This window comes from Hippoglossus hippoglossus, chromosome 17 (genome assembly GCF_009819705.1).
Source record: "Hippoglossus hippoglossus isolate fHipHip1 chromosome 17, fHipHip1.pri, whole genome shotgun sequence".
Lineage (NCBI taxonomy): Eukaryota > Metazoa > Chordata > Actinopteri > Pleuronectiformes > Pleuronectidae > Hippoglossus > Hippoglossus hippoglossus.
Window position 1 is genome coordinate 22,861,874 of NC_047167.1, and position 71,691 is coordinate 22,933,564.

A 71,691-nucleotide genomic window follows, 5' to 3' on the forward strand; every position below is an offset into this window, starting at 1 on the left:
TAATGAGGTTGTGGAGTTTATTCCTCCGAGTTCCTCCGGGTTGAACCTGTTTCTCTCGCGGGAACAACGCGTCTGATTTCCAGGTGAATTCGCGGCTCAGACGCACAAACCTCCGGAGCTCCGGCTGCAAAATGGCTGAGGAGCATCAGCCCCGTTCAAAGACGAGAATCATCCGCGTACTCACCGAGTCTCCGCTCAGAGGAGGAGCGGCTCAGGGAGGCGAGGAGGAGGAGGAGCAGGAGGATGGAGGAGCAGGAGGAGGAGGAGGAGGAGGAAGAAGGATTCATGTCTCTTCTGGTTTTATTCTCCCCGGTGTTAAAAGGCCATTTCTTCCAGGGGGGTGTTGGTTCGTCCTCCTACCCGTTCGCAGTGGGCCCTCAGCGGCTGGAGGAGCAGAGGAGAGCCGGTCGCTGGATGGATGTACGAGGAGGAGGAGGAGGAGGAGGAGGATGCAGATCTTCCTCCTGCTGCTGCTGCACACTGTCAAACACACGGTTGTTAGGTACCTCACTTCCGGTGAGGACTTCGAAAGTAAAAGTCCGATAAAATAACCTGCAATTGTGGAGAAATGATAACTAGGGCTCCGTTGTAGCACTAACGTGCCCGAGCTCATGCATTTTGAAGCCTGTTGCGGTTAGTGGAGAGAGCGATCAATGACCAAGCGCACGTCTCTGCGTTGCAAATGCGTTTTGGGGCTCTGATGTAGCGTGGGCAATTTTGTGTCAATTGGACAATGTTACAACAAATCAATTTTCACACTGATCAATAGGTGGCGCTATGACCCTGCACTGATATTAATAAATGGAGCTGGTCAGGATTGTGATCATAGGTCAGTAGTTCGGGGCCGGTTGGATAATGCAGAGTGGATTTACAAAGTACTTCCTGTTTTATGGTGAATCAGTAGGTGGCGCTATGACACTGAGGAAATATTGACACATAGAGCTGTTCAGGCTTGGACTCTGATCATGTGACAGAAGTTTGGTGGTGATAGGACGATGCACACTGGAGTTATGACAACATCGTGTCCTTTGGCGAAGGATGATCCTTCGCCGCAACGCAATGTTTACACGGTTTGAGGAAATGTCACAATTCTGACCATGGTCCAATGACTTGTCTCAGCTCATTTGAGCTGTTTATTGTTAAGCAGCCAGGAGCAGTGCATCAAAGTATAAAACATGTCACTTCCTGTCGCCAGTAGGTGGCGCTGTGACGATGAGTCAATATAGATTCAATTTTCACCACTTTTGAGCATGTTGAAGGCTCAAAAAGCCAAATCATTTGGGTTAGAATAATAATAATAACAAGAGCCAACATTAACTTCAATCTAAATTAAATATGTTGTAAGAATTTAGATATTATTGTTATAAATAATTGTTATTATAGTAATTGTTAGAGACAGACTGTTTCTACAGTTTCCGCATTTGTCCACCAGATGGTAGTGTTGTACTGTTGTTGTACTGATTAGGCCGCGGAGGGGGGGGGGGGGGGACCGGGAGAAACGGCTCCGAACCACGGCCACTAATCACGCACTACATTCCACGCCATCACGTGCAGCGCTGTCAGTATCACTACGAACAGACCGATCTGTTCAGGTCAAAAACAAAAAATCTCCATGTTGTTGAGATGACGTCATTTAAAGTTGATCGTCGAACGTGTAACGTCAAAAATAGGCGACTTCCTGTTGCGGTTTGCCATCATCTCCGCCATAACCGTACTGTTGTTGTACTGTTCCTAGAAAAAAAAAAAAAAGAAAAAAAACATATATATAACAATTTTGCCACGCCCATTGGCAAAATAACTTAATAATTCCTTAAAACCATATGAATATTTTCAGGGGGGGGGTGTTGATACACAAATGTAGTTTGAGGGAGGTTGAACCTCGAACACCGAAGTTACAGCAATTTCGTGTGTCACGGCGAGTTGATGGACTTTGACGTCACGTAAGTGGATGAGGAGGAATACATCCAAGTGGAAGACAAACAAGACATTTCCTGTTGCCACCAGGGGGCGCTGTGATTTTAAGTCATGATTTCTGTGTAGATGTCATCAGGCCGGGACTCTTGTCTTACATGTCTCGTTTGGACTCGATTGGACCATGTATGTCCGAGATACAGAACCTCGTGTTGAGCATGTTAAAGCTTCAAAAAGCCAATTCATCTGGGTCACTATAATAAGAATAATCCTTACAATTTCCAGAGGGCCCCTCCCACCGTCGGTGCTCGGGCCCTAATAATAACAAAAACAACCACAATAATTCATATAATACTGGGAATAAGAATAGTAATACTTTTCAACAGAAAATAACAAGTGCTACACAGGAAATGGTTAAAACACAAAATGCTACACATAAAAACAACCAAATGTTTAAAATGCAAAGTGCACATTTTTTATCTGTTCTCAGTTGAAGCTGTGACGCAGAGCATCAAGCTCCTTTAATGATGCTTTTATTGTGACGGTTACTTCCGTCAACATGGTGACGTTTCGCTAGCTTGACGGATTCAGGAAGCTCAGATTCGGCTCTGGCGCCACCTTCAGGTGCTTTCGGGAAAGAATTCATGTTGTGAAATAAATGGGAATAAAGTAAAGATTATTTCACTTCGATAAATCTCAGATGTGAACTTTGAAGTAGAAAATAACTTCAGATGTAATTAAAGATATTATGGCTCCACATAAGTGAAGCCAAATCCTCTCCATGGCCCTCTGGTGGCTGGCTGCAGTATCGGTCATAAACTCCTCCGTGTTAGCAGCTGGGACATGGACGGCTTGTTTTTTAGGAGTTAAACGTTTCTATAAAAACTATTTAGCTTTTGTTCATTTGTTTTGTTTTTCAATTTTATACTCGTCTGTTTTCTCAATAAATTTACACTTTTTTTTCGTGTTTTTATGTTTGAAAAGTAACGTTTTAAAAGCTAGTTTGGATCATTAACTTAAATAAACTGTATGAACTTATTAAAACCAATATTCTACATTTAAGGACTTTTAATTTTATAAATGTAATTTGTTCATATTGTCTTTGAGGAAATACGGAACGCGTCTCCGTCGTCCCGTGAACACTGGGTGTTTTATCGTATGTTTACCTGTGGACGGGTTTGACAGGAAAGTGATGAACTCGCGTCACAGCGTCGTCATGGAAACACAAAGAAGAGTCAGAAACCACGGTGCTGTTCAGCTTCCTGCTGCTGCAGCCGAAGCTCTTTATTCATTTCATTGAGGAGACGTTCTGAAACACGTTGGTTCTTTTCAAACACGCACATATCTCTGGGCCGTGTGGATTTTAAGGCACAAGATAAACAAGATAAGCGAGGACACACTGCACCCACAGAGGCAAAGCGTTCAAATCCGATGGCTTACACACAAAATAAACAGACCGACGCACAGAACACGACAAAGAGGACGACGGCTGGAAGAGAACATCGGGAGACATTAAACAATAGCTACAGACATTTATGTGAAATACTTTCCTCGATGCCTGATGTGAATGAGAACAAGGCAACGGTCAATATTTGGTGTTTCAAAGGTCAAAAGGTCAAACTGCAGCCACCTCAGTATCAACACACACAATCACTGTTTGGCTGCGTATTGACACACAAAACGCATTTAGGTGTTCGATACTAAAACTCATTCACAACCAAATCGTTTGTTACCGATATAAATCAGATCAATGCTTCATTCAAGTGTATGTACACAAGGCAACACAAAACAAATATGAAACAAAACAAATATGAAACAAAACAAGCGATGCATTAAAGAAAAAACAAAACCAACCGAAAACTAAACAAAAATGTGAAAAACTAGAAGCAAACACAAAGCTAAAACAAAACAGGAAAACAGAGAAATGTCGTTTTCATCACTGCTGTGTGGTTTTGCTTCAGACGAAAAAACATTTTGTGCGTCACAGCAACAAACGCGACACAACAAAGTGTTGAAAATTACCCTCGATGAAGAGTTAAGACCGATGTTGACATAAACAAAATGTGAGCGACGATCATGACGTCAACCTCTGACAACAGGAAGTGGGAAATAAAACGTTTGTGATTAAAGCATCTTCCAGATACTTCCATGAGTGTAAAGATGTCTGGTGAATCCTTCGTCTCAGCGTCTGTGCAAAGTGTTAATTATCAAATAAAAGCCACAACAACAGACGAGGTGAAATCAACACAACGACTTTGCGTCCGTATCTCTCACCACTCTGCTGCTTTACGTCTTTATTTTTAACACAAACGCTGTTTTCTCACTTTTCATTTTAAATAAAGTCCAACGTGATACAGGAATGACATGACAGCGAAAGTTCAATATGTTGAGTAATACATGTTTTCATTTTTTTTAAAAACCAAAATCCAGGGTTAGCTTAGCTTAGCATAAAGCACGGAGACAGGGATGAGTGTAAAAACATCAGTTGGTGGATTTCTTAATTCTTCCATACAAGCAAACAATATAACGACATATAATGTAATAATTGATAAACTTAAAAAGGTGACGGCAGGCGGATTTTGTTCCTCAAAACAAAAGCACAACCCAACCTCGCATTTGACTTTTGGTGAAAAACAAAATGTCACCGTATTCCCTTAAAACGGATATTTCATCATTTCAAGATCTTTTGAATTTTATATTTAGAAAAAACATGAATTTAATGAATTTGAGATGAAATTATCTGATGAACCTGATGTTTTCATCCTAAATGAATTCAGGAAATGTTCAAATTGCTGATAAGAACACGGATGATCCCCGACCAGATAAAAAAAACACACACACAGACACACAAATGTGCAAATAGTTTTAAAAAAACAATCAGATAACGGCCTTATTTCAGTGTAACAGCAGGTATATTAACTAGAGAAAAAGCCTGTGTTATCGAGCTAAATAAACTTGGTACTTGCATCATATTTAACACGATATTTGTGTATTCAAAGTTCTCATCACATGGTTAATACACACGTTATTAAAGTGGAATAAAGCCAGCGTACAGTTGTGTTACCAAAATAAAATACTTCTCGTCTCTTTGGTGACGTCTTTCCCTGCACACGCCCGCTCTGCCTCAGAAACTCCGTCCAGAATATTGAGCAATTAAAAAAAGAAAAAATAATAATAATCATGAAAACAGATAAAATTACAAACAATCATTTGGCCAAGTCCGAGACCTCGGACATCTTTCTCTACACGTCCGTTTCATCCAGCATCATTTTACATTATTTACAAACCTCAGCATCATCGATATTTCCGACTAAAAAATAGATTGTTCTACTGTATATTGTGTCATATATAGTTTTCTACTTGTTGCATATATGCTCAGCCACTCTCACGCACTTCTTAAAGGGGACGTTTGCCTTGCGACTGAAGTGATTAAATAAATCGAAAGCTGCTTTTCTGTTCCTTTTGTTTTTTTTTAACAGTTACAAGTGATGAAAAAACAACATGGTGCAGTGATGTAAAGCGGAAGTGTGGCGATATGTTGTCGTGAAGACTTGTTGTTGACGTCTATAGCTGCTGAGGCCTCGCCAGGCCGTCTTCGCTCAGCTCATACCTGCAGGAGAAAGAGGAGCGTCGTTTAATTTCAATGGAAAACAAGTTGTGTGCGTGTGTCAGCCGGGTCTCAGTGCAGGGGCCACATCCAAATAAGACGTTGTGGTTCTGGGTCCTGGTCTCCTGAGACACAGCTCGAACCCACGTCTTCACGGTGCCGTCACTCAACAGCCACCGCTTCTCGTTTCCTCTTCACTGTCACCGGCAGCCACACTCGTGCCTGGTTCTCGCTACACGAGAAATCGGCCAAAAAACAAAAGCCCCAGATCGGAGCCAAATCTGTGTTTGATCAGCAGTCGCCACTCGCTGTGCGTGAACTCTCGAAAGACGCGATTCGAGAAGCTCGTGGAAACATCGCCTTCCTCTTTTCAAAGTATCACAAAGCTCAGATAGAAGAAGATAAACTGCTTAAAATGTTTTTTAAAAGAAACCTGATGAGCTCAACATTCGATTATTAAAGCACACGCATCTATATCGTTTTACAAAGCCGGTAAAGTAACGAACCATTGTGTCCAACCCTTTGTGATGTCGTCATGAGTCAAGTCCACCAGAACCTGACGGAAAACAACAGAAGATCATTTGCAGTTTTAAACTGAGAAGCAGTGACAGGGACTCCATTTTGCCAAAGACATTATATAACTGAATGGGAAAGAGACGAAGATAACGTCAGTACCTTTCCCAGAAGGCCTTTGTGCTTGGAGAGCAGACCTCCGCTGTTCTTCACAGCGACGTCCAGGGTCCGTCTGTGGAGCTCCACGAGGGAGACGCTGAACTCAAACCTGAACACACACACAGACACACACACGGAGGAAGATAATGACCAATGATCGTGACTTAAATCAACAACACAGTGTGCGTGCGGCAGAGGAACTCACGTCTGATCATAAACAGGGTTGAGGGTTTTCTTGAACGTGTGAGTTTTCCTCCTGCCCGACCTCCGTTTGTCGGGAAGCAGGTAGAGGCGGACGTACGGATCTGACCCCTGATCAGTGAAGGCTATCAGGTTTCTGAGGTGACAACAAAAGAACACAACTTAACGATAAACTCTCACCAGTAAAATGTGTTGGCGTAAACCCTCTAGTGTCGTTAGCTCGTACCTGCAGCCGTGAACCACCACGATGAGCTTGTTCCTCTGCGAGCTGTGTCTGACCGTCAGCTGGACCTCACCCAGTGGGAAGTAACTGGGGCCTGAGCCACTACAGCGAGAGAGAAGGGGGGGGGGGGGGCAAAGTCTGGTGAGATTCTCTGTTTCGCACAAAGCGGTGGCACCACATCAAGAAGGTTCTGGGTTTGAACCAGCGACTGTATATAGAGATGACATGATGGCTCCGCAAAAGTGAAGCCAAGGTGTCTCGATCGTCTCCACTTCTTCATCCCTCCCTCCAGAAACGAAGCCTAAACATCCCAGATAAGAACGCCGCCATCTTGGAGCGGTCAAGACATCTCACGTTTTTTAACAGCATCAAATAACGAATTAAAACCAAACTTATCAGAAACTCTTAAAATGACAGGAACCATCTTGTAATTAGATTGGTCCATGTCCCATCCACTAACCTGGAGGAGGCAGGGTTCATGACCTATAAAGCCAGCCACCAGGGGGCGAGCGAGACGCTTTGACTTCACTTTGGGGAGCGGTCATGTCGTCCATCTTTACAAACAGTCTATGCTGACGTGACCGTGATGCTCCTGCATTAACTAAACTTTCACACATACTAAAAACACAACTTTTCTCAGATAACGTTCATAATTTGACCGACGCCCACTTCGCCCACTGGATAAATTGGTATTTGATTGGCTGATAGATACTTCTGCAGCTGGTGGAGCCTCTGCTGCAGCTCCTGCGTAGCGTAGGGGTTGGAGATGTCTGATGCGATGCTGGGCGTCGGCTCTTTGCCTCCGGCCAGGTACTGCTGGGAGCCGGAGATGGCGAGGTTAGAGCTGCTCCTGCCGGACTCCGCCAGACCACGACCTCCTCTTTCTCCTCCGCCCTGCCCCAAGTCCGTGCTTCCGGGAGACCGGACATATTCGTCCGAGTCCTTCTGCCGGTTCATCAGGTCCTGGGCCGACAGGGACGCCGAGGGGAGGTTTTCAGGGCTGTCGGAGGGAAGCTTCGAGTCAGAGGAGACCGAGGGTCGCGGCGTCTGGCTGGAGGACTTACGGACCTGCACCGAGGACGGGGCGGAGTTTGGGGCTGGGGAAGTGTCCTTCACCTGGCACAACACCTGGAACAACACGAAAGGAATAAAGAAAATCACAACACCGGTTGATTTGTTGAGCACACGGGCAACTGTCGGGCCAACAACTATAAACACTGCTATGAAAAAACGATGGCGGCAAGTCTCCTCCAACAGGTGGTGCTCGTACCCGCAGAGCCATCTTCATCTGGAGGGTGCAGCTCGGCCCGGAGTTCTTCAGGGGGAAGCGCTGGTCCAGCGTCATGTCTTCTGCCTCCAGGAGGCGACTCAGAGGCAGCGTTAACGTCCCCAGTGAACATTCGTGTTTCGCATCCTTCACCTGTGGAAAACAACAGAATAATGTCAGATACAATATTAGACCAGTTCGATGAGCAGGATTAGCTTTTACACCATGTTCGACATTAAAGTGTAAATCAAGTTATATGTCTTGTTTAAATATGATATGTCCAATAATACTTCTTGCTTTCCTTTTTCCTCAGTGATTCTTTTTATCTTTTTCATCATGGGAATTTAAAGTTCATTAACATTTGCAACACACATTTTCTGTTAAGTTTAATATCAGCAATATTTTTTTTTAAATATATTTATTTTTAATACTCTTTCCTTTTCCCTCAATGATATTTTTGTGTTTGGGTATTTATTTGTATTTTCATATTTTGGGCAATATTCTGTTCATTCACATGTGCAGTATTTTTTAATATGTGCAGTATAATTGTCATGTACTCTACTACTTTCACTATCATGTGCAAGATTTATTTTTTATCATGAGTACAATATTGCATATCATTTGGTGCAATATAATATATTATTACTTCAACATCAAGGCAATATTGCTTTTGGCAGTTACCACATTTTCTACTTAACCTACTTTTGCACTTAAATGATCTTTATTCTACTGGGCATCAATTCTTTGCATTTATTCCTTAAAATGATTAATTAAAATCTATATTTAACAATCCCTTTATATTTGATACTCTGGTTGTTGTTGTTTTTTTTCACATTTTAAATTATGCAAACAGTTCTGTGTTGTCTTAATACCTCCACCTCCAGCTGTTGGGTCCTGGGGTTGTGAATGAGGAAGGTGAAGGCCTCCTCCCACACGGGCTCGTTGGTCTTATATCTGGTCTGGAAACACGAGCATTTCACACAGAGGGAATTTCAAAACAAGACACAAGCAGCGACAGGACATCAACGGCTTGTTAATATTCGTATCATTGAAAAAGAAAAAGAACTACAACACACAGAGACATTATATTAAAGGAATGAGACCAACCTGAACGAGCTAGTGTGCAATATTTTAACATATTAGTGGAAAACGTTCAGACAATCACGTCTTGTACATGCACAGACTTTGTTTGCACGACTCTGTAACATGGCTGCATTCATCTTTTTCATTATTTCAATTCAATCTTTAATTGTTAAAACACACACTTAGACCCTTAAACCTATATTCCTGTTAAATGTAGTTCATTTTTTTCATCTTCAAAAAGCCATGTTATATATATATACATCCAAGCATTACACTGAATTAACAAACCGTGGTCTCACCTTGCTCTCGAAGGATTTGTGTCCCACTCTGAACTGGACTAGCGGACTGGGATCACTGGTCACTTTTTTACCGGACTGCCGAGGAAGAAAAAGAGGTTTTTAAAAACTTTTGATTACTTAAAATCAAAGATTTCTGTGAGGAATGTTAAGCAAGGAAGTCTCACTTGGGTGAAGATTTGACTTGATGTTATCTTACCAGCTTTTTAAAGACAAATTATTCAATAAAACAGATTAAATTAGCCACTAAAACATGCAATATACTGTTAAATGTATTTACAACATAGACGATATCATGTTTTACACACGACGCCAGACAAACCGGTGTGATGGTTTAATGTGTCACTTTTAATGTGAAGGAATAAGGAAGGAAATTCTATCAATAAAGAATAAATCCCAACAACCAGAGAAAAAACTCATCAGATCAGAATGAAACAAAAGCTCAATTAAAAGTTTGAGAATCAAAAGGTTGAGTGTAAATGTGCTTCAGACCACAAACGCTGGTATTCACAACACATTGTTAGACACGTTGCACGGTTTTAGTCGACAGATGTGATTAGTGGAGTTTGTTAATGTCTTCACTTCAGTCAGTAACAGGAAGTTGACAGGAGAGGATATTCACATTATAAGGATCTCTACTCTTTATTCTCTTTAAGTCTCCGGACCTCTTTCCTGTTGAACGCGTCTGACTCAAACAATCTCCTGCTGCGTTCCTTCATCAGTGACAGACAAACTCCGGACGCAACTTTTCAGAACCTTTCCAGAGTTTAGGTCTGAAAACGGCTTTACTGTATCTCTGATGTGTATTTATCTTATATCTCATTTAATTCAATCTTGATTCATTTTATTCCGATTTTTACCTTGAATCAGAGCCGAGTAACGCACCCTGCTCGTAGAGTTACGTTGACGAGCATTGTGTTCACAAACTTTATTGCCGTACAGGTGGAACACGAGTTGAATGTGCGAGAGGTGTATCTCTGTGTCTCCTCGGCATTCGTCCTCAGTGTCTGAGCGATGTGGGTGTGCTTCGTTTCCATGTCGTTACCTTGATGGCCTTACTGAGCGAGGCCTTCTTCAGCCCCGCTGGGTTGAACTCTAACGGATTGCGCTTTGATTTTCCGCCGGGACAAGGCAGGAGAGAGCAAACACACAAACACACAAACACACACACACACACCGGGTTATTAGGGGAACAAGGGAGCAAGCAGGGAGGAGGAGGAGGAGGAGGAGGAGGAGGAGGAGGAGGAGGAGGAGGAGATAGAACACACCGGCATCATCATCAAACATGAGGATGCGACACAACACGACAGACAGAGAGACAACATGAATGATCACATGGTTAATGTCATTACCCAATTAAATCTGGTCACGAGGTCAAAACTAGAGTCCAAGCAAAGTTTTTTGAGTTTGAAAACTAAATCTATATATATATATAAAAACATATTCTTAGAGATTATCCCTCAAATTTGGCTGATGAAGCGTTGAGGCAATGTGAAAACTGAAAATAAAACCAAATTAAAATACAAAAACAGACAAATAAGTTAAATTTGAGGACGACTTGGAACCAATATCGGGCAAAAATAAAATTGTTTGGACTCTAGTGAAAATGCCACAACATTAGATTTGGTGATTAAAACAGAGAGAGGAGATTTACACAGAGAGAGGAAACCAGTATGATCCACAGGAAGCTGCGATGGTTGGATGTGGTGATAATGGGGAAACATTCATATTCTCCTTCTGATGTGAACGACTCACTAACAGAACCTTTCAGTGTCACAACATAATGAAATCAGAAACAGAATCAGAGTTTTCTTCCTTTTCCTTGACTGAAAATAAAGATGGACGACACGACGGCTCCAAAACAAGTGAAGCCAAACCATCTTGATCGACTCTCGGTCGTTCTGGAGCAGGATCTCGATATCACTGCTCAACTCCACCATCACGTCACCGGCACAAGATGGCAGCACCATTGGATATTTTGGCTTCATTATTGTCTAGTGGGAGGACGTGGAGACGCGGCGTCCATCTTTATTCACAGGCTATAGTCTGGAGACTCAGCGACGGGACAAGAAACACCGGGACATTTTGACAAGAATTGTGTCTGATGAAGGAGGCATTGACTCGTCACCGAGTAAACGAGCGCAACTTATCTAAGTCTTCCGTGTCGGCCAATATTCACCTCAGCCGAGACGGTTCCTGTCAAAAGGTCTTTTTACACAGTAGCTTTGAATGGAGCAGTATCCATGTGCCGCCCCCTGGTGGTCGAGCTGCGGTCACATAGGAGACTGATGGGGCAAACCAGTTCACACAGAGTGGATTTAAACATGATGGATGGAGAGAAGCAATCCACGGAGAATTCCCCCTCCCTGCTCTGAAAATCTAAAAACAGAAAGATCCAAATACATTCCTCCCTTTACACAGATATGTCTCTGTAGTATTTTATCAATTACAAAAACTGTGATTAAATATATAATTAACTTTATATTACAAATAAACCCCTTTTCCATGACGAATAAAAGATTTAAGACATTTTTTTAAACCCTGATCTTTGAATGAGGAGGAGTTGAAATTACATTTATTTTCTGTCTTCTTAATTCTATTATAATTCTGAGGCCAGTTCTGAGCATCACTTAATTTTAAACTGAGTTTGATTAAAATCATTTTTAGTTTGGTCTCAACGGGGAAAAGCATCATTAAGCAGCGTGGGATCATGGGAGTTGTAGTCTTTATCACCATTGCTGATGAAAATCAACCCGATGTGATATTATGACTTTATCCTCTACGTCTCCATATTGTTATTTTTCTTCAACATGGCCCTAGATTGCCCGAATGTTACATATCAAAATCTGGAGGCAAAGGAAAGATGCTTTTGATCCTAAAACATAAACCCTCATTGTTGTTAGATTATTCTCTTGTGATGAGTCAACAGAAAACATTCACGTTAAATAAAGATAATGGAGAATTCAACCCGTGCACTAGAAGGGAGTCATGCTCATCAGGCAGACGATTAACAACCTTTCTTTAAAACCAAACGCAAGCAAAAACAACAACAAAAGAAAAGAAAAGCAAGACGTCTGTAGCAGGGTTCATCAAACCTCAAGCGGCTCTAGGATGCAGAAAACAGCCGGCAGACTCACAAATAAGGTCCTATAGAGAGAGGCGGTGTTCTCGCAGAACACGAGGCCCGCCGCCCGCCTCTCTTTTAAGTAGCCAGAGCCCAAGTTCCCCTCGAAGACGCTCTTCAGAGGGGGGAGGAGGCGAGAAGAGGCAGAGAAGAAGAGGAGGCTGAAAAGAGGAAGGTGAGGCGTGCACTACAGAGGCTTAACCGCTAACGAAGAGAAAACACACTTCTGTATGAGACAAGACAAGAGACTTAATGTTTTCACTGTGTTCCTTTCTAAAACATTCCCATGAAAAGGAAACTTTAACGATTCTCGTCCTCAGCTTTTATTTCCTGTCACTGTTCTGTTCTTTAAGCTTTATTCCTGCAGCGTCTGGTTGGTGATCGACACGTCCTCCCAGCGTTTGAGCAGCTTTTCTGTGAGGAAGCATCTACAGAGAGAACCACAGAGCCGTGTTGGTGCTTCCCAAGATTATTATAGCCTCCGCCAAAGGTTAGGGTTTCATAAGCGTCCGTTTTTTTTAAGCCAGATGTGATGGATTACCACGAAACCTGTAGGAAGGATGTGGTATGGGTCAGGGAAGAACTCTTTAAGTGTTGGTGCTGACCCTATCCGGGATTTATTACCTGTAACATTGTCGTCAACAATTTCCCAGTGATCTTGATGGAAAAAAATATAATACTTGAATTTAAGGGAACTGTTGGCGGAGGCATGAGCTTTATCACTCACCGGCAGGTTTCTGGCAGAATCCAGGAAGACGACGAGCAGCGCAGACGACAGGCCGTCGTTGGCTTTACCGCGATCAGCACCGATGGTCATCAGCGCCTTTGGGGTTGGGGGAGGAGGAGGAGGGTGGGAGAGGCAGCGTAACTGGTCAGTGACTGGCAAAGGTCGAGGGTCGGCTGCACAGTCGTGTTAGCGGATGTAAATGAGCGGTTTCTGTAAGTGAAGCCGGTACCTGGTCCAGCTTCTCAGGTGTGGGCAGCAGAGATAACCACTCCAGTTTGAGGTGCAGCTTCCCTGAGGCCACTTCTTCCAAAACAAACCACTGAGGACACACAAATGTTCAGTGTTGGCATCGACACTCTCATTAGTTACAGAGGAAATCATCTTGTGGAACAGTGGAAGCGATGCAACAACGCATTTGTTTCCACCACAAGGTTTTTAAAAACAAAGAAGACACTATAAAGCGTTCATTACAACTTTGACTATTTATATTTTGCTTATTTTGAAAAACCTAAGTTGGAAACCAAAGAAGTTTTGATATTTGTATTTAAAAAAGGATGAAGGATGAACGTATACAGGATGAGAAGTGTAGCTGTGTGAATCCAGAAGCCACAGCAGCTCAGTGAGGAGAAGATGCTTTTACCTCGTCGACCTTCTGTTCCTTCTGGAGCTCGGCCAGGTTGATCACCAGACTGAGAAACACAAAGTCACTTTTACTGAGGCCGACTCGTCACCACAAACTCTCTCGTCCTGTCATAACATTTCTTTAAAATAGGTTTACAGAGAATAAACAGGACACTTTGTTAATATAATACCTCAGCATATATTATATGTATATTTGTGCATAGTTTCAGAACTGGTGATGTTGAATAACTCTCCTCTACTACTAATGAGGCTGCAATAAGTTACTTACAAAATAAAGTAGAAGTAAAAGCAGTAAAAAGGTCAAAAGGTTACAAATTTAAGATCCAGCAGCCTGAGGTAAAAACTTTAAACTCTTAATTTAATTTAACAAAAAATAAATATTACCTTCCCAGAAAGTCGTCTTTATCAGGGTCGTCATCAAACAGCTCGACGCCCACATTGGGTCCTGAGTGATCGTACACAAAGGCCTGAAAATACAAACATTAATATGAAGTGAACACGAGGCCTTGAGAGGAACCGACGGAGATGGTCGGACACTGTGAGAACCCACAGCCCACACGTGTCTACATCTAGAGACCAAGTGTAACTTGTGTTACTTGTGTTGTCAAGTGTGTTTGAAATCCTATCGAGTCTGACTTCTCAGGAGAAAGTTTCTGAGTTAGATTCCACCACTGCTTTGACTTTTTTAACACAAATTCAACTGAGGAAAAAAAGGGATCTGGCAAAACATAAAAACGCTTCAGGGTCAGATTTTGTAGAATCTTTATTGCTGGGCAATGAAACTTAAATCTGAGACATGGGCTTTGAGACAGAGGCTGAAAAGAGGAGCTACAGCAAAGTGATTCACGAATACAAGAAATACAACGGATACAAGAAAGAAAAAAACTTTCACAGTACAATCGCGACTCGGGATAACTTCCCCACTCACCTCATACACTTCATTCCATTTTGGGTTGATGGTCTCGTGTTTGACTTTGCTCTGGAAGACTTGGGTCCCGACCTGGACGACTCCGTACGGGTCGGACTTGCCTTTAATCAGCCCTCCGAGTAACTTGTCTTTAATCAGCAAGTCCTGGGCCTCGATGAAGTGGATTCTCAGGATGCCCTGAGGAGACAAACCAGTAACAGAGGGCGGGAATGAGCAGGAGCGGAGGTCGACGGCCATTAGAGGCACCGATGAGGTGAGAAGAACAACCCAAGTCTACTTCACATGAACTTTGACTTTTTATGTCCCATCTGCTAACGTGGAGGAGGCAGGGGTGTGTGTGCTACCTTGGGAAGGGGGAAGCGCAGCTGGGCCAGTTGGGCCTCTCCCACCAGAGGGATTTTGATGGAGTTGGGCAGAACCAGGAAGCCGTAGATGATGTCCTGGATGATGTTGTCACATAAACCACTGAGACAGAAGGACGGAGGACAGAGGGACAGACACAGACAAAGAAAGGCAATAAGTTAGACAAAAAAAACCATAGGTTCAAATTTGGGGATTTCAAACGACCAGAATTTTGTAGAACTTTGTCCCATCTTCTAACATGGAGGAGGCAGCGTTTAAATTCCAAAATGACCTTTGACATCATATCGATAAATTAGGTTTAAGAAGAGAAGGAGAAATGAGTTAGAGTGAGATGAACTAGTCTAAAGCTGTGTTACCTCAATCTATCACTTACAGGCTATTAAATCAACATTAGTTAAATAAAATGAAGTAAATAAAATCTGAAATGTGTAGTACTGGATCAGACTGGAGACCAGCATTAATTATTCTGCTGTTAAAAGGAACCACTGCTCGTTTTCAGATGAGTTTTAATACAAGTAGCTTCTTCAGATTAAGCTTTGGTTCATCACAGGCTAAACTACCCACGACACTACCCTGGATGTCCTCTAGAGAGCAGCAGTGTCCCGCCTCAGAACACAGCCGAGCTGGTCCGGGGTCTGTTTCAAACTGTCGCGTCACGTGATTGTCAAGTAGATCTAGTGTTGACGTGCTGATTCCTGGTCTGCTCAAACCAACCCAAACACATAACTGCATCCAGATGAGCGTTGGATGGCGTAATACTGCGGCTTCCACAGATCCCATCATGCCTAGAGGAGGAATTTGTTTTGGTGTTGTGACTGAGCAGTGTGTGTGTGTGTGTGTGTGTGTTGACATGTGAAACAACCACTTATATTTCATAAGCAGGTGTGTGTTTTTCTTGGTGTATAGCACGATTGTGTCATCTGTATATCCTGCTGTTCTCACACACACACACACACACACACACACACACACACACACACACACACACACACACACACACACACACACACACACACACACACACACACACACACACACACACACACACACACACACACAGGAAGAAAGTAGGGAGGGTGAGGTCAGGGTAGGTCTGTAGCTCGATCGCAGCAGAAAAGCACACAAACCCACACACACACACACACAGTAGTGTTGTAGTGTTTTCCTACAAACTCGTCAGACGAGGAAAGCTACATTTCACAGGGCGGAGTCTTTTGTAAACTGCTGCGAGTTTCTACAAACAGTGATGCAGCAGGAAGCGGCAGCAGTTCCGTTTAGAGGAGTTACCACCCGGCAGGCACAGGGGCAACTGCTCTGCGGGCGTTAACCACCTTTACGTTACGTTTTCAGGCTCTGTGCCGCTTTTCTTTCCATTTGTGCAAAAACAGGATTAAGTGCACCACTAAAATGAAACAGTCACATTAGCAGCGTTTTAGTTTGTCGTCCCCGTTCGATGTTTCCCAATGACCTCGGCGAACGCCCCCTGACTTTTCCTCCAGCGCCGCCATGAGGTTCACATTTAAGTTGCTTGGTGAAAAATCTTGACGAAGAATATGTGTTGTATTTGTGTGTTCTGAGCGATCAAGCAACACTTTGACACCTCGTTCCAATATTTGCATCGATACAGAGAGCAAAGATAACTTTAAAACCTGAATGTTAACAGGAGCTTGTAAGAGACGGACAAACAAGTGACAGAAGTTCAACATTTGACAAGCTCACATTAAAAACTACTATTTGGAGCCGATTGTATATTGAAGTGAATTGGTTTATAAGTGATGAGGTCGGAAAGTCGTGTCCCAAAGTTTCATATAATGGCTGACAGAAGAGTGTCCAATGGGGAATTTTCATCAACAACAAAGATGGCTGCTGCTGATGGAGACAGTGATAACAAAAACTGGACGGTATAAAAACCTGCTGTACGCTTACGTCTACATTTTTTACTCTGCTTAACGTCACACGTGTCTTTGCTGATTGGTCGTCCTATCTTTTCTTCTCCATGACAGAGTGACCTAGATCTGACGAGTGTATTTCTCACCTTCACATGAAACAAAGAACCTCCACAAGATATAAAAAGTGAAGATTAACGAGGCACCAAAAGAAGTCCTGGTTGGAAGCGCTTCACCCAAATCCGTCTGACATCACGGTTCCTGTCTGCCGCCGCTCTCCTTTCATAATCGCGTTACTAAAAATACCAACACTTAGCCGGGGGGGGGGAAATAGAGGTCATAATCCATTCTGTGATCCAGACGTTAATGTAATGGTTTCAGCAGCCGAGCCTGAGAGCCTGACAGACCACTCTGACCGTGTGTCCGGTGGGATCAACTCTTCAAAGCATCAGCAGGATATTCCCATTATACTGAGCGAGAAGGACGTGATTCTCATTTCACTTTTCCTACAAAAAGCTTTTATTTATTTCCTTTTTGCTGAAATACGGCAGTAAGGTATGAGAAATTCCAGGTTTCTGCTTTAAAAACTATTGCTTGTTGTCTTTCGATAAATATCCTTTTTACTTTAAACAGTCCTATTGTGAAGACACATGTTAAGTCACTAGATCTGGATTTTTATTTGGAACCAGATCGCACACAAACATGCCTGTTTTCTGCTCATCCAGATCCGTGAATTATTCTTTGAGAAATCAAAGATAATGTTCAAAAACGTGAAAATGAAAGTGAAATAAAGATATTTTCTGACCCATCCTCCGACCAAGTTTCACGGTGATCTTGCTAATTAACAGACAGATGTGTCTAGTGCTGCCTGGTATGTGATCTCACTGGGTTTCATTTGAACGGGAAATAAGAATTCATAGACACTCAAGTCGTTTCAGGCTCCAAAAATGTTCCCAGTGTTTTCACTGGAAAACAGGTCAGGGTGAAACTAAGCTTTAACAACATAACAGTGACGTGACAGTGACTAACCCTCATTATGTGTTTGTTATGTTCGAAATATTGTATTAAACTGTGACATTTGAGCAGTGTGTTCAGAGGTGAGAGGAGGTAAGAGCTACCCAAGGTTTTGTGTGTGTGTGTGTGTGTGTGTGTGTGTGTGTGTGTGTGTGTGTGTGTGTGTGTGTGTGTGTGTGTGTGTGTGTGTGTGTGTGTGTGTGTGTGCATGATGGGGCTCTTAACAACATGGTAAACTGATTTAAGAGTTAAAACCGGTCGACATCACGTGTGTGAGGTATTTGGGATCAAACTAAAAACACATTCCACACTGTCACTTACTTTAAACCAGGAATGTCCAGCATGTTTGTGAGTCCGCTCCAATTGATGTCGAGCAACTGAGGAAGAGGAGAAATAATGAAAATGTTAAATACAAGGAGACAAAAGACAAAGAAACTGTGACTGAAATGAAACAAGAATAATCTGTAATATAAACTGTAGCATATATGCATTTGGCAACTATTCCTAATGTTCACCATTTTTTGCAGGATCTCATTCCATCACTGTCTCCATAACATTCTGGCTTGCATGATAAAGAAGGACAACAAATCTTGCTTTCAGAAGGAATGCAGACGCTAAAGGTGCGTGTAAGATTAAAATTAATTCACCAGCACAACTACTTTGTCAGTTCTATTATTCAGGAGAAGCCGGTAACGTCCAACCCCTCAGCTGATCAAAAAGCTGTAGGTGTGATAAGATATGATGCTAAACCTGCTCTCAACCCGGGTTTTTATTCCCCGGCACAAGCATTTCACAAACGAAGCACGCTAACCAGCTTCTCCTAGAATGGGAGCTTAACCTGGATTCTTATCTCGAGACTTATGTGCTGGAACGGGATAACGAGGAGAAGTCTTCAAATGTAGCTGCAGTAATTAACCGGACTGAGTCCCAGCGCACAAATCCGACACACCCTGGTGTCAACTGAACATCTAGTACTTGTCAATGTGTAAGTGGCAGCAGTGCTAGCCCATAGGCTGTATATGAAGAGGGACGACGTGAAGCCAAAGCAATAGGTTACACATCCCACCTCCTCCATGTTAGCAGATGGAGAATACACCCAGAGTCTGCGTTCATTTGTACAAACAGTAAACAGGATGGAGTCTGGATGGAGCGGAGGTGGGGCAGCAATCAGTCCTGACTGATTTGTTCACTCTGTGAGACTGGAGTCAGACGAGAGGAGCGGGAGTGTCTCAGCTGATGTGCACCAACTGCCCGTCCAGTTCAGGCATCACACAGTCACACTGTACCGCTTAGTGCACGAGACAAATCACCGGAGTCACGTTGGGAAGGCGCCCAGCTCAAAATAACAACCATCCACCGGCCTTAAAAAGGAGCGTGAGCAGGGTAACAGTTGTCATGGGTGACATAGTGTATATGTGGACTAAAATGACCCGATGTCCGTGTGACTGTGTTTGAAAATATAGAAGTTTGAGCATGGGCGGAAGTCAGAGAGGGGAGGATTGTGTGTGCGTGTGCGTGTGCGTGTGTGTCAGTATGTCGCAGATTAAGAGTGACTGCAAAGCTGAAAAAGGTCACAAAAGAGGCTTAAAAGGTCAAATACTGGAAGCCATTATTACAGCTGAAGCGAATGAAGAGCATCGAGGCTAAAGTGGTGCATTAAACTGCTGGAATATCTGCACACGAGCACAAACGGACTTAAAATAACAAAATAACAGCAGCGTCAGTAGCGTTTGTTCTAATTGTGCTAAGAAAATAAAATACAAAATAACCACAAATAAAAACATACTTTCTTTTTCCCCACCATGTAAAATACTAAAGTTTTCTGTCAGACCAGTAAACAAAATTAAAAAAGGACTGGTCCAGGGTTTTGCTTCCCATCCCGCAGAAGACTCACAATCACAGAGTCATTGGCGAACCCAAGCACAAACGTTGATGCTCTGGAACTCTTTTTGTATACAAAACAAATGTGGTGGAAGCACACAGCCCTTAGGGGGTGGAGTGGAAGATGAGAGCTAACTGGTCCGGGTTCCATCAACCCACTGGGATCTGTTCACGTATCATTGCACTAAATTGAGCCTGATTTGCAGACGAATGTCCACGTTGCTCCTCCAGAGTGAAAGCACTTGTCTCTGTTCAACCCTCAGATTGTTGCTGACAGTTTATTAAAAGGCTGGTATGTGAATGTGATGTCACCATGTAAACAACAATGCACCAAAACAATGCAGCCGTCAGTTCAGGACAAAGGAAATTATTTTTACAACTTTCAGGCAACTCCTGTAACCGCAGGTTACAAATATAACATTTTTACGGCTGGTACAGAATGTCACCGGACTGGTTCGAGGCATCCAAAAAAGTTGGACGGTTGAACAAAGTTTCAGGAAAGTGCAGTTCCATTGAAGATGTGACTTAACTGTAAGAACAGTGCGGGAGGGATCTGATGACAAATCTAAATCCGGAGGCGTCATCACAATCACAGGAAAGTATTCAGAAAGGTGAATATAACTGTAGTAAGTATTTCATCGTCAGTGATTTTTTTTAAAATGAGCCAGCCTGTCATGTCCGACACAGGTGACCCAGATAAAGATAAGACACAGGAAGTCACGACAAATAAAACTTTGAAAATGATGTCTTTAGTTTAAAATGTCGAGCTTGGACCATTCGTTTGGGACTTTTGAACTGTAGTACTCGCTTTTATTTTACAGATAATGCTTCCATGCTTCCATGCTAACTTAATGTTCACCATCTTAGTTCAGTTACAAAGCTGACATCTGACCCAACAGCAGGTGACAGCAGAAGAAGAAGATAACCCAGACTTTTCTTTCAAGTTCACCACAAAAAATAAAACATTTCAGGAGGAGAAGAGGAATTTCATGTCTTTTGGGGCTTTTTGATGGTGACTCTTTTCCTGTGCGTGTGGGCATCAAAGTCTGAAATCTAGAAGATAACATGTGTTGATGCACAGGAAGGAAGACGGCAGCAGTCAGGGAGAAGGAATCCACTGATAAAGAAGGACTGAAGCTCGGCAGCCATCAGGAAGACTGTGGTGGGAAATGCTACAGTTGATGGAGGTTTAGAGAACAAGCAGGGCCATGTTCCAACAGTAAGAGCTAGCAGTGATGAGTGGATGTTACTCACAACGACAACAACACTGCTACATGTCATACAACACACTAGAGGAAAGAAACACATCATGTATATCGCCTTTAAAGAAACAGAAACCCTCTGCTCAGCTGCGCATGAACAAGACATTCAATCCTCGTAAGCTCCAGGGAGGCAGAACTAACTGTTGTCAATGTGTAGTCATTTTAATAAACTAAAACCGTAAATTACAGGTTAAAATCAAACTGAAAGGTGTAATAAAGTTAGGACTGCACACTTGCTGTTGTTTCAAGAAGTGTTTTGAGGTATCGGGGGTAAACAGGTATGATTTCAGGGGAGATACTCTGCAGGCTCATCTCACGAGGACGTCACTGCCTGACGTCCAAATGTCCAGACTTCACTTCACTTACCAGAAACTCATGGACGCGTTCCTGGGAAGTTGGTGAGTGCGGAGTCCACAAGGGGCCAGGTGGACTTTGTATCCACTAGACTTGCAAACGGAGCCGGGCTTTGCTTAGATAATGTCCATAGTGATATGGACAGTTGTCACTGGACATAAGGTCAAGGTACTCACTGGTTTCTTGAGGAAAAAGACGCTCAGAGCGCCGATCAGAGGCATGTCCCCCAGCAGCGGCTCCATCACCACCCTCATCACTCCTTGAAGCTGGAGAGGAGAAAGAACAACATTATGAACCCAGCCAGTCCCTGTCGTGTTATGAGCTCAGTGCACATGCACTCAAACATGCACTGAATTCCAGATCATCTCCACAAATGATCCGTAGGGGCTGTATTTAGCAGCTTTTTAACTTTGCAGAACTTTCCAATTCACAAAAAAAACCTCTATAACACACTAGAGGAAGGAAACAGAGAAAAAACATGATACGTCTCCTTTAATAAAAGTCTGTGAATGTTTCAATGTCTCATCATTGAGCTCGTTGCTCTATCGGCAGCTGCAGTGACTCAAACCTCTGATATGCAGACTGCTCGTCTGCAGCACCAAATTTGGTTGTAGCTCGCTCTGAGTAATTAAATACCAACATTTTGCTCATCATACGGGTGCAGGGGAGAGATGGAAGATAGCCTGTTGTTGATCCTCGCTGACCTCCTGCAGCTCGCTCCTGCCTGAAGGGAGATTCTTCAAGAACCGTGTGCAGCAGATGACGCTACCTCAGGATCAGTTTGACCAGAGGAAAAGCAACGAGGGAAGAAATCATCTAACTCCATATCACCCATAAGCTCTAATTTAACGTGTTCGGCACCTGAACGACTTACTTCTTCAACGGCCTATGAAAAGCTGACAAAGATCCCGCGACTGCAGCTATAAAGTTTGAGCCACAGGCAAAGGCAAATGTTGACCCTCTGTAAATCTTTCCCGACTCTTCCCTCCACTCACTTTCTCTCCCTCTCTGATCTCGGAACAGCAAACATGGCCTGATTCTCTGCCAACAGCCGAGCGGATAACGTCTTCTTTATCGGCCGCGGTGTCAACACATTATGTAAAGCCATCTCTGGAGAGGTCACAGGTTAATATGGCGGTCACGGACAAATAACTGAGGGCGACCACCAATAAAATCTCACGTCTGTCTGAAGGTACCGTCTCGTTTTCCACCAGAGTCAGAGTTACAGCTGGTGAATGAGAATGTCAAGTCAATTTATCTGGACTCCTTTGAACATTTGTGTCTTCACAACCTTTGCCATAGACAATCTACCATTAAAATCACCGGCAGCGTTTTATCATTGGACTCATACCTGAATACTTTTGATCCCAGCTCTGCAATAGAACTTCTTGATGTCCACGTCAATCTCTGTGTTTCCGACAAAACTGAGAATTAAAAAAGAAAATGCAGTTAGAGAATTCATACAGTGTCACGGTGTGAAAGCAGGGAGAGAGAGAGAGAGAGAGAGAGAGAGAGAGAGAGAGAGAGAGAGAGAGAGAGAGAGAGAGAGGGGGAAGAGGGAATTACTGAGCTTTTTCTTCTACATGAAATTTGATTTTCTGTTACATCTTAATTTGGACTTTTGGACCAATCACAGGAAGTAGAGACAGCATTAAACAGTAGAAGAAGAAGCAGCAGCTGCAGTCTTCACCTCCGACGATATGTCTGAACCACGAGGACGTTCATTTGGTGCATTTGAACTAGTGTGGAGTACTGTGTAGTACTGTGTAGTACTGTGTAGTACTGTAGTACTGTAGTACTGTGTCTGAAGGTGCTGATGCTGGGAGTAATTCCATCATGATGTTACCATGGCAACCACATGAAGACAATAGTGGCCTCTTTATGGGATTTGATGACAATAATGAAAAATATATAGATTTAAGCAGCTTTATCCTGTAGACATTATAGGTGAGCGAGATGCTTTGGTTTCACCGTGTTACCTGATCTGCAGATCCATGATGACTTGCCTCTTGTCCACATTCTCTGTGTAAACTTTCACCCCGTTCACTCTCAGCGGCTGCGGACACACAAGATGTGAGGAAACCGGTACGAGTGAGCAAACAGCTCTGAAATATGATTTCAACCTCTCACTGTACCAACAGTATAATTAATGCTGTGCTCTGAAACATGAGCAAAATATGGGTCAGGATGTTCTTTAGGACGGAACAGAAAGAAACCCGGTCGTAAAAGAAGAGTCGAGCTTTTTCCAGCTCCAGGACCACGATGTTAGAAAAGAAAATACCTAGGACAAATTTAGAAACACACCAGTAGAAGATCTTAACGCCTACACTATGAGCAGCAGAGTTTAAGAGCCGAAGCAGTAATGTTGCATGTTTCAGGCGAACTACAACAGTATTTCAATAATAAAATAACTTTCAGATAACCCATCAGAGTGACCATTACATCTGCTTTTCTTATGGCTCTGTGAGAACTGCTGGTTCCATAGACTGAACAAACAAACTACTCCTACTTTGCAGAAACTAAGCCAAAATATCCCTGATCCAAATGCCCCCATCTTGTGCATTTGGATCCAGAGTCTGCTCGGTGTGTTTTCTCATCACCTTGTCGCCCATGTCGATCTTAGTGAAGCAGAAGGAGCTGAGATGAGGGTTGGCGCCCTTCACCGCCGGCTCGATGGTCTCCCTGAACAGCTTGTCCACAAACTGGCAGATGAACGGCCACATCTGCTTCACCGTCTGAGGAGGAGGAGAGAGAGAGAACATGATTTTCGTACATACACAACTGAAACGGCTGGAAAAAGAGGTTTTTTTCACTGCAGACTTTGTGGACTTGTTGGAGACACCTCAGAGATTTATGTGGCAGTATATTGATTTGGATGAAATAAGAAACGGTGCAGAGAGCTTGGACGGTTCTGTTCCGTGTGTCGTTTGCTTCCTGTTGGCTCTTAATACCAATCTGATCAGCAGGGGTAGAAGATTTCATTGCAGCTCCATGTGACCCCTTTCTAGATCAATGGAATATTCACAGCTCGTATTATATAGAAGATCTACTTCTGAATATTGAAACTGGTTGAGAAAGGGCTGCTGGGCACTGAGCAAGAGAAACCTGGTCAAAATGAAAACTTAAACGTCAAAATAACAGGAGAAAACTCAGAATACGTCATTAAAGATCAACATTATGACATTAAAGTTAAATTGAACTTTATAAAAATAACAATACGTGATTCTGCTTCACCATCATTATTTCTGACTGACTTTTTCAAACACTACCTGTGAATAGACATAAAGACAAATCCAACATGAACATCACTCCATCGGATACAGAGAGTGAAAACTAATTTCTCTGGTCCATTTACTTTTTACTGGAAGTACTTTATGTGTACACATTTACAGTAAGTAATTCTCCAAGGAACCAGATTCTCTCTCTCTCTCTCTCTCTTTCTATATCTCTCTACCACTCACTCTCCTCCCCCCCCACTGGGTCAGGCTCCAGATTCAGATGCTATTTATACACTACCTGTCTCCTGCCTCTAAAGCTAACAGGCTAACAGCGGCGGATGTATTATAGAGACAGCTAGTGGGTGAGGATAGAGCGATAAAGGCAGTGAGTGTGTGTGTGTGTGTGTGTGTGTGTGTGTGTGTGTGTGTGTGTGTGTGTGTGTGTGTGTGTGTGTGTGTGTGTGTGTGTGTGTGTGTGTGTGTGTGTACCTTATTCAGCCACTCTACTCTTTCCACATCTGGATAATGAACCTGGAATTAGGAGAAAAAAAAAAGACAAAAGAGTTAGAATCATAATTTAACACAGAATTTCCCCATCAATGCCCTGAAGTAAATTCCAGGAATTTCCCATGATTCCTAGTTTGGTCATAATTGGATCGCAGGTCCAACCAATTTATCGGGTGGCCCATAAAAAAAACGGCTGATATGAGCCTTTCACACGCTCATAACTATCTGTTCTTATGTTTGCACATATGGAAATTTCATTTTACAGAATAAACAATGGAGAAAGAATGTGTTTAACATTTTATTTTGAGGTCTTGCGTGTCAGAGCAGATATCTGCCACGATTAGTACCTTAATAAATGAATCATGAAATGTATCAATCATTAGCTGACACACTACGCGCAATGATTAAAACCTTAAACACGTACTACAGTGAACGAATGCATCAACGTCGTGTGACAAATGATGGATATCTCAGAGTGAGACGACGCTCTGCCGACTCCCTGCGAGGGGAGTGTGCGACACCACCGTGGGAAGCAGAGGTGACCTGTTACATAAGTGACACACTTGGAGGATTCGGCACAGACACTTCGGCCTGCGGCAGATGCACACGAATGAGGCCATAACCACATGGAATTTAAACCACAGGCTGAGGTCAGGAGAGAAGCTTCCTGCTCTGAACACAGACCAGCATGTCACGGAGTAGGGTTCGTACCTGCGCCGAGGCCCCACAGTCTCTTTATGAAACCACATTTAAATTCTCTAGACCCAGATTTATTTAATTGGATCTGCACACACACTCATACACACCGGACTTGCTGGTTGTATGGTTTGGTAGAAAGCTCTCGCTCCCTGAGCATTTTACTGCCGAGTCTGGCGTCTTGTTTTACGGTTTGGTTTGACCACCTTCTGGTGAGACACTCGTTCTCTGTTGCACAGACGTCGCTCTGGTTTTAAAGAACCCTCCTGTCTCAGTAATTTGAGACAGGGGACGAAATCTATTCTACCATTTGCTGGGCCTCGAGCCAGAAAACACTCACACATCACCACGTCTCTCATGACGTCTCGAAGACACAACGCAATAAGTGGCAACAGAGGAAAGAGGGTGGTTGGGATCGGTTACAGCTCTGTGGCCAAACATGTAAATGGAACACAGATACTTGTGATGTGTACGTTTATTCAAGGTAAACCTCGACATGAAGCCACTGTGACTGTAAATAAAGACGGACGACTTCACAGCTCCAGTGTGTTTTCTCAAGTTCGGTTTGAATTAGTTATTTGATGATATGAAAAAGAACTGAGACGCCCTGATTGACAGATGACACTGACTCGCTATCGGTGGGACCTCGACACAGCCGCTCCATCCTGCCCAGACCGCCGGCTCCACAGGGCGTCACTGGCACAAGATGGCAGCGTCCCTATTCTGGATATTCTGGCTTAATTTGCGGATAGTGGGAGGAAGTGTCGTGCGTCGTTATATGTCGAAGTGGCCACCAGATGTGGCTGTGGTCCGTCCCTGCCCTGCTGCAACGTGGCAGACATTAAAACGATATCATGGATCTGGAGGCACAATCTTTCCGCCTTGTGGGGGAAACAATAGAGAAGCAGGAAGACTGAGACGGCATGTGAATAAAAAGTTGAATTCAAACTCAAAAGAGCCAAATAGCAAATGACGTTCTTTCAAAAACAAAGTGAACAGGAAATAAGAAGGTCCTAACAGCTCACATGACTCAGCATACAAAAATGAAGTAGATTCTTGCAGATTAAAGGTCAAATGAATTTATTATTATCCATGATATATATGATTTTCTAAAACCTACAGAGAGACACAGAAAGGAAACTGAGACGTTTCCTCTTTAAACTGGGAACAGTTTCTCTTTTTCACAGCAACAGTGCATTTTTCAGAGTTAGGAAGGAAAAAAGTTTTCCACCATAAGTCATTCACCCTTTTTCCTTCTGCTGTTGTTGGGAAATCTGAAAGCTTTGGTCCTGCTCGGTAGAACAGCGCCCCCCCTCCTGCAGTGCATCTTCTTGGATCATATTTCATCTGCCTGTAGCAACACGCCCACACCAGCACAGACCCCTTGCTCTCTTTGCTTTTCTTTTTTTTTTTTTATTGCAGCTCTGTTTTCAGCCTGGACGCCGCCTAACCTCAACAACAGCATGTGGATCTGACTCATGGTAAAGACGTGGCTCCTGCTGGGCCTCGAGTTGGGAACGAGACATTTCTGAGTACATGTAAAAGAACAGGAACCAATGGGTGATCGTCCTCGACAGGAGCATCCCTTCTTTTAGTGTGTGTGTGTGTGTGTGTGTGTGTGTGTGTGTGTGTGTGTGTGTGTGTGTGTGTGTGTGTGTGTGTGTGTGTGTGTGTGTGTCAGGAGGGTAAGACTCACAGTTCAACTATGTAACAGCTGAGTGGAAATCCTAACCTCCCTTTTCCAGCCACACCCCCGACAAAAAGCGTGTGTGTGTGTGTGTGTGTGAGAGCGAGACTGATGTGGAATTTTTTTGCCGATGCCAATATTAAGTAGTAAAGAAACTGATTAATTGGCCTAAATATTAAAAAGAAAATATTGGCAATGAGAAGAATCATAAATGTACATATTTTCTGTTTTGTAAAATAAAAGTTTTCAGATAGGCAAACGTACACGCTGGTGCCGATATGTCTGTGAAAGGCTCCTCGAGACATATTACCAGGAAACCAATGAATCGGTCAGGTGCTAATTTAAAGTACAACTGACAAAGGTGCATTTTCTGTCATAGCTGAATATGCGGAATAAATAAGCAACAAAATCAGGCTGTCAACTGTCTCCCCGCTGAAATCTCTGGGCATCTTCAAGAATCTCCTCAAACACCACCTGTTCACCAAGGCCAGCTAACGCTCCACCCTTTCACCAGTGCTGTTTATGATATGCTATATTGAGTCTCTTGAAAAGGAGCTATACAAGTTCAATTTGTTATTACTATTATTAGAGATTCTCCTTTTCAAGGTGACAACAAACACGAGAAGGAAAGCTGCTCCGTCGGCCTTCCCTTCAAACTGCAGAAAGGCGCTGAAGGGCCCAGGAACAAGAAAACCTGCACAAGGAGACAGTTGCTCACTGCTGCTGTGCTGACGTCTATATTAAGGCTCAGAGAAAGAGAGAAAGAGAGAGAGAGAGAGAGAGAGAGAGAGAGAGAGAGAGAGAGAGAGAGACTGTCGAGGATGTGAGGAGGACACCCCCCACATCGAGGAAACGTGCTCCGGTGTGCTAAAGGATGGAAAGATATGATTACACAGCCGACCATAGCGTGTCTGTAGTCAGCTTCCACTGTCGCCTGCATCATTTTATTGAACTGGGTTTTATAGATTGCTCAAATCTAAAATGAAAAGCCTCTGTGGCGTGTTGCATCCCCCTGTTGTTGCATTAAATTGTAATAACGCCATCTCATAATGAGCACATAATGGTGTCAATTATACCATATGATGCTGATATGCTGGTTGGTTGATCTAAAAAGGCTGTGGATCTTGGCTCTTATCTTACGGGAGCCAAAAGTATTTGCGTTACCACATCAGATAACGTTGTTGTCTGACTTCCCAGTGACCATTTCATTCGATGGCACTTTTTCTCACTATACAATGGCGGCATAGAGCGAATCTTGCATCGTGTCGCTTTCAATTTGGTTACAGATACTTACTAGTAACAAGAAACTCAGATCACCACTCAGCAGAGAGGCTACCAACGTTTAAATTCAAATGTATTCAAACTCCAGTGGGACAGGGCACTGGACACTTCACCGGGCCACACGGAAGCTGCCCCAGAGTGCAGGTGAAAGCAGAGCAGAGCGGCACAAGGCCTTTCTGTTCCTCCACATTGTTTCCCCTCCCTGCTGCAGAGCCCTGCCCTTTGGCACATCAGAAGAACAGGGAGGCCCCACCCATGCCGTGTCAGACGAGTACACAGAGACGAAGAGAGCGAGGAGGAGGAGGAGGAGGAGGAAGAGGGGGGGGGGGGAACCTCAGAGACACAGTTATGCTGTGGTTTTATGACTTTCCACGCCGTTTTTTGAGTTTGTTTTTTTTTGTATCAGAGAGAGGCCAATGACAGAGTCCGACTGTTTGAACGTTCAGCTGCGGACGGAAAAGGTTTAGCTGAGCTTGACTCAACGTTTCCTGCTTCAGTGACACACATCCACACCTAGAAACTGTCCGGTACAACTACACTCCACTGACTCACACAGCAACACAACAATCCAGACACGTCAGCAATTAGAGATTCCAGAACTAATACCGCTGTGTAGCAGTTCTGCTGAATAATAACTTGCAGTGATATTGCTGGTCAATTAATCCTTAAAACTGACTGACTTTGTTTTGCACATTAAAAGTAATTAACAAATATAAAATATATCATATGCACATTAAGACACACATACACAAGATTTTAAAGTAAACAAGAGCTGGTGCGGACGAGGCAGGAAGTTAAACGTTTGTAGAAAGACAAAGAAAGCTAAAGGCAACATTTACAAAGACTGTCACAATAAAGAAAAGAACACGACAAGGAAAAGAGAAGAAACATATTTACACATATGCTGCATATGTCACTGTTTCTCATTTTACTTGTACAATGTGCAGCAGTACAACTGGGAGTTACCAATGTTTGTCTAAGATGTTTTATTTAAAGTAAACAACAATGACAACTGAGTTTAAACTCCACCCAAACTACAGCAGCACATATTTAACCACATGATTAGTGGAACATAAAAGAAACACGCGGTCTGGGTCAGGAAAGAACCCATCCAAATAAAAATCTGGATCTAGTGGATTTAAATATGGTTTCATCAGGGGCCTGTTGGGCGTTGGCAGAGGTTTCTACTCTACCGCCATTGTTTTTGTTACACTAGAGGATTGGTTGAAATACAAAACACAATCACACACACATGAATAAATACACAGACACCGCTGCAGCCCTGTGTAAAGTATATATATGTGGGACGTGATGGATTTGCATCACAGTACAACCTTTAATTGGTCTGTTTTGTTGTTGTATGCTCCGCTGTCACTTCTCCTGATTGGGTCAAATGTGATAAATCAATCACAATCCAAAGTACTCAATAAACTCAATGATACTTCATCACTTTAACGATAAACGAAACATGACAAACAGGAGTTTAAAGAGTCCTGGTGGCCTGAGCTCATAGAATATACAGCCAATAATTAGATCAATATAAAAATGTTCATATCAGTCGATATCGATGATGATCATGATAAAAGTTTAAAGACAGATTCGTACTCCTGAGTGAAGGTTGAGCTTTAAAACTCTTCAGCAACAACTATGTGTCACACCTCGTCACTGTGCTCACAAGGCAGGAACAATATGTGGATAGACACAACTTATTATTATTAATTTAAAACGCAGATTTAGGAAAATAAGAGCTGACAAAGTAAAGGCAAAAATGCAAAAAATAAGGAAGCCTTGTCTGTAAACCAGGACAAACTCTCTTAACCCTAAAACAAATGTCAATGAACCACCACTCTGACGCTCAGCTGCAGAATCCTGTTCAGCTTTCTGTACAACTTTTACTACGAGATACTGTGGCCTGAATCCTGCAGCATGACAACAACTCCCATAGGTTCAAAGGCCTGACCTCATTCCTTGTTTTCATGTCATCTCACCTCCATCTCATTGACCCCACATTCATCAAACACAGCAGTGGCCTTGGACGACCTTCGTGGCCTAAATGTCACATCAGGTTTTTACATATTTGTCCGATGAACTAATAATTTTTCCGCGTCAGTTTGAGATTATTAATTGTAGGATTATTATATACACCAAAGATATGACATCAACATAAACCACAAACAAACGTTTGACCTTGTACAACGCTTAAGAAAAAAAAGAATATGAATAAAAAGCATTGAAACTTCTGTGACACATCTTTGGCGGTAGATACATGTTCCTGTTTATTCTACAGAGTTGTCTTGGTTATTGTCGTGACTCATGGAGGAAACAGTTCATCGTTAAATTCAGTATACACCTTTAAATAGTCAGTGAGACAAACAACACAGTCCTTTTTCCTGAAAAGGTCTTTGCTGGTGCAGATTTGTTCGTGTCTGGCAGCAGTGAGGGAGTTGTGCAGTGTCAGTTTGTCCTCAGAAATACAACCGTACCATTACCGCGGGGATTCTTGGCCAGCGAGCGATGAGCTGCGGCCCACGCTGCCTATCAGGCCTCATTCCAGGCATATTTGCAGAGAGAGCCAAGACAGAGAGACGACAGGCTCTCAGATCAGTGAGGACTATATTGCACATGTGGTTAATTTTGTTGATTTTACATGTTGACGGCGTTTTTACCACAATTGGTTTTCTATGGTGTCTGCCACTAAAGGTGAATCTTGTATCTTAAAACAACACTGTCCAACTTTTTTTTTTTACCTGAAGCAGCTTCAAACATTCGACTCTGAACAAGGAGAAAGTTTCCTCCTTCACTCCCTGAACGTCTGTTCTCTGTGACTCTGCTGAGTGGGTTCCATCTCCTGTGAGAAGAACTGACTGAGAGTCAGCTTCAACTGTCACAACCAGCTCCAGTTGAAGAGTGAAGCTGAACTGAGATCAGTTAAAAACACTCAGAAGTTATTAAAAACCAGAGTTTATCTCCAATATTCAGCAGGAATCCTTTAAACTAGCGTTCAGTTGTGTTTGGGTTCAGGGAGTGGGACGACACCAACAACCAACACATATCTTATCAGTTCCCATCCCTTTCATTGTTCCCTCTGAATTTGAGGGAAAGCAGTGCAGACATTTCATTTGTCATTAACTAAAATGGAAAAGGAATCAATCAAAAAGTCTATTTCACCAGAAATGCCCCCGATACAGCTGAAAATGCTTGGTCAGGCATTGGCAACTACACCAAACCGACCTGATACCACGTCTGTAAAGTATGTTCGTTTCACTCAACTGCAAGTTTCCTTTCCCAGGAATCGAGTCTTCTTCTTCGCTGCTCCATAACTACAGTTGTGGTGTACTGCCACTAGTAAGTACTGTTTTTAGAGCAGTGAAGAACAAGGGATTTCCTTTAAATAATGTTTGGAAGTTTTACAGACTAAACATTTAATGTCACTACTGTGTCGGCCAGAAACTAGATAGTGTGGTTTGGATTTAGTTAAAGAACAAAATAAACTCAGTGAGCTTCTAATCATTGAGTTTTGAGGTTAGTCTGCCGGAGGTAAAAAGATAAAGTATCTCGTATGAAGGACAGGACACACTGACAGCTTCTGAATGTGTCCCAGGGGTCAAAGTTCACTGCTGATTGTTTGGCACAGTTGCTGATTGTCAGGACGCGTTAATCCTTTGACATCCTTTCACCCATTTCTCAATTTCCCTTTGATCAGCCAAACAAAGAGCTGTCAATTAGCACCGTCACATCCAAATGCCACAAGTCACGTTGTTTGAGGATTAAAACATCTGTGAACATCTGTGAAACAAACAAGCAACATCCCGGACAAAAGCGCGCCGACTGCCAACACGACAAACGTGGCAGCTGCTGTGTGTCTTTTTGCTTTTTGCTGAGCACCACTTCTCTCAAGGTCTGTGTGATAATGGATGTGTTGATGGGGTGATCTGCGATGGGTGGGGGATGTGTGTCTGGCTGGCATCCTGCCATCCTCTCACCACTTTTTCCTGCATCGTCGTTGATTACATGAAAATGTCACTGCAGAACAGAGGCCTTTCATTTTCATCACAGAGGCAGCGAGTCTCTGTGTAAAAGACTCACAAGACTAGAAATGGATAAATGAAGATTTGTGTGGTTTGTAAAGGTGGAAATGCTGCATAACTGAAGGTTTAGAAACTGTTATATTTCCTGAAAGAGGTCAATGGTAGTGATGTGTCATTCCATTGATTTGCTGTCTGATCTGATATCAAGTAAAACTCAGGCTGGTATCATGAAGATAAATATGACATTTTTGACAAACGCACAACCTCTGTGGAGACTGACATAGTGGATGTGTTACAATAAAATCCTCCTGCTGATCTACCGACCCGAGCAGAATCTAATCCTGTGGGAAACACAGATGCATTCTCAGATGTTCGATTGAGTGGACAGGCAGCTTCAGCATGTGGAGGGTCTCCACACCGTGCTCTCCTTGTGGCAACCACGCCAAACCAAAGGGGTGAATACAGAAAGTGACAATTAGAACAGGTTTGATGACTCTGCTGCTTTACCTATGGAGGCCTGAGGTTCGCCAGGGCCGTGTGTAAATTATTCATCGAGACCTGCTACACCCTCTGGCAGACGCCGGGATTGAAGTCATCATAAAGAGTCGAGCTCAGGGTGGAATGTGTCAACTTTCCACAGGCTGTTCACGAGACGAGCAACGAAGTTTGTTTTGTGTCGCGTGGGACCAAATGTAGCGACATAAGGGAAAACTGCTGGGGCCCACATTGCCGGCCATCTACCATCAGCTATTAATTGTCTCCGTTTGTTGGCAGCTACTCTGCCCAAACATTCCTCTGTTCGTGACTGACGTCAAAATGTGAGCGTTAGTCACCAATTTCAAATCTGGTAAGACTGACTGGCAAGTCTTGAGACACGTATTACAGTGTAGCTGAAGTTCCCAATGCAGGTGAACACCTCACGTGCAGGAGTAAAAAAATACTGATGCCGATATACATACATAAAAAATACAAGTACAACCAAATACATAGAGCCTGAAATAAAGCAACACAAGGCAGTTTTTATACTTTAAGCTTTAAAATCATTTCGATAGTCCACTTACTTATAAAAGGGAGGTCTGTCATTGCCACAGCGCCCCCTAGAGGCCTGGAACTACACTATGTAACCCTGGAGTACGGTGCTGGAACATTACAACCTGCTTTACGTCACACACCAACAACCAGAGACAGCTGACGATAGGAGACAACTGTGGACATCACCACAGAGCCACTGGAGAAAATTATTCTCCGTCAGCTTGTCAATAAAAATGCACGTGAATTACCCATCCCACCTGTAGGGGGAGCCCGAGTAGCTGAGAGCGAATCTGGCGTTGTGTCGCTTTTAGAAAAGAAACATAAATGCACATATTTCCTGCAGTTTTGATATTGGCCAACATCGGCAAACATAAACGCTGATATGTCTGTGAAAGGCTCATATCGTTTACCATTGTCGGCCGAATGATACAACGGTGTGGCTTGAATAAGACCAGTGCTAGTCTGGAGTTTCCCATGGAAAAAGTATTTGTATCGTCAGTGGGAAGACATGGCAGCTAATTCAATTAGCCCCATCAGTCCGTTTGGCAGGCAACCAGTCGGTGTTGACATCCCATATGTAGGCTTGAAAGGTGGAGCTTTAAACGGAGTCAAATTACAAAAGCAACTGGGACAAGCCGGTGATAATACTGTGAACGTAATAACGAGGGTGGACTCACCCACGGTGGCAGCTCAGTCGTGGGCAAACTTTTCTTCATTGCTTTCTCCTCATGCTCCAGGAATGCTAAGGCACGGTTTATCCTGTAGTCCTGACTGCCGTGGTTCTTCTTCCAATAGAACAACGCGGCCAGTGCGATCAGAACCCAGCTGAAACTGAACTCAAAGTATCCCAAGATGTAGATGGGGAAGATGAGGGCAAAGGTCTTGGCAAACTTAATCCACATCTGGGAGACGTCCGTCAGCGACGACTGCTGCTCGTCTTCCAGCTCTTGTGGAGACAGGGGCGGCCCCATGGCGGAGCTCACCGGGCTGCTGGGCGCTGCCACGGGTCCGTTCGCCCCGACGCCTGGTCCCGCCGAACCCTCCATCCTGTTACTCATTTCCCCTCTGGAACGACAGATAAGGAATCCTTTGACATTTGGCACAAGCATTCACTTGGTTTTCATAGCTAGAAGGTCAAGGTGGCCTCACAAAGTAGGTCTATATTTTTCTGTGATATCTTAAAACTCAGTTTGAGGGAGTGTCATCGAATTTGGGACGAACATTCACTTTGACTCAAGGGGTTGAGAAATCTGTATCCTCCTTCTTCCTTCAGAATAAACCAGGGTGTGATTAGAAACCTTATTAAAAACATCTTGATTGAAATTCGAAAGGAAGCAAACAAAGTCTGAATCATCAAAATCAATCTCAAAATTGTAATTGTTTATCAAAAGAGAAGATAAGAGGTGACGTGTGAGGATATTGGTTATTTCACTTTAGTGGTTGAAAGGTAATTTGACTAAATTCTAAATTAAGATCAACATTAGTTAGTTTGAACAGTTGAAGTGTTTAGTTAGAGTGGATGTGATCGAGTTATTCATTCTACATAAGTTTACTTTTCACATCCACTCAGGCTGCAGGCTGAGCTGTGGACTGGACCTCATACAAAACTCCGTTGCAAAATTCTCCACTTCTTGTTACCTTGAGTCCCGTGAAAACAGGAAGCAGCGCGTAGTGGGAAAAATGGAGATGAACACATCTGGAGAATTCACTCTTTAATTCGGCATATTTCCAAAACAGCTACACGTAATTTTAACGGTAATATTTTCACTTGGAAAACTGCCTCAACCGTTGGCCCCGCAATCCCCTGCGACCACGACGGCGCTTGTCAACAAGTGCGGGACGGTTGTTAAAGTTGATGTTTTCACTGAAATGCGTGATGTTAGGTGCGGTTGTAAATGCGCCGAACAAAACCCCACCGAGGGTTCAATCCGAAATTTGCTTTAGTTCCTGGCTTCCGTAGCGTGAAATGTTCCCTTTACGCGGCGCAACGCCGAAGAGGCAGATTTTCCAACAGAGTCTTGCGTGACGTTCTTCCCAAAGTGACACGTATCGGTGGTTCGACTTCAGCCGCTTCACAGGAACCAAACTCCGGCGACACAACACCAACTCCTCCGCCCTCAGGCGCTCCGACACTCACCGCTGTCCGCCTGCCACCTCCGTTCCTCCCGCAGAATAAAGACAGATTCACTCCGGCAGCCGAGTCCTCACATACCGAGCAGAGAGTGTGACAGCCCGCCCTCCTTCTGCACATCCTGCCGCGGCCACCAGCGGCTCCATCGGGCCGCAGGAAACTGTCATCGCCGGGAACGAGGTCAGCTCCGGCGGGGAGGGAGCTTCAAAACACCGGGGCCACAGCGAGCCCGAGCGCCACCTGGCGGCGACCAACTTCCCCCGCTTACTGGAGACAAAACTGAATGTTGTTATTATTACAAATGACAAAACTCATTTTAAATAACTACAATAAAGTATCAGGCTCTGAGGGGAGACGATATATATCAGAATATTACGAGAATAAAGTCAGAATATTACAAACAAATTACAATATTACAAACAAATTACAATATTACAAGAATAAAGTCAGAATATTACAAGAATAAAGTCAGAATATTACAAGAATAAAGTCAGAATATTACAAAAAAATTATAATATTAAAAGAATAAAGTCAGAATATTACAAGAATAACGTCATAATGTTGATTTTATGAGAATAACGTATTTACAAGAATTAAGTATTTTTAAGGATAAAGTTATAATATTACGAATATTAAAATAATAATTTAACCAGAACAGTTGTAATTTTGCAAAAATAAAGTTGTCATGATAAATTTTTTAGAATAAAGTCAAAATATTACGAGAGGTAAGTAATTTTTTTGGGTCACCACAGTTTCATACGACCGGAGATCAGTCGTCCATGTTCCCTTCAGGATACTCACCTTTGACCTTTGACCCTTTCATCCTATTTGTTGCCTGTAGAGTTTGTGCTTGATTTAACAACGTCTATAATAAAGATGATTTAATCTGTGAAATCACTGGAGAACGTGTTTAAATTCGATGGAAAAGAATCATTAGGGGGCGAGGGGACTTTGCTGGACCTGCATGTCCCCACTAGGTGTCATGGCAGCGCCTGTGAACTGTCTAACATGTCTAACCCAAACCTCATCCACAACCTGGACCAGGACAGATTCATGTCTAACCCAAACCTCATCCACAACCTGGACCAGGACAGATTCATGTCCAACACAAACCTCATCCACAACCTGGACCAGGACAGATTCATGTCCAACCCAAACCTCATCCACAACCTGGACCAGGACAGATTCATGTCCAACACAAACCTCATCCACAACCTGGACCAGGACAGATTCATGTCCAACCCAAACCTCATCCACAACCTGGACCAGGACAGATTCATGTCCAACCCAAACCTCATCCACAACCTGAACCAGGACAGATTCATGTCCAACCCAAATTAAGTTTGACCTCATTGGTACTCGGCTTTGGTCCCCATGAGGTCTACTGGTCCTTAAAAGGTCAGTGTTTATTCTGAAAAGGGTCCTGAAGCGGTAACAAAAACAAGTGCACACACACACACACACACACACACACACACACACACACACACACAGATCTGTGTTCATAAAGCAGTTTAACACTTAGAAAACAGAAAAACAAGACAGCACCTCCTAATTTTGGTTTAATTAAAGTCAGAAAAAATCCGTTCTGAACTGTGACTTGAATAAATAGTTTTGTTGACCTCGTTTTGATTTGTAGTGATGAAGGAAAATTATGATATTTTCTGCTGTTTCGTTCATTTTAATTCCCCCAGGACGACAGAATCAAACGGTCAAAAGATGTAGGGGGATAATTCATGAATTCATAATTCATTAACTAAATTTGACTTTCATTATCTGTGTTCCACTGCGCCTTGATCTCAGGTTTTCTTCCTGCAAAGACAGGATTCAAATGAACTAAAAGACTTTCTGTCCCCTCTGTGGGTACATGTTAGTTTCCAGTATGCTCGCACCAGCTCTCTGTTTAAATTGGGTTTTGTACACAAGCCATAAAGCACTTGAAGCAGTTGGCAGGAGAGAGACTGTTCTACATTTTTCTGTCTGCACATTTTAATGCAGTGTTGACATTTGTGTCCAGAGCAGGGAAGCTGATGGCCTCTGGCTTTGTGTAAATATCTGCAGACGGTCCTGTGTACGTCTGTGGTGGCAGAGCATGTTTCATCTCAGTGGATGAGATAAGTTCCTCCTGCCCCAAGACAGAAACCACACTCACAGTGTCCGTATGGTTTCTGTATCAAGAAGCTTCATCAGCGACATTTCACTGAAAACCTGCAGCCTGTGCTTGTGCATGTACGTGTGTGTGTGTGTGTGTGTGCGTGCGTTATGTTGATTTGTGCGACGTTTGTTCTGAACCTGCCTGTGTGGAACGAGCTGTTTGGTTGATCTGTGGTGATGCTGGTGCAGCTTTTCTGTCTGAAACTGTACAAGTGACCTGCGGTAATTAAAACCTGCTGCTGGACTCAGGCCTGAAGTAAATCATCCAACAAGCAGAGGAACAAACCAACAAACAAACCAAAGAACGAATGAACGATTGAACAAAAGAACAAATGAAAGAAGGAACAAACAAAAAGACAAATCAACGGAAACATAACCGCCAGTGTGGTATTAGTGTTATTAATGTTCTTCTTCTCATGCTTCTCTACCAGTGAGTCCCCTAACAAAGGTTTTATTTTGAAAGTCCTGACAGGAAGTGTCTGTGCTCGTCCCTGTGGTGTTGACAGTGAACGTCAGCTGGAGGCAGATGATGATGATGTGTGATCACATTCAGCTCAGTGGAGTCGAACAGTGGACGCAGCAGGACTCCACCGTCTGTTTGTCTCTGTTTCCTTTTTGTGGTTTGGATTTTTCTCTCATGGAATAAAACGATGGAGAGAATAAAATCTCAGCAGAGGAGGTGAAGTGAAGTCCAGGCTGCTGCAGTGAGAGTCAGGACCTGAACTCCAGACCTGAGCTCCAGACCTGAACTCCGGACCTGAACTCCAGACCTGAGCTCCGGACCTGAGCTCCAGACCTGAACTCCTGACCTGAACTCCAGACCTGAACTCCGGATCTGAACTCCAGACCTGAGCTCCGGACCTGAGCTCCAGACCTGAGCTCCGGACCTGAGTTCCAGACCTGAGCTCCAGACCTGAACTCCGGATCTGAACTCCAGACCTGAGCTCCAGACCTGAACTCCTGACCTGAACACCAGACCTGAGTTCCAGACCTGAGCTCTGGACCTGAGTTCCAGACCTAAGTTCCAGACCTGAGCTCCAGACCTGAACTCCTGACCTGAACTCCTGACCTGAACACCAGACCTGAGCTCCAGACCTGAGCTCCAGACCTGAACTCCAGACCTGAACACCAGACCTGAACTCCTGACCTGAACACCAGACCTGAGTTCCAGACCTGAACTCCAGACCTGAGCTCCAGACCTGAACTCCAGACCTGAGCTCCAGACCTGAACTCCTGACCTGAACACCAGACCTGAGCTCCAGACCTGAGTTCCAGACCTAAGCTCCAGACCTGAGCTCCAGACCTGAGCTCCAGACCTGAGCAGTTGGAAGATGAGAAGTTTGGTCCTGGTCTCACTGTGTTTCTCAACATGTCTGCTCCTGGTGAGTCTCCTTCCTCCATTTCTATTACACAAAGTAATTACAATAAACACTTTAAAGACATAAATCTCCATGGTGACACGTGGAGGATCCTTATTTTAAAAGTATAGTATAAGTTATATTGATCCTAATTTTCAAATTCTATTATAAAATTAGCTAATTGACCTTTCTGGTACTTTTCGGCATATGAAACAATCCTAACTCGTGTTTTTTGTATTTCTGCTAATTCTATAATTGTACCGATTATTTACTTGTGTAATTATTTCACTAAGTGCTGGAAAGTCTAATCTCCTCAGGCAAGGAATTCCAGATATGATATATTAGCTATTATCAAAACAACAAGATGATTATATAGAGTTTTGAATCACTTCTATATTTCTCAATGCATATTAAGGAGCTTTCCACACCTATTTCTATTGTAAATAATGATATATCCATGTATATATGCAGACATTTTTTTATTTATAAATCGACTCATTGTTTCATTAATGCATCATTTCCCCTTGAAGACATCGCCCTGAACTCTTAACTCCAATCACACGAGAGGCAGCTGAACTTGTTTTGTGTTCATCAACTGGGATCCTTTGTGGGAATAATCTCCCGCTGTCTGTTTGCTCTTGTCCAGCCGCCCTCCAGCTCTTTGCTTCCAGCCCCTCACACTTGATTTGCTCCCCCCCCCCCCCCCGGTGTTGCTCCACCTCACAGGATAAACAGTGGAAGTGCTCTCTGTCCCTCTTCCCATAATCCTCCGGAGACTAAAAGCAGACGGAGCTGCCACCAGGTTCACGTCAGCCCCCCAAAAAAAAAAAAGTTGTTTAATTACCTGAGTGATGAGCGCTGCTGACACGAGTCCACATCCGCTTCCCTCTTCTCCCTCACCCATCGGTTATTCTCCTGGATTTCAGTACCTCCCTGGCTTGCTCAAAGGCACTTCAGAGGGATGGATAGAAACTGACGATTATAATTTCCTCACTGAAATTTAGTTGAAGCAGCGACGTGAAGCTTTAATTCACTGGATAAACTGATAAATATACGTCACGGATACAGGAAGTGATGCGATGTCATGTCTATGTGATAACTCAGTTTTGCAGCTTTGATATTAAGTTCAGCTTCCTTCAGTTAAATGTCAGATTAGTTTTTGTTACGCCCACAAGGTCAAAGGTCAAGGCTACAGTGACCTCTAAAATCTTCCTCGCATTATGGGATCCTTTAACATTAACTTATCTCATTTCAGTAGCCACAGGGCAAAGGTCAAGGTCACAGTGACCTCAAGGCCGACTTGGGGGAAATGTCTTCACCTTTTGATCGGTTGTCACTTCGACTCAAAGATGAACTGATTCCATTTCAGTGGTCAAAGGTCACAGGGATCTCGTATGAATCTGGAAAAATAAATTGTGTAGACGGAAACTGCGCCGGTCGGTGGAGGCACGCCGACGAAATGCAGTATTTCTGGTTCACAAGGATCCACTTCGAGGCACTTTTCATCGAGACCTGACAATATGATAGATAACAAACAATATAAATCAATGTGACGTCAGTGATTGCTTCGTGAGCTGTAAAACTTTGTGAAGCTTCACGTTTATCTCAACAACCACACCACACTTCAAAGTAATTCAGCATTTCACAGTTGCCAGAAAACTCAACTCGCAGGAAAAGAAAATTCTGTCTTTACACTGAAGATGAAAAGACGTCTGAGTTTTCCACACAGAATCAAACTGACAACACGAGCTTGTATCCGAGGCGGCCGGTGATAAGTGAAGACATTTGCACATGAGAGGGACGGCGGCTGCAGGTTTCCGTCCTCCTGCCTCGTGAGCCCACGTCGAGTCGCAGGTGACTCATCCAATTTGTCATAAGTAGAGCTGTGCGACAATACAGTATAAATATAATTATCAAGAATATAATTCTCATTAAAAGAAGATCAGAAATATAACAAAGGTTTAAAATATATCATCAGTTTAAAACCACGATTTTTACTCAGGAACAAAGATCCAAGAGAAAAATATCGTGATGTTTATCGTGATAATTAACGATATCGAGCGGTTTCTATCTTTAATCTTTTAATTTTTACATAAAAAGAAATTCAATGTACTTTATTTCTATTTATGTATAAAAGTTTAAACTGCTGCGATTTTTTACGTACGTAGCATGTCAGTTATTTCTATTGAGCAATCTTCAGCCCCAAGTTTACGACAGTTCAAAATAAAAGCTTTGCAATTCAGCTCGATACGAAGCATTACAGCAACAGAACGAATGTTGTTCTTTTACTTTGTTGACCAATAGCTAAAGAGGAAGTGGTCCAATGAATGTTGTTGCCATGACGCGGGTCAACATCGTGAAATAAGAACGATCAAATCTTCAAAATGCTCGGGCGGGACAGATGTTCTTGCTGGAGGCCCAGTTTTGTCGTCCACCGAGGACATAGAAGACGACGTGAACGTGAATGCATCACGTGTCCAAACACTGCACTTCATCGGGGCCATTAACGACACACATGCCAAGTGTGAATTATATCTTAAACTATCTTTTACAAGTCCATCTGTTTTCTGGATTTTTATTTTCTAAAGTAAGATGAACTTGAGAGATTTTCCAGTGTTTTTGTATTTAGGCCACGGAGACGCTGAGGCACGACCCACTGTGATTAAACACTGTGCCGTGATTCGTCATGTGCAGCTGCTTCCTAACAGTCGCTGCTGTGCCGTGAGCAGGAACATCAACACAATGAGAAGAAACATTATGAGCAGCCAGCGACCAGCAGAGCGGAACCCAACACAGGCACTCATCGCATTCACGGCTCTGTCTGGTGGCGTCTTGCTCTTCTTGTAATCTGCTGTAAATTGGGATTATTCCGCTGATGGACTGTTTGTACTGTAAATCCCGCTGGGTAAGAGGATCAGCTAAACAGCCCTCTCTCTTAAACTGTTTCCCCCTGAAATCAAACAAAAACATCTCTCAAGTCTTTCCAGCTGCAGTGGTCATGACCTGCGTCCTGTGGATATGTGTGAATTCTCTTTATTGGACTTCCTGGTGCTGTTTTGGGTTTTGCTCAGAAAACCCATAGTTCACTCTCTGTGCGTTCCCAGATGGAAAAATTCACGGGATCACAGGGGTGGACGATATGACCTTAAAAAATAATCTCCTTTGGGAGGAGTAGCCTGTCCTGCCTGGTGAAATCTGTCCAACTCTTACTAGTCTTGCTGTATTTGTCGTGGCAGCACTGAACGATGCTTGGAGTGACACCGTTGATGTGGTTTTTGGGGAACGTGCTTTGTTGCACGTTGGTTGTTGGCGCGCAGGTTTTGGCTCAGGTGCACGTTTCCACCTCCTGCTTACGGACATGAGGTTTTGGGACAACTCTTGCATTATAGACCGTGTATATAACACAAACTCTACTGTTCGGGTGGGGCTCGGTTCTTTTTCTCTCATGCTTGGACAATTAGTGACGCGCTCTCTCGCCTTGTCGCCCATAAAGTTTTTACCGTCCCTGCAGACAGTTAGACTACATAGCTTCAGCGCACCCGCAAATGGCCTACTCACAACTTGTCTTAAACTCAGGATCTGTTGTGCACGAGAGTGACGATTGACAGATTGAATGAATTCTGTGGGAAGCGCTGCAGAAAAAGTGAAACTAAATTCCTTGATCCGCCCATTTATTCAGGTCCAGAACAAATGAGTGTGGATGCAGACTGTGTTATCGCAGCAAAGGGAAGTGCAGCGGGTTTGTTTTCGCTCCGACTCATCATGAAGACGCGAAGCTGTGAAACCCGGAAGCAGATGGAGAAGCCGGAGTCGTGCCGGAGGTCAACAGGCATTCCATCAAACTGAGACTTCATTTCTATGAGTGAGATTTGGGGCAGCTGCGGCCTTGTTACCCAAAGGACCAGCTGGAGAAATACATGAGCAGCAGTCTTCCCTCGCTCTGCTGCTACCGTCCCTGCAGACTGCCCTTGAGCAAGGCACTGGACCTTGAATGTGTCTAAACTGAAGATTGTGATGGCGGATACTGAAGCTGTGATGAGGCGCGTCTTTCTGCAATACATGTTAGAATTCAATTTTCATCTCAGACTTTCAGCGAGGGAAGTTTTAAAGTGAACAAAGCGCGAGGAGGCGTTCTGCAGTGTGACGACTGCCATAAAGACAAACCACATTTTTCTCTGTCCGTGGAATCGGTGCGACTTCTATCTGTGAATCATCTTTGCTGCCCACAAACACAGCGGCCCCTATGAGGACTGTTAACTCTCGTGAAATCTTTGCTGTGGGTGATCTGCTTCGCTAACGTCAGGACACGTGAGGTGGTTTACTAAGTGGTCTACTTACGGGGCCTGTTTGGGTATGACTCATGACGTCGTGGTGTTTAGTCATCAATCGTAAAGCAAGTTTAGAAACAGAAATGTCTTTGAATAAATGGAAGAAAATAAAATCCTCTTCAAACGCACTCCAGGCTAAAACAAGTTCGACTGAGTCCCACTTAAAGCTGGGGTTGGTAATCCAGGAAAAACTAGCAAGAGCACGCTACACTTTTAAAACAAGCGACCAGTACATCCTACACCCTCCTGTCAAAGCTCCGCCCCCAAAACACATGAACGTGCACTTTATTTATTGATGACTATCAGGACGTGAGGAGGATTTCAACTAAAAACAGATCCAAAAAAGTTTCGCAGACAACTTACCAACCTTACTGTTAAAGCAACACAAACCTTTTCAGCTGAACTCAGCAGTTGAACATTAACGATCGCTCCTCTTTCAGTTTGTACTTCTGGATATTCCTCTTTCATGATGAAGATTATAGTTTGTTAACTCAATTAAGGCAGGACACAATTATTTAATTACATCCAGCAGCGAAACAGAAACCACAACGAAGCTCCCGCTGACGTCCTCACCTCGAGGTCTGAAATGTGAATCTAATTAGTTGGAGGTTAAATCTGATTAAAGTGTTAAAGGTTTCCTCTCCAGTGACGAACCGCAGGCTTTCATCTGACTCACGCTCTGTGCTGCCTTCAACACCCGTTTGAAAGATGAGAAGCTAACTGGAGGCCGAGTGTGGAATCTCATCACGTTGGAGAAAAACACTCGAGTCTCTGATGCCACACACACACACACAGGCACACACACACACACACACACACACACACACACACACACACACACACACACACACACACACACACGCACACACACACACACACACACTCAGTGATTTGACCAAAAATCAAGATTCAAGACGTTTTTTACAGAGAAGTTCTATTCAATGAATAAGTAATAATAATATTAATAATAATAATAAGTAATAATAATAATAGTATAATCTAGATCTATATTTGGATCTGCACCAAATCACACACTGTTAAAATAAATACCAGTCTCCTAAACATGTCTGTTTTTAGTTTTTTTTATCAAGATCCATGAATTATTCTCTGAGGAATCAATGAAAATGTAAAAAAAACATACGTTTCACGCTTTGCGTACAGTCGGTGGTCGTGTCTCCTCTACCTCACACCTGAGACGGACGTGTTCCCACCCGTCCCTGAGACGCTTCTGTGGAGTGTTGTGACATTTGTCTGACACTGAACTCCTCGAGCGAGGTTTATTGGAAGTGACCAGTGAGCGTCCGTCCTCGACTGTGCTGAAGAGCAAGAAGGACAACGAGCGATCGCTGTGTTGGCTCCGGGTTTAAAGTCCCCTGGTTTGTAACTTGGCTCATGTTTACATCTCGCTGCACAAATTCCACAAACATCTGTCTGTGACTTCACAACGTTGAATGAACAATGTTCAATATTAATAAAATATAAATAAACACGTATGTGTTTGTAGAAATACTTTAAACATTGACACACTTTTCCATTTGGTCAAAAACTGTTTCTTCTAATCAATGTTGTAATTGTGTTAATGTGTTCAGCTCCACACGTGCACACAGTGACATCAATATTCAGAAATGTGGAGGAGGGTTTGTCGTTTGGCTGCGTTTCCTCACACTCACACACACACACACACACACACACACACACACACACACACTCACACACACACTCACACACACACACACACACACACACACACACACACACACACACACACACACGGTTAAGCAGCTTATCTTGTCGCTGCATTCATCTGTCAATCAGTACCTTGACTCTCGCCCCCCCTTCCTCTGAAACTGATGTTTGCTACATGAACAAAAACAATAAATGAAATGATCCTTCACTGAACACGAGGTTGAAACGTTCTGTGTTCACAGTGGTCCGGCTGGCCAATCAGAATAGACTGGGCTTGATGTGGAGGCGGGTCTTAAATAGAAAGGAACTAAAGCGATGGACAGGACAGTGTCTCATATTCTCCTCATTTTGAACTCGGCACACACAGTGACCAGTATTCTCTGCTTCCCCTGCAGGCTGACAGCCGGCATCCAACCTGTAACTTCATGTTGGAGGTGGAGAGAGACCAGCTGGAGTGTGTGAAGCGGCTGACGGAGGAGGAGGGCGGCGGCGGCGGCGGCGGCGACGGCCCAAAAGGTCACGATCACTCACCAACGGGTCAAACAGAGCCGACACTTTGTTCAGCAGCTTTTGTTGCAGGGTGTGAAAACTCTGCAGATCATGTATTCAGACATTTAATGCACTGAAGAAAAGCGTCTGCAGTTAATTTAAAGAAGTTTAACTCACCGCATGAAATCAAAGTTTAATAAAAAGAAGATTCCCCTGCAGATGTGTCTCTGGGTGTTTCAGTGAAAAGACTTTTCCTCATGAGTTCACATTCTCATTTCCTCTTTCTTTACCTCTGCACTTTCATCCTCCTTTTTTAAACAACCTTTTCATCTTTCTTTTCCTGCCTTCATCTACGTCTCGTCTCTCTCCGAGCTGATTTTCTCTCGTCCGTTAATGACCTCCTCTCGGAACGACACTCGACGGCTCGCTTTTCTGAATCTGTTCTCCGAAAGAAAATCTTTTTTCGGTCGTCGGAGGGCCTCGACAAGAATAAGCTTTGGTTCCCACGTTAGACACAGGGACACCAAACACTTTAGTTTTTCTTCAGAGATAAAGATCTTTTGAAACCTGATCTGAAAATGCGAGAAACCCAAGAAGGGGGATGACGATAGGCTCTCGTGTTTCACCTCCAAGTCGCAGGTTTAAACTCAGCAGCGTCGTGTCACCTGACAAAACAACAATCCTCCACTTTGCCCAGTCGCTGTGGATAATGTCGCCTGAACCACCTGAGATGTGAGAGTTCAGTGCATCGTGCTGGTTCGTTTTGCTTCTCTGGTTCTGCTCTTTTTTTATTTGAAACTAATAGGCTTCTTTTCATAGCAGATTTTTTTCTTCAATGTCTTTTGCAGGGATTCTGGGCTCAATTTGGCCAAGCGCCCACGTCTCCATTCATCTGTCGCTTAAACGCCTTGTTGAATGCTCGGTTTGCCATCAGCACTTTTGTGCCCATTAAGGCTCACGCTGACGAGCTGGAGCAGCTATTTATGGCAGCAGTTTGTGTTTGTTCTGTTTCTGGAGGGTGGGTGGCGGTTTACTCTCCTCTGATCGAGGCTAAGTCCTCCACACGCCGTACGCACAAATTGTTCTGGTGTTCGGAAATGCAAAATCTGAAATGCATGACGAGCAGTGGAATTGTTTTAAAAAGGATCAAGTTAGTCTCCGGTCCTGCTGTCATCAGCTCTTCATGCTGAGATAATCGCTCACAGGGCTGTTTGTGCAGTAATCTTTTCATTATTATGGTAATTTATTCTTATTTATCCTATTCACCTTATTTACCTCCACCAAGCAGGTGGATTACCGCGTCATTTCATCATGTGACTAATGCCGGTGTTGTTCTGGAGAGGACGACCTTTTAGTTTTACGTTTGGTTGAGAAACATTTACTCATGAAGCTGCTTTATTTCCTCTTCACAGTCGCTGGCTGCAAAGGAACGTGGGACAACATCGCGTGTTGGGATCGAGCCGAGATCGGAGAGACGGTCACCATCCCCTGTCCTCGAGTCCTCAAGACTCTATTCGGCAGAAATGGTAAAAACCTTTATTATTATTATTACAATACAGTTAATTAATGAGTGTGTGTGAAGTTTATTCTTTTTCTCCAGTGATTGAAGTCTGTAAATTCATGTTTTCATCAGCGTTTCTTTCTGCTCGTAGTTAGTGAGCTTCCGTAAAAGCTACAGATTTACCGTAAGTGTGTTGGAAGGCTCCAGCTGTGGCAGAGGGAGAATTCACTGCACTTTGGAACAAATCCAGTTAAACGGGTGGATTTTTGGATCCACTTCCTTTAACCTAAGATGGAGCGTTAGTCTCCACCTCATCATTCACCCTCAGTAAACTCCTGACTGTGTAAATGTGTGCTGTCGGTAAATTCCCCCCCGAACCCATGAGATTCTTCCAGCCAGTGACCAGATGGCAGTTTGGATTTCCTCTCTGAGCCGTGCTCTGATTTACGTCAATGACTAAACATGATGTAAGAGCCCGGCTGCTTGTTAAGAGCCAACGTGTCTGAGACAGATCCGAACCCCCTGAAGTCCCCCCCCCCCCCACTCACTAACCCATACTTAACTTACTTTAAATGTTTACACTCGTATTTACATTCTTACGACAGGTCGGGCTGCTCCTGCTGCTCTCTCTCCTCTCGTCACTCCGCCACGAGCGCAATGCATGATGGTACATATTGCTCGGTTAGTGACCGTCGGTTGAACGCTGCTTTTCACAATGCATTGTGGGAAACAATGAGTGAACTACATGGTGGACTACACAGTGATTAGTGAGGGATTTCGGACACAGTCATTGTGTCAGGTGTCCTCGGAGTGTGGTCACTTCCTGACAGTCGCTGATGAAATCATTTGAATCCTTAAACCAAAGCGGTAGCTCAGTAAAACGGGTCTCGTTGGTGTCGGGAGATCATCCGCTGTGCGTCTCCTCTTCTTCTCCCTCAGGGAACATCAGCAGGAACTGCTCGTCTGCCGGATGGTCGGACGTTTTCCCAAACATCAGCAGTGTGTGTGAGTCGGACACGAGCCAGGACAAGGTACAGTGAGACCTCGTCTGTCGCCCTCGTGCTCTTTCGGTCTGTTGTTGCTGTCAAAGTCCGAGCAGCGTCTCACCTGAGCATGTGTCCTGACTGTGCTGCCGGGGGAAGACGCTGTTTGTGTTGGGGACATTTCAGTGAGGGAGCAGGAGAAGAGGTGTTGGTGAGGGGGAACGCTCGGCCTTGTTTGGCCTCGTCGATGATGATAATTGCTGCTTCCCTCCTCTTTCACTGCTCCAGGGGAAGTTTGGGTCACGTGGTCGTATTCTGAATCACCCATTGTGCTTGTTCAACTAACTGTCTGCCTGTTGCTCTTCTGTCTGGCTCCTCATTCCTCACACTTTCATTTCTGCCTCTTTATCCGTCCTTCTCTTTCTGGCTTCTTTGTCTGCACTCGTCCTGAAAATAGTGTCTGGACATTTTCTGGAGTTTGTGTTTCTCTTGTGAAGAAGCAGCAGCAGATTGTCCGGGAACCTTCAGGCGAGGGGTGGAGATTCAAAGGTCCGAGAATCAACTTGAGCTTTTCCAGTTCAGACAAAATAAAAACAAATGAGAAACGTTCTGCGGGCGAAGACACACTTCACATTACACACCGATGGGTCTGCACTGTAACGTGTGGTGGACGTCATCCGGTAAAGGAATGTGAATGTCTCAATCGTTTCCTGCTGTTCTGAGAGATGAACTGAGAGAGACGTTTCATGAAGAGATGGTAAAAACGTTTTGAACATGGAAGTGAAAATTAAAGCAGATTAAAGGTCCAGACACAAAAACTGCAGAGAAACTAAATGACAGAAATGTACAAGTACAACTGAAAGTGCATATAAACCCAAGTTTTACATGCAGGTAGAATTCTTCTTCTTTTCTTTGTTTGTTTTCTGGATGCATGTTGAGGCATCTTTCCATCTATATCACTTTAACGTCTCGGGAGCCGCCTCCTCAGAACCTCAGAGAAGCAGAAGATGAAGACAGTGGCCTCGTTCTGCTGCAGCCTTCACACCAACGAGGACACTGTTCAGCTCAGACTTGCGCCACCTTCAGGGTGTAAGAGAAATGTTCCAGTTGCAAAACGTCGTCAGCTGCTTGTCGAGACACGAGAGCAGCGTGTAAAGATCACATGGTCTGAAGTGAAGTGTCTTTTTAGAGGTAATTAAATATGATAAATGAAAGATAAATGGGATGGACATGTCTCACACACACACACACACAGGACATTTATTGGCAGATTCCAATCTCTGTGTTTCTGTTTCTAACAGGAACTGATCTGTTCTTCTCCTCCTCGTCCCAGAATCAGAAGTTTTCTCCGCAACAAAACACAGTTTCTCTCTTGATCCTCCAACGCACACAGTTCGATGAGGCTGCACACATCTGATGCCTCGTTGCATCACATCTGTGCGGAGAAACGCTTTTTATGTCCTGACGAAGGGAAGCAGGTCAATTCACTTCAACTTTATTCAAACCAGATTATAACAAACATCATCTCAAGGCGCTTTTCAGAGGAAGGTCGTCGCCTGCTCTGCTCTGCGTCCAGGTTTTTTGGCTCTTTGCTGTTGTGTAACTTCAGCTCCCTCCATGTTCACCCGCTCGTTCAGGGTCATGCATGGCACCACTGAATTACCCATTGTGGTGTCCTGCACCCCCACCTCTCTCTCTCTCTCTCCTCATATTCCCTTGCTCTCTCGCCCTCTCTCGCCCTCCTCCAAGAGGACGTGGCCAGTCAGAGCAGCCAGATTTATGTCAGTTTTAGCAAATATGAGAAAAGGTTGTTATCACATCTGCAGTCTCTTGGCAGGTTAGAATAGAAAGACGACACCGCATCATAACACACGACTGAATAAAGATGAACACACAAGACCCACAAGATAACACAACGGCACATCACAACAGTATGTTCATCAAATGAATAAAACCAAATCAAAAGAGCAGAGCTGCTTTCAACAGACTCTTAAATTTGCTTTTAAAAGATAAAAAAAAACTCTCAAAGTAAATTGTATTTCTCCAGAACTCTGCAGGGATGAAAATCTAGTGGCTTTTTGTCCAGTGTTATATTTGTAAATGCTCCGTCCTGCAGCTTTATGTCACCTGCAGGCTCAGTTTATGACCTGTAACTGTTTCAGAACAACTTCAAGGCTCAGTGAGTTTCAGAGGTGCAGTGTCGTCCTCTGGTGTGAGGCAGTGAGGACAGTTAGAACACAGCAGTAACCGTCCTCCTCCTCTCCGTGTGCCGCTGCAGCTTGTCTTCTACGTGGTGGTGCAGACGCTCTACACTCTGGGTCACAGTCTGTCTTTGATCGCCCTCACCACAGGGAGCGCCATCCTCTGCCTGTTCCGGTAAGACCACATATTACACATCTATTACACCAGATAAAACTTAATCTGTGCAAACTGCCACTTCACGATGCTCGATGTAAATGATGTTGATTGGAGCCTCTTCTTCTTCTTTCTGTTTGTTGGGATTAGTTTTAAAAAGCCTCTGCAGGATAGTCAGATATGAAAAAAACGTTAATTTAGTGGTGATGGTCCATACACACAGCACCGGCCCCTGCACCGGCCCCTGCACCGGCCCCTGCACCGGGCCCTGCACCGGGCCCTGCACCGGCCCCTGCACCGGCCCCTGCACCGGCCCCTGCACCGGCCCCTGCACCGGCCCCTGCACCGGGCCCCTGCACCGGGCCCCTGCACCGGCCCCTGCACCGGCCCCTGCACCGGCCCCTGCACCGGCCCCTGCACCGGGCCCTGCACCGGGCCCTGCACCGGCCCCTGCACCGGCCCCTGCACCGGCCCCTGCACCGGCCCCTGCACCGGCCCCTGCACCTTACCATAGGAATACAAACACACTGGTGTGGTCCCTCATACACGTCTTGTTCTGTCTATAGTCTAAGACGGGTGAAAGGAGCCTCGCAAAGAAAACAGAAGGATATTGAACTCTTTTCTAAAATATGAATTATGACGAACTTCCCCAATCTGTAACATCCCTGTTACAGTAGCACAGGAAACATGTACGGCACTGGCAGATTCAGTTTGAACTAAGAGCTCTTCCAACCATGGATTGTGTTGTTGTCGTGACAAAGCTAAGTCGCCTTTCTGTTGTGTACCTGTAACGTCTGTGCAGGAAGCTCCACTGCACCAGGAACTACATCCACCTCAACCTCTTCTTCTCCTTCATCCTGAGAGCCGTGGCCGTGCTGGTCAAGGACGACATCCTCTTCAACCGAACCTCGCAGTGCTCCAGCCAGCCGTCACTGGTGAGGTCACCGCCGCTGTCCTCGCGTGGTCGCGTCCCGAGGGGAGCGAGCGAACACACTCTCATGTGTTAATGGCACAGCACGGGGGAAACCGAGCTTAGTGCACAGCTGAAATAGAAAATGAGGTTTTACAGAAATGAGCCATAACTTTTTTCCATTTAAGTTTTGCAAACATCAGTAGTTGCAGTATAATCTGCGTCATAAAAACAGGCAAACCATTTACTGATATTTATTGAGTTGGACTGAAAACCCCTTTCTTGTACTATATAGATTTTAAATGACATTGTCTTGTTTTTATTTGTCCTCTTTCTGAATCACGTCGTAGCGGCTGTTATGAACTATGCTACATGAATCAAGTTTATTATGTATCATACTCATTAACAGGTTAGAGGCAGACATTTTGATTTAAAGGTAAAGCTCAAATTATGTGACAGCCTTTGAAACTGAAGCGTCTGTGTAATTTGCAGGAATTCTGTCGAGGCGCTCTGACCTTTATACTCACTGCTTGTAATGTTGTGAACCACAAATCAGAGTTTATCCTCACGGTGAACCCGTTGATTGCCCCCCCCGATGGAAGAATGGGAACATGTACCCACATATCAGGACAATTAGCATAATTGCCTGGTAAATGTCTGAAGGCGTCTGATCCAACAAACAGTGAGATGTGCTGAAAATTGCCTAGAGGTTAATTTTGTGTCACTGATAAAGCAGCTGCTGAAGGTTTTGTGACATTTAGCATTTAAGGATTCAGGGCTTAGACACGAAGTCCGTAACCTTGTCGTATTCTCTACTCATCTAATGGGAATTTCTGTTTTCCAGGTTGGATGTAAAGCCAGCCTGGTATTTTTCCAGTACTTCATCATGGCTAACTTCTTCTGGCTGCTGGTGGAGGGTCTGTACCTCCACACTCTGCTCGTCGTCATCTTCTCCGAGAACAGACACTTCATCGTCTACATGTTCATCGGCTGGGGTAGCTAATCCGTTTCAGCTGATTTTGCTCTTCTGGATTTATGGCTCATCGTTTTTTGGATCAGTCTCAGAGGTTTCGGTAAACCCACTGTGCTCTACTCAAGTAGCAGAATAATTGGAGATGACAGTGGAACCAGTATTAATCAAACTGTTAAAAGTACATATGGGTGAAAGGTCCTTATCTTTTATTCCTACTCACAAATTAAGCATAAAAGCTATTTATTGAACCTCATGAACAAGTAAAATAATAAAAAATGAGGGGGTCACAGAGTGATTGGTTCATGGACTGAAGAGTGAAAGACAAGTTCTCGAGTGGAAGAGAGCGAGAGCTGCATTCATGCAACTTGCAGGTGTGCGCACGAATGCAGCTGAAACCATTCGGCCTGACTGTCTGCGTGGACAGTAAAAACTTTGTGGATGTGAAGCGAATATACCGCTCCACGCAGGCAGCAACGGAATCACCAAGTTGGAGATCTCTCATGTTATTATGAGACGTGAAACAAAAGGATTTATTATGAAACGGTGGCGAGACAGATTAACAGTATAGAATATAAACCACCACAGTCTAGATAGTTAATAGGAAACGCTTTTTGCGGAATCCTGCGAATTAATAAACAAACAAACATGATCTCCTTGTAACTTCAAGTAAAAATAAGGATTTAAACAATGTTTCGTCGTGGCTGTTTGCAGGAATCCCCACTGTGTTCGTCTTTGCGTGGACGATGGCGAGGGTTTACCTGGAAGACACCGGGTGAGTGCGGACAACAGCACGAGCACGTGACTCAGATTTGTTCACGCCCTTCGAGACATTTTACATGGATGTGGTATCACAGGAATCTCATCCAACGTGTTGTCTGATGTTTTAATTAGACTTTTATTTTGTTATCTTCTCAGTCATTCTGTGACAGCTCCAGACACACACTGGTATTCAACAGGGACGGCATCTGTTATTTCATTAAGTGCACAGATCACGTTTTTTTTTGATGAGGTTCCGTCGGCAGATATGAAAATGTGTCTTGTTTTCCTGGAAAGTAATAAGAGAATTATCCCACATGTCAAAGAACACTTAATAATTCCTCTGGTGGGATTTGCATTGAGCAGTTTGTATGAGCCGTGATCCCCGGATCGCTTCATCTCCCGCTGCAGCGACAATAACAAGTACAGCGACGATACAGCTCCACCTTTATATGTTATATATATATATGGTATATGTTATAAATAATTTTAGATTATTATTAAAAATAATAATGTTAACAATCAGGTAGAAGATCAGTATAAAAGTGGCATTAGAATTTGAGCTTATACGGCCAAATATTTTTGCTTTCTTTTCTAAATCCTGGTGGAAAACCCTGCTGGAGCTTCATGAAGTTCATTTTCCCAGAACAAACAGAAATAAAAATAATATAGTTTCATCTATCAGGCATCATCGGTCAAGCAATACGAGATGGACATAAGATCTGATGAAGGAACGGAAACGACTCAACCATTCAAACTGGTTTTTTCACGTGAAGCTTTAGCAAGTAGCAGCCTGTCACAAATATTGTGTTTACTGTAATTGTGACATTAATGTTTTTTATGATGCCCCCAGATGCTGGGAGAGGAATGACAACCCTACACCCAACTGGGTGATCAATGGACCTATTGGATTCTCCATTATGGTGGGTTGAGCTTCATTAACTCTCCTTTTGTCGGCAGGTGCTTCGTAAAGATCAATTTGCAAAGATGAATTATGATACAAATGTGTCGTATTCATCTTATAACAGAAGATATTGATACTAAAAGTGAGAACGTATTCAATCTCTTTGTGTTTCTTTAATGATTGGATGTCACAGTCGCTGTCGCCCTTTAAAATCTCTTTCTCTGGTCTTACTTTTTATTTTGGCGAATAGTCACTCAAACACATCAGACCTGTTTCTTTCAGTCGAGTTCAGCAGTCGAACAAAACGTTAGTGATGCTTTAAAGGAAACAAAAAAGAAGCCAAAGAAACAGACTTTTGTGATTTACTTCCCACGCAGTGATTTCAGTGGGTGGGAAAATGTTCAACATGGCAAAAACCAAATGAACCCTTCTGTGTTTCTGAGGCTCAGTTGCTGTGATAACTCGGTTATTTCCTTCCTGTCCCAAAGGTGAATTTCATCCTCTTCATCAGCGTCATTCGGATCTTGGTTCAGAAGCTGAGGTGCCCTGACGTGGGCGGCAACGACCAATCACAATACAGGTATCTCACATGAGGCGAGGGCGTGAACAAGAAAAATAAACCCCATCTCTGCCCTGTTAGTCAGAAATGCCGGAAACTTGTTTTTTCCCAGCATGCATCCTAAGAAAGGTTCTTGCACAGTTGAGTTTCCCTTTGAGTCTTCGCCCAGTCAGAGGCTGTTTCTCCCTCCAGTGAAATGGAAGCTGGGATGAACACAGTTGGTTCATCCTGTGCTTTTATTTGTATGGAACAATATGTTACAATTAATTTGTAGTTCTGTGTTTAATATAACTTATATAGCTTTAAAACAGCCGTAACAAAACAAACACCACATCTGTTTCAGTTAAACGCTGCAACTAACCTCTGCTCATCTTGTGTTTCTGTCTCAGGAGGTTAGCCAAGTCCACTCTCCTGCTGATCCCTCTGTTTGGGATCCACTACGTGGTCTTCGCGTCGCTCAGTGAATCCATCGCAGAAGATTATAAAATATTTTTTGACCTGGCCCTCGGGTCCTTTCAGGTGCGGTGTTAATCGTCCCTCTCAACCACGCTATTGCTGCTTGTTATTATGGTTGTCCTGGTGAATCAAAGTGCTGGTTGATCACGCCCTGCTCTTATGGTGTTGCCAAAGGAAGTGGCAAAAATCATTTCAAAGAATTCTGGGTCTTAATTTCAACATTCACAACCGTTTATCTTGGAATTATTGTGGACACACTGTGTAAGAACGACCGGCAGCAAGAGGGGCCCCAAAAAACAGGAGTTGCCTTTTGGTTTTCTGTTTTCTGTTTTTTTTGCTTATTATATTTAAAATGTGAAAAATGGTTATAAAACTAAAGTTTTCTGTTCATGGTTGTTGCTCTGTTCAGGGTCTGGTGGTGGCCATCCTGTACTGTTTCCTCAACAGTGAGGTAAGAGCTCATGATGTGAAATGACACAGCACAGAATATGGTGTCTTTTTAACTTAATCTTAATTTTATTAAATCAAATAACGACTAATTTCTTACACTACACTATTACGTTCTTGCTATTTTATTTGTTTAATTATTCTTTATATTTTTTTTTACAATTTGTCATGATGCCTTTTATATCTTATGTTGCATTGGCTGGCCTTGCTGTTGGAATAAGCTTTAATCACTAAACTTACTTTTAACTAGCAAAGGTTGACGACGCCATGACTACAGATATTTTGATTCTGTTCCGAACATTTAAATATGTGATGACTGCATTGCTCCACTCACTTGTTCTCGCAGGTCCAAGGCGAGCTGAAGAGGAAGTGGAGGAGCGTGTGTCTGAACTGTCGTCCGAGCAGAGATCGCCGCTTCAACAGCGCCTTCGCCTCCAGGAACGGCTCGGAGCACATGATGCAGTTGCACCGCAACTCCCGAACCCAGTCCATCCTGCAGTCGGAGACCTCGGTGCTGTGAGGACTGGACACCACAACAAATGCAGTCTTCAGGTGTCAGCTTTACAAACCTCTGTGAGGCGTCGTGGAGGCGCCGTGACTGGACCTAAAGGACCCTCGGATCTGTCCTATACGGGCGTGCAAGTGAGAGAGACGCAGTGTTTTTAGTTCGTTGAGAGTCGAGACATTTGAAGCCAACTGCACATTTAACCTGCTCTTCCTGGAGCCGTGCACATGAGTGAGGTATGACATGTATATATTTTAACTTGTATATGTTACACGTATGAATTAAATATTTATAAAATATAAATGGTGCCATTTATCTCTTCAGGGACGGCACAGCTTTTGGCTTTAGGATGGAAAACATGTCCCTTACTGTCTTATTTTTACTGTATCAACGATAGAAATACACATATTTATAGAGCTGATAAATAAACAGGGTATTTAAAATAAGCATATTTCTCAAATGAGAACTATAAGGCCATAGAAACAGACGATGTGTGTTAATGGAAGTGAAACATTTAAGAAAGGAAACAACTATTTCATGCAAAGAGGGAAATGTTTGCAATACTGTACGTAAACCAGTCAGCGTAACTGACCTGGAAGAAATCAATCCCATCATAATATCAGATGTAAGACGAGTCCCAGTGAAACAGCAGCATGAGTCGTCTTTCAGGAAACGCAGACAGAGGAGTTAAACTCTTTCCCATGGCTTCCATCTGATTCTACCCATTCTCATGCTTTACCCAACATTAACCACTGAGGTATAAAATCTGAAAACACTTCTGAAAGAAATGTCGAGCAAAGTATTCCGCCGTTTAATTTGGAGGAATTGTTGAGGCCAAAAGATCCAGTGGTAAATTCCTACTTCTTTGCTGCATCCACACAACGACTGCATGTTCTCGTTTAAAACGCATCAGCTCCGTGACAGAAACGCCGGGTGTCCACACGACTCCGGAGTTTCAAAGCCGCTGAAGCGTAGAAACTTGGAACACGTGGACAAGTTCTGTTTCGGTTTGTATCGCTGGATGTCTCAGAAACTACCTTGGTCCACGTCAGTGAAATCTGACAGAAGTTCAGGCCTTATTCATGCCGCGGTACACAGCACTTGCATGATAATCTTGGTACTTGCCTTTTCTTTTATTGCCCTTGCTGCTTGTCATCGTGTGATTTTCTTGGAGATTTTAAACTGTGTCAAGCGATGGCAACAAAAAAGGAAAAGTCCGCTTTTTTTTGTAATGTGCTTTGTTTTTCTTTTTCCTGTTGTGTGTTCATCTTTGCCGCAAGACAAAGAAATCTGGTGACACTTGACTTAAGAAATACAGATTGAGTATATTTTTTGCGTGGTCCCATTTCCACCACACACATCCCATTAATAAGATCTTTGGTGAACAAAGGTTTAAAGCTGCTTACTGTCCTGAATTGTTCTTCTTGATTTGATTTAACTTTGCGGTCGTTCCCATTTTATACTAATCATATTTCAAGAATCTAAGAATCTGCTTGTGTTAATCACAAGGAGCAAAATAAGTAAATGTTTATATATTTGGCAACAACTTTTTTTTAATTAATTTCACAGGTGTGGTATTTAAATGGAGATTAACAGGGGGCCGAGGTTTGAACCTTGGGGAACTCCACAATTCAAATGAGCTGTGAACTCATGTTGTACAATAACAACACGTATCCTCCAGTTTGAGTCTCAAAGCCTGAAAGCAGCACTTCCATCCACCAAGTGTGACTGACTGGGAAACCTTTCAACTGCGTAAATACTTCTCTCCTAATGCAAGTAGAAATATACATGATAGATGTGTCTCAGCAGGATGTAAATGTAATGCATAAAAAGGTTTCCTCATGTCTATGAAGAAGAAGAAGAAATTCCAATGTGTTTGAAAGCTTTACCTGTTAATCTGCTGAATATTTTCTTAATCCATTGTAACTGTAATTAATGAGTTTGTGTCCTCATATTGTTTATTTTGTCCCGACAAAACCTGATGAAATGCACTTTCCTGTCATGAACGACAGACGGACAGACGGACAGCCGATCCGTCTGTCGTTCATGATCGGCTCATGAAATAAGATGTTGTCAAATATATGCCAACAATGCATTCATAATAATAAGTAATATAAATAAAACAAACACGAGCTGAAGCGAGTGGAAAGAGGCTCTCAGCTGCCATGCAAATATCAAAATGTCAAACCCAGTACAGCCGCATGCCTAAAGGAAAGTGTTACCAAATATCTTACAAACAAGATGTCACCGTGTTTCTCATTGGACGTCTTTGTGACTATAAGTGGTTGAGAGTGTAGAAAACATGTTGTCATATATTAATGTCGACTGACTTGATGCCTGAGTATCGTGTCTTTATTGAACACATGTGTTTGTATTGAGACACCGTGAATGTCGTGCACAAGATGATTGATAAAGGCCCTTTGTAAGCATTGCACTGTGTGAACGTGACTGTGGATCTTTGCCTTTAGTTTAAAACTGTTGAACAAAATGCCAAACTGGAGGCTTCAGAAATCCACCCTGCTACAGATATGCCTGGCGTGTTAGTTTGAAAACTCCGGGGGCCGCGCGTTCGTCCGGACGAGCAGAAACTGCGATGTCTGGAAACTAGGACGTAGACGCCGACGACCGATTGCTGATTGGGTGTTTTTGACCTCCCTCCTGAAGAAAACAACAGGCTACCAGTCCAAAACATGGAGAATCAATCACAACCGTCACTGACCCTGTTGTCTTTGCTAACAGCTGTTGTGTTGTTAAATTCTGTTGTCTACAAGGAGGCGAGATAATATTGGAGCGATCTGTGCACACCGGCACACGCATGCACCGTGTATGTGAGTGGTCGTGTGATACGTGTTTTCAGGCGTGGGGGACACAAAGCTAAAATCCTCCCGTGGACAGAGATGGTTTTATTTTGAAAACATAGCAGGAGATAGCAGGAACACGTTCTGCCTTCTTGTACAAAATGAGCAAACAACTGACACTATTTGCATGAAATGTTGTAGTGTAATAATAAGTCATATCTCTATATTCGTTGGCCTGAATGTTTCCTCTTTCAGAACTATGCTCATAGTCGGTTTGCTTTGTGGTTACATCGCTGCCACTCTATTTTCTGTCCTGCATATTTATCAGTAAAGATGTGCTTTTGAATGAGTGAGGTGGGAAATTACTGTAATTACTCCATTCAAATGAGCAGAGGGAGTCAGTGGTCAGAGGGCTGTCAATCAAATCCCCCCCCCGCGGTGCTTTTAACTGCTCTCTAATTATCAGCTCATCAGACAAGTGTATTCGCAGTGGACTGCAATCTGCCAGAGAAATGCATCCTGGAAAATCATTTGCATTATTTAGAAAAACAAAATCTCTGTTTGCCCTTTATGGGATCTTTGGATTTCTGATTGTCTCAATGAAATGACAGCCATGTTGTATTGTTCATACATGAGATGCAGAATCTGTTTGTGTCTTCTTGTATCTTTCATTGTCATTTTGAACAGAAATCATTATTTATCTGTATTTATTTGTCTTTGTGGTGTTTTAATTACTTCAAATCATGTTTAATATTAATTAACAGTTACATTGCAGACACAGAGAAAAAGAAACTCACAAAAATACGGACTTTTTACATCTAAATTAATGTGAAACTTTCTTAGGATTATGAGAATTGTGAAAAACTTTCACAAAGAAAATAAACTTTCTCAAAATCCGGACACGGGCTCAAGCACGAGCTGAAGTTTGAACACCGTATTTCAACTGTTCACACCAGGACTGTACCAACTAGATTTTTTTAAAGGAACGATAATATGATTGACGCCAACTTGTTGTAAAATCCTTCGTGTCTTTTAATAAACCGCCTCATTTGCAGTGTTTTACCATCTGATGAGGCAGAAACCTCGTGGATCTGTTGCTCACACTGGACCACGTGGATCACATTTCAACATTTCCACCAACACAGTTTCTTTTAAGAGTAATTTAAAACCAAAACAATACTTGCAGCTGGTGAAAAAAAAAACTGGCTTGGGGGACGGACAACGGAGAGTTACAGACTGGAAACTCAGTATCGTGAATTCTAGATGAGCAGATGTTACGTAACCATAACAACGCCGACTGGCAGCAGGAGGAGCAGCCGTGTCACTGGTCACCAGGGACGGGTGTTGGTGTGTCAGGGTTCAAATGCATTTTCAAGGCTTAATTTTTCTGCATTTTTGTTCTTTCCTCTCCTTTATCCCCCCCGCTCCCTGTTCGTCGGCTCCGCCCTCGCGGCTGCTCGGCCTCGAGGTGGCGCTCTGGAAGTTCAGTCTTCTCTCAGCTGCCTTGATCGGAGCTGACAGAGCAACTGGAGGCGAAGACGCCGCCAATTAGGAGGGAGAATGCGGGCGGGGCGAGGGGTCCTCGTTAGGGCGATGACTGAGAACTTAGCTTCGTGTCGCTGCTTGTTGTTAACCCCAGTCCTCCAGAGGGGGAGGAGGAGTCTGTCACTGCAGTTTCTTTAAATGAGCGAACACGGAAACAAAATATTAAAAAGGAGGAAAGTAGATGATGAAAGTACAGAAACCTCCAGATGTTTGAGGCAGTTCACTTCACTGTGACTGACGCTGTGGCCACATTTCCAACGATGTGTTTTTTAATGAGCGGGTGGCGAGCTAGTGAGATGCTAGTGAGATGCAGATCAGTGAGTACAGACCCCCTCGGCCATCTGGGTGTTTCCCCCCAGTGGTTTTTTTTTAATTCAAAAGCGTGGTCTTTCAGTTTGACAGCAGGACTTATTGATTTCACGTTCAGATTTCGTAAAGCTATCGCAAACCCCCGTGCTGGCTCTCAAATAGCCCCTGCTTGTGCTTGGATTGGCTCTGCTTGTGCTTAAACTGTGCGTTTGCACTTAGATCGTTGCTTGGACAAATCAAAGGACCGATGAAACAAAGCTAAATCCATCAAGTTCTGTCAAGACCCTGATTTCTTTCATAAACAACATCCCAGCTGATGTTTCTGTCAGACTGAGGACTGCTGCAGTGGCTTCCACTCCTGCCACTCTCCCTGATGTGTCCTCTACCTGTCACTTGCATGTGGTCCCACTCGGATTAAAGCTCTGAGGGGAAGTCATGGTGACTGTTTGTGTATAAATGTAGGGTGAGCGGTTGATAGGACTGACAGCCTGGCGTGGGCAGTTGGAGGCCGGTGGAGGCTTGACGTCACCGATGGTTCGGAGGACACCGACGGAACGCGTCGTTACAGTGACGACCAGAGGTGGTCGGCGAGAGGGTGAGCTGTCACTCCGTTCAGCCTGACGGAGCCAAGCTGCAAGTTCAAACAAGTCTATTTCAAATGAAAGTCAACTTCATTTTCTGCACTTCTGAGCCTTGTCACCCTGTCCACAAACACGTCGCATCCTTTTCCTCCATCTTTTCAGCCTTTTGCAACCCGAACAGAATTTCCTTTGACCAAGGGGAAGTAAACCTATGGATTTGGACCACAGTATCTTTACAGTATCTTTGGAAAATAAATGCACCCGGCCGAGCAGATGAGAGTGTAATGACTCTTTTCTTCGCCTGTGTGGTGATGCTGGTTGCAGCTTCTCTTTCAGGTGACCTGCAGGATAATTGAGCACCGTTTTTAGATTTGTTCAATCATTCCTGGCTTCTTGAATGTTCTATTTCAGTTTCTGTGATTCCTGTGCACACGGCACGGCAGTCTCATGTTCTTTTACGGGCATCGGCGGGTCAGACCTGGGCTAATTCGGGAAAAACTGGCACGGGCTTTCAATTTACGAAGACGCGGCATTCATCAACATAAGAACACAGATGAGAACAAGTCTTCAGTCGTGAATCTGACATTAGAAAATGTCTTCAGAACAAATTGAAAAGATTTTTGAGAAGAAATTGGTCAATGAGGCCCTTTGTTCTGTTTTCTCACAGCATGTTCCAGTTTGCAAGAATTGATGTGTTTTTCTGTGAAGGGGTGACAGAGACATTTTATCTTTTATGAAAAAATACAAATATATATATATATATATATATATATATATGTTTGCAGTTCTAAGTTAGGAACTAAAAAATAACAGGATAGAGCCCCCTGACTGGAATATTTGTATTTGAGTATTTTTACTAAAAAATAAAAGTCAAACGTCAGCTGCATTCAAGTAACAAGTATCATTGAAAAGTCACACACACACACACACAAAGGCACTTTCATACAGTTTACAGGACACGTCTTTCCACAGAGAACAGAATATCCTCCTCTCTCCTGAGAGCTTCCTGCTGGGAGATACTAATTTGCTGTGAGGAAGCTCAGAGGGAGCTTCAATAACCAGAGGAAAACAGATTCTTTCATGTGTCAGCCAGCAGTGTGTGTGTGTGTGTGTGTGTGTGTGTGTGTGTGTGTGTGTGTGTGTGTGTGTGTGTGTGTGTGTGTGTGTGTGTGTGTGTGTGTGTGTGTGTGTGTGTGTGTGTGTGTGTGTGTTGACTCTAACTAAGAGTGACACAAGAATCCAGCCAGCCTCACTGCTGTTCCAACATGGATTTCACATGTGGCACTGAAATCTATGACTTCTGTTGGGATTTTGAAGTGATGACACAAGCCCCAGAGTTAAAATAGTCCTGTCTCCTTCGATTAAGGAAAAATAATACTTTGGGCAAATCTACTTGTTTGCTTTTCCTGCTGAGCGTTGGATGAAGATACCGATCGCATGTTGGCTGAGACCAGGGACGATTCGTCAATCAATCAAATTGTATTTGTTCCGCCCATATTCACAAATCACAAATTGTGTCGTAGATGTTAACAAGGTCCTCTGTTCTTAAAGCTCCCCAACGACATCAGGACTAAAGACACATCTCTTCCAGCTACACCTTGGATAAAATAAAAAAATTGAATAAAACATAAAAAAAAACAATAATCAAAAATAAAAAAATGTCCTTGTTGCACTTACATGTTGCACTTTGTAGTTTGGATATTTTGAAGCAAATTGTACTGACTTGATTCTTGTTGTTCTGGGTTTGTTCCCTCATGGTTGATGCACTTATTGCAAGTCGCTTTGGAGCAGCTAATTGAAATGTAACGTAATGGAACCAATTAATATGATCTACCTTAGACTGTGTTCAATTTAAACTATGTCATAATGAGTCCAGACAAAGTTCCCAAGTTATTTTCACTACCATTAAGTTTCCTGATCGTCTGCATCCTTTAATAATAGAGCTGTTTCCCCTGCAGTAAACACAGAACCTCACCACCAGCAGTGAGGGACTGGCTGCTGCTTCACAGCACTGACTCATTGTGTGATAACCACGTCTCCACCGTGATCATTTGTCATGGTGTGCACACTGAGTAATCTGCTAACATGTCTCTGAGAGATGTAAACCGGCTGGGAACATGCCATCGGCTCCAAAAACTCACAGGTCACTGAGCTTGACCGCCGTATCCTGGGAACAAGACCCTGTGTTCGGTAATTAATGGGTTCAATACGGATCCTATACAGCAGTTGAGTCCTTTGTATGATCTTCTGATGAGCTGAATGAAAAGGCCATTCTGTGGTGCTATGAAGCCAAATGCTGGAGCCTTTGTGGGAATATCTGGTGCAACTCTTGTTAACTCACAGATTGACGTAGAGGAATTACAAGTGCACGTCCTGCCGCTCCTCTCCCAGTCTTTTTGCTCTGGTTGTGGTCTCCACCAACTCCAGGAGAGAAATTTCTGGATGTGATATTAACACTTAAACAACGAATTATTAAACAGGACGACCCACTGACTTACAAAACACATCCATCACCAGATAAATGGTGAAACAGAAAGGTAGTTTTCAGACATGAACTCCAGAGGATGTCTGCAGAATTGAGTCCAGACTCTCTGTGGCGTTTGTCTTCGATTCTCCGATTACACCCGTTCACTACAAGTGTTTTTGTTGTTTTTTTTGTGAATCCAGCGGAGGATCTCCTGCTGTGTTCTCACATCGACTCATTCGGACAGTTTTCACGAGGCGGCTGGCAGGAGAAACTCTGCAGGAAGTCCTGAGGCGCTCACACAGACGTTTGCTTTCTCACACACATAACGTCTCTGGAATTGAGTACATGTCTGAGAGCAGGGTATGAGTGCTAGTCGCAGGCTCTCCTGCAGACTAGTATCCCACTTTCCTGTTATGACACTATTGACTGAAAATAGGAACCTGGTGCACTTGCTTGGCTCTGCAGGGGCAACATGAAACACTGAACAGGCTGGAAACTCCACTTTGAATGATTAGACACATGAACCAGATTCTTCCTCCTGAACGGGCACCAGAGGCACCAGCTCGACTTTTTATTTATGCAAATGGTGAAATATTGGAGACTGAAATGGAATTTTAATTTCAGGCCGAAGAGGAGACCTGGACAGTTTATCAGACACACGGTGTTAGGTTGGGGGTTTACAAAAAGAAAAATCTCCAGGAAATGTAATGTGAACAGCAGAGGCTTCATTTACATGCAAATTAATCACCAGGATATCAGCAGCGGCATTTTCATATCCTGCTAATATGCCCAGTGAGTGCTGGAGTATTTACCACAGAAACTGAACTCACACAAACCGCAAAATCCGACGGTAAAACAGAAACCAGATCCAGACATGAGCCTCCAACACTTGTTGCATATTAATTCCAGAAATCTCTGTCTCTCTGTGTCTCATATGTCTTGAGAACTGTTCATCTTATCGGTTTCACACAATATACATTGGATATTAATAAACTTTTAATAAATAGATGACCAGTGTCCTGTAGCAGTGGCGCCAGGGACTCATCAACGAGGTTGTCAATCACGACAATGGTAACAACAGATTCTTCAGTTTCAGTCTCATCTGTCAATCAGGACTTTTCACAAAGTTTCTATATTATCAAATAACTAATTAAAACCAAACTTATCAACACACTTGAACATACATCAGTGTGAAAACAACGACCTAAAAGTCGAGATGATTTGGCTTCACTTTTGGGGAGCTGTCATGTCGTCCATCTTTATTTACAGTCTCATATTCAAGCCTCAACTCTGCAGGTTTCCATTTCCACTGAGATTCAACAGCTGCTGGATTTCCTCTTCATTTCTTTCTGGTTTCATCTCAGTCACTGAAAAACTAAATGTTTCAGATTCATCAATCAATCAATCAATCAAATTTTATTTGTATAGCCCATATTTACAAATCACAATTTTTCTCATAGGGCTTTAACATGGTGTGACATCCTCTGCCCTTAACCCTCAACAAGAGTAAGGAAAAACTACTTAAAAACCCTTTTAACAGGGAAAAAAGAACGTAGAAACCTCAGAGAGACACATGTGAGGGATCCCTCTCCCAGGACGGACAGAAGTGCAATGGATGTCAAGTGTAAAGGAGAACATCAAGATAAAGGTTTTAGCAGCATTGATTAGGGTAAACATTTTGAAGTATAACTGAAGGTCAGTGAATTGGTGGATTAATGTCATTAATGGTCAAGTGTCTGAGGAGAAATACTATGTATCGAGCAGTCCTGCTGCAATCATAGTCCATGGTCAGCAGCCAGCAAGATCATGATCCACCATCAAGATCGGATGCCACTATAGTCCACAGTTATTGTCCACTGCCGCCATTAGGATCCATCATCAGCTGCCACCTCGGTCGTGGTCCACTACCAGTATCTGATGCCAACACGATAAAGGATCTGCCTTTGTTATCACGATCAGCCAGCACGATGCAGAATCCGCCATACTGGATCCACCATTACGATCTCTGATACGTGATCCACAGATCCTAATCCATGATGTGGCCACAGCCGCGGCCCTGGATCTGCGGACGATAAGGCAAAGGACTCCGGGGAAGAAGTCAAGTCAGTAACATGTATTGATGGGATATGAATTACTTTGATGTGATAAAGATTGAGAAGAGGAAGGAGAAGCTGGAAAGAGAAGCTCCGTGTGTCATGTGTCCCCCGACCTTCTAAACCTATAGCAGCCTAACTAAGAGCAGGTCTAGGACAAGCCTGGACCAGCTCTAACTATAAGCTTTATCAAAAAGGAAGGTTTTAAGCCTACTCTTAAACGTACAGATGGTGTCTGCCTCCCGAACTGAAAGTGGGAGATGATTCCACAGGAGAGGAGCTTGATGCTGAAGCTCTGGCTCCTACTCTACTTTTAGAGACTTTAGGGACGACAAGTAAGCCTGAATTCTGGGAGCGCAGTGCTCTAGTGGGTTGATAAGGTACTAACAGCTCTTTAAGATATAATGGTGCCATATTGTTAAGGGCCTTGAAGGTGAGGAGGAGAATTTTAAATTCTATTCTAGATTTAACCGGAAGCCAGTGTAGCGAAGCTAATACTGGAGAAATGTGCTCTCTTTCTTGTTCTTGTCAGGACACGTGCTGCGGCATTTTGGACAAGCTGCAGAGTCTTTAACGACTTCCTGCTGGAGCCTGATAATAAGGAATTACAATAATCCAGTCTGGATGTAACAAAGGCGTGGATTAGTTTTTCTGCATCCTTTTGAGAAAGGACATGTCTGATTTTGGAGATATTACGCAAGTGAAAAAAGGCTGTCCTAGAAATTTGTTTTAAGTGAGAATTAAAGGATAAATCAGGATCGAAGATCACTCCCAAGTTCCTGACTGTTTCATTGGAAGCAAGGGCAATGTCGTCTAGCGCAGCTATATCGTTAGATAATGCATCTCTAAGGTGTTTAGGGCCAAGTATTAGAACCTCTGTTTTATCTGAGTTTAATAAGAGAAAATTGCGGGTCATCCAGGTTTTTATGTCCTTGAGACATGCTTGGAGTTTAGTTAGTTGATTACTTTGTTCAGGTTTTATTGACAAGTATAACTGGGTGTCATCCGCATAGCAGTGGAAATTTACCGAGTGTGTCCTGATAATGTTTCCAAGTGGAAGCATATATAATGAGAATAAAATTGGGCCGAGCACAGAGCCTTGTGGAACACCATGGTTAACTTTGGTGCGCACAGATGACTCATCATTAATTTGCACGAATTGGGGAGCGGTCTGAAAAATAGGATTTAAACCATTTTAGGGCGGTTCCTTTAATGCTAATTAACTGTTCTAGTCTCTGTAATAAAATATTATGGTCAATTGTGTCAAATGCTGCACTAAGATCTAACAGAACGAGGACAGACACAAACCCCTGATCTGAAGCTATTAGAAAGATCATTAGTGACTTTTGCCAAGGCTGTCTCTGTGCTGTGATTGGCTCTAAACCCTGACTGAAAGTCTTCATATATATTATTTTCCTGGAGAGAACTCACACAGCTGATTGGCTACAACTTTTCTAGGATTTTAGACAGGAAGGGGGAGATTAGATATCGGACGATAATTGGCTAAAACCTCTGGGTCTAAGGTGGGTTTTTTGAGGAGGGGTTTGATTACAGCTATTTTAAAAGACTGTGGTACATATCCTGATGATAATGACAGATGTATTGTGTTCAGTAATGAACTGTCAATTAGGGGCAGAATTTCTTTAAGTAATTTTGTAGGAATGGGATCTAAGATACAAGTTGTTGGTTTAGAAGATGAGATTATTTTGGTCAGCTGATCGAGGCTGATCAGAGAGAAGCTGTCTAAATAATTGGTAAGATTCTTGGCCGTTTCTGAGTTTTCTATTCTTGATGGGGTATTAGTGCCAATTGAGGGCAGGAGATGGTTGATTTGATTTCTAATGGTTAGAATTTTATCATTAAAGAAATTCATAAAGATATTGCTATTTAGGGATCGAGGAATACTGGGTTCGGTGGAGGTGTGACTCTCAGTCAGCCTGGCTACAGTGCTGAAGAGAAACCTGGGGTTGTTTTTATTCTCTTCTATTAGTTTTGAGTAGTAGGCAGCTCTTGCTTTGTGGAGGGCCTTCTTATATGCTTTAACACTATTCTTCCAGTCTAGGAGATTTTCAACACGGTTGCTGGAGCGCCACTTCCTTTCTAGTTTTCTTGATACTTGTTTTAACTCATGTGTCTTGGAATTATACCACGGAGCTAATTTACTATGTTTTATATGTTTCTTTTTTAGAGGCGCTATTGAGTCTAATGTTAATCGTAATGACCTTACAGAGCTATTGACGAGATGGTCAATCTCAGTGGAGCTAGGGTTTTTAATGAATTTGTTGTTTATATCGACGGATAGTACGGGTTTAAATGTAATCGGGATTATTTCCTTAAATTTAGCTACAGCACTATCAGGTAAACATCTTGAAAATGAGTTCATTATTAGTGGCATATATTCTGATAGTGAAAAATCGAAGGTTATTAAATTATGGTCTGATAGAATTGGATTGCGCGGAAGTACTGTTAGACAGCGACTGCGCACATTGAACAGACAACAACCCAAAACGAAAACCTGTCACATCAGCAAACACGGAGTCTGTCTCCCACCCTGACAACGTTGAAGTGGAGCTCTTTCGCCCCCCAGTGGTAGCACAGGCTGTGACAACTTCTAAAGCTGGTTCTCGCTGCTCTCATTTGCTGCAAGTCATGTAAATGTATGTTGATAACAGTGCAGCCACACAAGTTTAAATCACTTCCAATACACCTCAATATTGTTTTACTCAAATAAACACCAGCACTATACTGTATGAAGCCGGTGCTGCACACATTTCAAAATAAAACCCTTTTAAAAACAAATTAATGGATTCAGTCAACAGAAACACTGGAGTGTTTTATTTGAAACAGGTAGGCAACAGGAAGTGTCGCAAAAATGTTTGTCCTGAATAAACTCGCTGTGCAACTCTGCTTTCTGCACAATGTGGTGCTGCTGAACTGGGAATACTGATCAAACTCAAGTTTCAGTACAAAGTTGTACTGGTTTTATTTATTGTATTAAACTTCAGGGAGCTATTTTGTTTATTTGTTGACTAGTTTATTATAAGTTTCAGTTTCCTTAAAAAGAAATACTGCTGGGAGTTCCCTCCACTTCTTATTCTCAGATAATGTTCAAACGTCCTTTCTTCATTAAACATATGCTTGAAGGCATTTCAACAAAGTTTTGTGTTGGAGCTTGTGGTATTCCAAATTTGAGGACGATTGAGCCCTGTACAAATAAAATGTAAAACTATTATCATCACTGTCATGATGATTGATGATCAAAGACAAGAAACACTGAGGAAGATGAGTCACTGCAGGAAGTGAACGAGAGCAGAAGGAGCAGAGATCTGTGGTGTCACGTGGAATTCAACTTTGGAGAACTTTGACCTGTGAAAGTCATTAAGTGCCGTCTGATCTGGGTTAACTGTTGAATGACGTGGACTTTGTCAAGTTATCAGTGTTAATAAAACACACCCTGAACATCCTGGAATGAAGCAAAGCTTGTAATTGGCTCCTCATTGCAAAGACAACGAGTTTTACTCTGACTACATATTAACTTGCTCCCGCCCCTTCACCGAGCTGCTGTTATAAGATAAGTGAGAGTGAAGTGTGGTGAAGTTCAGGAGCTGAGAGGCAACGAGAATAACAGAGTTCGGATCTTGATACAACTTTTGTCAGTTAAAGGGAAACTGAGATCCAGGACGGTGAGATGGCGCAGAGAGAATTTCAACTGGAGCAGGAAATGTTCTGCTGTTCGATCTGTCTGGATCCACTGAAGGATCCGGTGACTACTGGCTGTGGACACAGCTACTGTATGAGCTGTATTAACACCCACTGGGACAATGGGGAGGAGAGAGGAAGCTACAGCTGCCCTCAGTGTAGACAGACCTTCACACCGAGGCCTGTCCTGGGGAAAAGCACCATGTTAGCTGATTTAGTGGAGAAGCTGAAGAAGACTGGACTCCAAGCTGCTCCTGCTGATCACTGCTATGCTGGACCTGAAGATGTGGCCTGTGATGTCTGCACTGGGAGAAAACTGAAAGCTCTCAAGTCCTGTTTGGTTTGTTTGGCCTCTTATTGTGAAAAACACCTCCAGCCTCATCTTCAGTCAGCTCCATTGAAGAAGCACAAGCTGGTGGAGCCCTCGGAGAAGCTCCAGGAGAACATCTGCTCTCGTCACGATGAGGTGATGAAGATGTTCTGCCGCACTGATCAGCAGTGTATCTGTTATCTCTGCTCTGTGGATGAACATAAAGACCACGACACAGTGTCAGCTGCAGCAGAAAGGACTGAGAGGCAGAGAGAGCTCGGGCTGAGGAGACAAACAATCCAGCAGAGAGTCCAGGACACAGAGAAAGATGTGAAGCTGCTTCAACAGGAGGAGGAGGCCGTCAATGGTTCTGCTGATAAAGCAGTGGAGGACAGTGAGAAGATCTTCACTGAGCTGATCCGTCTGCTGGAGAAAAGAAGCTCTGATGTGAAGCAGCAGATCAGATCCCAGCAGGAAACTGAAGTGAGTCGAGTCAGAGAGCTTCAGGAGAGACTGGAGCAGGAGATCACTGAGCTGAAGAGGAAAGACCATGAACTGAAGCAGCTCTCAGACACAGAGGATCACACCCAGTTTCTACACAACTACCCCTCACTGTCACCACTCAGTGGATCTACACACTCATCCAGCATCAGGATCCGTCCTCTGAGGTACTTTGAGGACGTGACAGCAGCTGTGTCCCAGGTCAGAGGTCGACTACAGGACATTCTGAGTGAGACAGAGACAGAGATTTTACAGATTGTGTCTCAAGTGGATGTTTTACTGCCACAACCAGAGCCAGAGACCAGAGCTGACTTCTTAAGATATTCACAGGAAATCACACTGGATCCAAACACAGCACACAGACGTCTGTTATTATCTGAGGGAAACAGAAAAGTAACATGTATGATTAAAGAACAGTCTTATTCTGATCACCCAGACAGATTCACTGGTTGTTGGCAGGTCCTGAGTAGAGAGAGTCTGACTGGACGTTGTTACTGGGAGGTGGAGGTGAAGGTGGAGGTGGGAGGAGTAGTTGGTGTAGCAGTCACATACAAGAATATCAGAAGAGCAGGAAACTCAGATGAATGTGTATTTGGATTCAATGATAAATCTTGGTCATTATATTGTTATGGAAACAGTTATATGTTTTTTTACAACAGCATCAGGACTCCAGTGTCAGGTCCTGTGTCCTCCAGAGTAGGAGTGTACCTGGATCACAGTGCAGGTGTTCTGTCCTTCTACAGCGTCTCTGACACCATGACTCTCCTCCACAGAGTCCAGACCACATTCACTCAGCCTCTCTATGCTGGAGTTAGGGTTTATTATCCTGGAGACACAGCTGAGTTCTGTAAACTCAAATAGACTCAAGTCTTTAAAAGCAGTGATTTAGATTCTGTGTTTAAATCTTTAACTTCTTTTGTCTCCATGTTTGTTGATCAAAGTTCGTCGTGGTGACGTTTCTGCTCCGCACAGAGATCAGCTGTCAATCATTCCTGACGGGCGG

General features: G+C 43.4%; 4 protein-coding genes across 9 annotated transcripts in view; 2 read left to right on the forward strand and 2 right to left on the reverse strand.

Moving 5' to 3' along the window:
* LOC117778522 (receptor-type tyrosine-protein phosphatase N2-like) overlaps positions 1–491 on the reverse strand; it is a 122,994-nt gene extending 122,503 nt beyond the window's left edge. For both annotated transcript variants that reach the window (XR_004616802.1, XM_034614188.1), the window contains exon 1: positions 185–491. Coding sequence is in view for 1 of the 2 variants with exons in the window: in XM_034614188.1 (XP_034470079.1) it covers positions 185–287 (103 nt within the window). In the remaining variant the exon portion in view is untranslated. The remainder of the gene's footprint in view (positions 1–184) is intronic.
* A 3,806-nt stretch (positions 492–4,297) lies between these two features.
* esyt2a (extended synaptotagmin-like protein 2a) lies at positions 4,298–36,193 on the reverse strand. Of its 4 annotated transcripts, XM_034614191.1 has the most exons (25): positions 36,028–36,179; positions 34,568–34,955; positions 25,149–25,190; positions 24,042–24,176; positions 23,421–23,497; positions 22,793–22,865; positions 21,618–21,707; positions 18,266–18,321; positions 15,026–15,146; positions 14,682–14,858; positions 14,138–14,220; positions 13,752–13,800; positions 13,341–13,430; positions 13,112–13,207; positions 12,398–12,499; positions 10,306–10,368; positions 9,264–9,338; positions 8,754–8,840; positions 7,885–8,034; positions 7,327–7,742; positions 6,618–6,716; positions 6,396–6,527; positions 6,194–6,299; positions 6,025–6,074; positions 4,329–5,521 (listed from the first exon to the last, which is right to left on the reverse strand). In XM_034614191.1, exons 2-25 carry the CDS (start codon positions 34,946–34,948, stop codon positions 5,476–5,478), a joined length of 2,796 nt encoding a protein of 931 aa, XP_034470082.1. In that variant the 5' UTR covers positions 34,949–34,955; positions 36,028–36,179; the 3' UTR covers positions 4,329–5,475. The 4 variants fall into 4 exon arrangements, with proteins under 4 accessions (XP_034470084.1, XP_034470085.1, XP_034470082.1 ...); XM_034614193.1 differs by lacking the exon at positions 12,398–12,499 and having other exon boundaries at positions 4,298–5,521; positions 36,028–36,193; XM_034614192.1 differs by lacking the exon at positions 10,306–10,368.
* Positions 36,194–38,723: 2,530 nt separating this feature from the next.
* vipr2 (vasoactive intestinal peptide receptor 2) lies at positions 38,724–57,860 on the forward strand. Of its 2 annotated transcripts, none has more exons than XM_034614250.1 (13): positions 38,724–39,557; positions 45,943–46,084; positions 47,449–47,562; positions 48,477–48,568; positions 50,799–50,896; positions 51,678–51,810; positions 52,630–52,780; positions 53,470–53,530; positions 54,368–54,437; positions 54,907–54,998; positions 55,367–55,496; positions 55,843–55,884; positions 56,227–57,860. In XM_034614250.1, the coding sequence occupies exons 1-13, from the start codon at positions 39,507–39,509 to the stop codon at positions 56,398–56,400; spliced, it is 1,350 nt and encodes a 449-aa protein (XP_034470141.1). In that variant the 5' UTR covers positions 38,724–39,506; the 3' UTR covers positions 56,401–57,860. The 2 variants fall into 2 exon arrangements, with proteins under 2 accessions (XP_034470141.1, XP_034470142.1); XM_034614251.1 differs by having other exon boundaries at positions 45,943–46,063.
* Positions 57,861–70,875: 13,015 nt separating this feature from the next.
* The window catches only part of LOC117778374, a 13,799-nt gene continuing 12,983 nt past the window's right edge, over positions 70,876–71,691 (forward strand). The window contains exon 1 of the mRNA XM_034613877.1: positions 70,876–70,880. The gene's annotated coding sequence lies outside the window, so the exon portion shown is untranslated. The remainder of the gene's footprint in view (positions 70,881–71,691) is intronic.

Coding starts and splice junctions, on each gene's coding strand:
- esyt2a (XM_034614191.1), bottom strand. CDS start 34,948: ATGAGTAACAGGATGGAGGGTTCGGCGGGACCAGGCGTCGGGGCGAAC. Junction 23,498..24,041: donor AGATCGACATGGGCGACAAG/GTGATGAGAAAA, acceptor GTGTGTCCGCAG/CCGCTGAGAGTGAACGGGGT. Junction 21,708..22,792: donor CTGGGATCAAAAGTATTCAG/GTATGAGTCCAA, acceptor TCTCCTCTCCAG/CTTCAAGGAGTGATGAGGGT.
- vipr2 (XM_034614250.1), top strand. CDS start 39,507: ATGAGAAGTTTGGTCCTGGTCTCACTGTGTTTCTCAACATGTCTGCTC. Junction 54,438..54,906: donor CTATTGGATTCTCCATTATG/GTGGGTTGAGCT, acceptor CCTGTCCCAAAG/GTGAATTTCATCCTCTTCAT. Junction 55,885..56,226: donor ACTGTTTCCTCAACAGTGAG/GTAAGAGCTCAT, acceptor TTGTTCTCGCAG/GTCCAAGGCGAGCTGAAGAG.